Source organism: Thalia democratica, chromosome 5 (assembly GCF_965202585.1).
Source record: "Thalia democratica chromosome 5, ktThaDemo2.hap1.1, whole genome shotgun sequence".
In the NCBI taxonomy this organism is placed as follows: domain Eukaryota; kingdom Metazoa; phylum Chordata; class Thaliacea; order Salpida; family Salpidae; genus Thalia; species Thalia democratica.
In genome coordinates this window covers 23,376,647-23,448,735 of record NC_139169.1, presented here as the reverse complement: position 1 = coordinate 23,448,735, position 72,089 = coordinate 23,376,647, and the positions used below count along the sequence as shown (strand labels likewise).

Sequence of the window (72,089 nt, the reverse complement as noted above, 5' to 3'; positions counted from 1 at the left end):
TGTGTTTTCTAGTCTAATGTTTTTAAAGTATTATAGGTACAACTAAGTACATAAGATCTAATGAAAAATTTATAAACAAAGCGTACTTTAAAGTTAATAATAATGTATGTAGGATCGATGCATATCTTTTTTTTTGTTAATTAATTAAATTTAATAGAACTAATTAAATAAAGTGTTAGCTAATAAAACTTAAGGTTGATATTCTTTTTAATTTAAAACATTTTTTTATATTTAAAAAACATGTTTTTGGCTAGATATTTATTAATATTTAAACATTTGGCATATCTTTAAAAAACCAAAAGATAACTAAAAATATTTAAACAAAAACCACAATCAACCTTAAAATATTATTCATTATTTTGTTCATTGTAAAATCAATTTGAAATATTTTAGAATTTTTCTAAACCGTTTATAAACCGTTTATAAGTTTGCGAAATCCATTAAAAGGTTTACTTATATTTAAATTTATAATACTTATGCCTTCCATGGTTATCCTAAAGAAGATATATTGGTAAATTACAGTCTAGACTCTAGAAAATAAAAACCATCATGCATTCTTTAGGTTATTTTTACTAGAAACAATCCCAATATTTTTCGCTAGCTAGTTTTATTTATTCAAACTTGTCTTGCTACTTTTTAAAACTAACTTAATTAGTTATCTACATTTAACTAAAGTTTATTAAGTACTATGAAATTCCTGCAAATCCTCAGTAGTTTAGTTAATTTGTTTAGTTGTAAAAATTGTAGCTTTTAATCATTAAAATAATTGCTTTGACATGTTTGTCTAAAATATTCTTCTTACATTTTAAAAAACTTTAACGGAAAACTAGTTTTATTAAGTCAAAAAATGTATCTTTATTAAATTTAAAAACACTTTTAATATTTCTAACCTGCCAAAAAAGATGATTAAACTTCCTTATCCACATATTGGTAGAACTTTAGGAGTGGTCCTTAAGAAACTGACAAAGAAAAATTTTCTATGGTAGTACTTGTGTCTTTACATATGTTTACAATTTTGCACACCTTGATATATTGTTAAATGTTTTTAAAATTATAAAAGTATATTTAAATTATATCCTTTAGCGTCATTGGTAATCTTTGTTTTTTGATAATGTAGCGATGATTAATAAAAACAGAAATGAGTTATTGAAAAAAGTAATGCCTGATAAAAACTATATCGCGTTTTCAATCTATATAGTTTTCAATTTTAAATAGAAAACAAGTCACAATGAAACTGCACAAAAAATAGCACTAAAAGGTGTTATCCAATTTTTTTGACAAAAGCTAAGCACTAACGAATAGCAATTCATATGTGACAAAATAGTCCTTTGAAAAAAAAATCTTTTACAATAAAGCTATGACTTATGAAATTTTAATTTGTTACACTAAAGTTTTTTCAAAGTGTTTAGTACTTAAAAAACTCCAAAAATTTAGTTTTTAACCTTTTAAGTGTTTAAATTTAAAGTATCTAATAAAAATAATAATGAAATTAGAGTTTTGTATTTTCTTTTAATATATGAACAGTTTTGGTTGTTTTATTTTTTTTACTTAAGCTAAAACTTTAAACTACATCAAACATGCAATTTTAGCATACCATGTGAAATGTTTTAATGGGTAAAAAAACTAACACACCTTAAAGCAATAAAATGCGTTTAAACATTAATTACAATTTAAAAATAGTATGCTTTGTTGTCGTACATTACTAAAATAACTACTAAATAAAGCTTACTTCTATTTTTTCAAAAAGTTATCTACCAATGATTTATTAGTATACATAGTTTGTAATTGTTTTTTTTATAGCTTATCTATTAACTTAATATTCGTTGCTTTTTTAACATAATACTTAATCATTTAAAAGAAAAATAGGGTGATTTTAAGTATGTTTTTATATAAACAATAATGTAATTATTTGTCTTTACTATAAAGAAAATGCGTAATTCACAGAGCTAAGAGCTTATAGATACAATAATAAAACTACAAACTTTTCTATTTTCTAACAGGTTTCAGTAGGAAAACATTATGACCTTATCAAATATTAATAAAAGAGTAAAATAAAAAACATAAAAAAACACATTTTTTCCAAGTTAGCTGTTTACTTTTTGATGTATCTATATAGGTATATTAACAATAAAAGAGTATAATTTAAACTCAAAACAGACTCAGGCGAAATTTAAAAAACTTATAAATTATGATTATTGATTGATTGTTTTATGCGACAAAAAATCAAAATTATGAAGCATAATAAATTTTTGAATGATTAATTTATATATTTATAATTTTTTTCTACTGTTGTGTTGTTTTATACATATTTCAAAAAGTTTGAAAACGTTAAAGTTTTTAACTTTAAGAAAGAATTACAAACTACCATCTTTATTTTTAAAAGTACAACAAAAATCATTTGCTCCTAAACCTTTTAATCGCTGTGAAAAAAGTTTTATAAATAGTTTAGTTTTTTGCTAGCTAGATTACCATTTCAGCATTATTGTTAACAAAAATTGCTGGTTTTATGATTTTTCTTTGATTTAGAATACATTTAAACTTCTTACGAAACAATAAAATACTAATCATACTCTTTAAATTTCTTTAGTGAATGACAAAAAAAGCATTCAAAAAGTTTTTAAAAGATCTGGTGAATAAAAACCAAATAGTACTTGCCAAAATGTTTGAAATTAATTAAAAATAATAATTGTTAGCAAAAACAGTTATTTAACTAATATGATCTGTACATTTCGCTTGTATAGTTTTAGTATAAGCAACAAATCTAATTTATAAGCTAATCATTTGTTTATTTCAAATGTTATAAGGATTATTAAAACTTAAATAGATGGATAACTTTAATAAAAATTATTCTTAACAAAAAAAAATATTTCAAAATTTAGTACAGATTTCAGAAACAGTTTAAGCTTTTAACTTATTTTCTATGCGTTTAAAAATCCACAAAGGAGTTTATGCAACTAGTTATTCTTTTCAAAAGTATTTACCGATAACGAAATATTTATACAAAAACGGCAATAAATACATAATTTGTATATATCTGAACGCATTTGTGTAATACATTTGTGGTATAATTTAAGCATTACTTTCTTTATAACAAATCTTACTTCTTTAAAAGTTATTCACGTTTTAACATGACCACTGAAATGAATTCGAGTAGAAGCTCCTCTGTTGTGTTGAAACTCATTTCAAACTAAGTTCAGATTTTTCTTAAATATATTACAAAAAGTTAACCTTTTAGCATTAATTAACTAGTTGTTTAACATTTGTATAAATTGTTTTTTTTTAATTGTTTTTTTTTTATGTGTTTTCGTTTCCTTATAAATTGTAATCAATCATTTTTAAAAAAAACAAAATATCAATAAAGTACAAATTACTTCTATAAGTGTAATAAATATGACAAAACCAATATAATTACGTGTGTATTTTAGAAACCAAACAGTAAACATGCTTTAAGATTAGATAATTAAATAACACTATGTAAAGAGTAATTCATATCGTTTTATAAACATTTATATTATTTGAACAGATTTAAAGTATAATAAAGCATAATCATAAGTAAAGATGATTTTGCTTTTAAACTACCTAAAAACTATTAACGTATAACTTACTTTGACTTTATGGTTTTTTTTGATAGCAAAATTTTTATTTTAAAAAAAATTTTTCGGAGATAAATGATTATTCAATTTTTCAAACATTTTATCTACTTACTAAAAGTTCGAATTTTAGAGCTCTTTAGTATATATTTTTATTCTTATTAAATAAATACATACATAGAAAACAGAAAAAAAAATTTCCTTAATCGTCGTTACCTTAATTTTGGTTTTTTGGTGTCAGTGGTTACTATGGAAAATGACAAATAAACAGAAAATAGGTTTCATAAAAACCCTTTGCACGAAATAATTTTCATAAAGGACTATTAGAGGTTGTAAAATATATTTTAACTACTAGCGTACAAGTTGAAAAAAAAAACAATTTAATAAAAAATATAGTTTACATCATTTTTTAAGTAAACAAGAATAAAAAACTACATAATATAAGAGCAATAAATGACGTTAGAACTTTAAATAAGTTTAATTAAACAGTTAAAATATTTTAATATTTTAAGTAAACAGTTATTAATTTTCACCATGAGTGTACCAACAGTTATTTCACTAAATAAATATATTAATCAGTTTTAACGTTGTTTAGTACTTTAAGTTTTTTCTGTAAAATGTAATGAGAAGGCTAATTATTATTTTTGTAAAATAATTTATTACATATCTATATTATTAAACACATAACAGTGTGTAAAAAACATGAACTCAGGTTTATGTAATGTTATTTAACATACGTTATTTCAAACTTAAATAGCATAATCTTTCGTCTAAAAATAAACATTACTGTAATTTTTGGTGACTCTTTCTAATTTAATACACTTACATATTATGATTGATGTGTTTTTAGTTCTTAAAAACTTACATAACGACATAATTCGATCAGTTCGACTTAAATAGATTTGATTTTAATCTAATTGAACCATAAAAATGTAAATATTTTAAGTTTATGGGTTTATTTTAAACTTACAAAAAAAAACTTTCAAAGCTTGTTATTTTCATTAAAGTAAATTTATCAACATACTACAGTAGTAATTTCAATTCCATTTGTGTGTTTTTAACTGAAAAAACTAAAAATAAACTTTGTTGAATTTAAAAAAAAAATGTTTCTAAAATAGCCGAGTTTTGTTAAAACCTAATCAAATCCAAAACAAAAAAACTTAAATTTTAATATATAAAAAACTAAAACAATTAGTCACTAAAACTTTTTTTTGTTTTAGTGATAAAAGGAGATCAGATTTGTGCATTAGATAGTATATAATATTGCTTGACTGAAGCTTGACCACTTAATTACAAAATACCGTTATTAATATTCTAAATGATAAGCATTAAAGATATATGATTTTTGAGTTTTATACTTAGCTAGAACCTATAAGTTACATTTATGTTTACCCAACGTTGTGTATCATGAGCTTAGCTTGTAAACATCACTTATTTAGTTTATATCAAGTCTGTAACGATTTTAAAAGTAAAATAAAATATACTTTTTTTCGAAAAAGAAAAAGCTTTATGGTCATAATGAAAAAAACATACTAGAACTGCTACTGGTGAAGTATATTTATTTTTGGAAGGAGTCAAATATGCATGAAAGGAAACAAATGCACAAAGAGTCACTAATGCATTAAGAGACATTTTTGCACAAAGACACTTTTGCACGGCGTCAATTTTGTACAAAAGGTTAATTTTGGACGAACACACTTTTGCATGAAGACAATTTTTTATACACGGGATGAAATTTATATATTTTTTTTTTTTTTTAATAACTTTGATTTTTTTAGTATAATTTTTATTATTACTGTTACCCCTATCCGTACCCATTTATTTTATGGAAAATATTCTAGCATAAGTTTGCGCAACATCGTATAATCAGTATAAACATTTTAAACTTTTTTATAAAATTCTTTTTTATTAGACTGAACATGTATTAAGAAAGTAAAATTTTCAATGTTTATTAACTAAGTATTAATAAACTAAAGAACTCGAATTTTTCTAATTTCTAACTGTTCAAATGGCAATCAATTAAACATATAAAGCGTGATTTCTTGTCTAATATTTTTTGATAATCATAAGTACAGCTAAGCATGTAAGTTCTAAACAAAACTTTGTTAACACAACGTACTTAACAAGTTAATCAATATTAACATAAGGTTGATGCCTATATATTTTTTGATTTTGAAACACCTTAAGTTTGTCACTAGCTAAATAAACTATAAGTGAATAACACTTAAATTTGATATTTGTTTGAATAAAATATTTTTTTTTAATGTTTAGATAACACGTATTTTAGCTTGAACTTGAAAAATCCTTTTAAAATTGTAATATTTTAGCATACAATTAAAAGTATTTATAAACGTTACCACAATCAACCTGAAACATACGGTCTGATGTTTGTAAAATTAATCTGAAAGTATTTTAATTCAATTACAACCGTTACTAAATCTTCGTTAAGTTTGTAAAATCAATTAAAAGGTTTACTTATAATTAAGTTTATGATACTATTGCCTTTCATGGTTAGCCTAAGGTAGATATCTCGATAATTAAAATGTAGATAATACAAACTGTTATGTAAGTTTTGAAAGTTTTTTTAATAAAAAATGTTAATACTTAACCCTTTTTAATTTTAGTAATACTAAAACTTGGCTTTATACTGTAAAGAAATCACCTAAACTATTTATCTACATTTAACTTAAGTACATTATTATAAAATTGTGAGTTCTCTAACTTGTACTATATTTTTATAAGCTTTTTATTTTTATTTAAGGTAATGTTTAAAAGTTAATATATCATAGATTATTGTTTTTCTTATAGGTTATTTACGTTGAAATGTCAGTAAAGATGTTTGCTAATAAGTTTGTGGTTATCATCTAGAAAAAAAAACCATAAACTGTTTTACTCATTTATTAATCATAGTACTGTTACAAAGCATGTTTAAATAATGAAAATGATACATTGTAAAAAAAATGTGATTTTTAATTGTGCGTTTAAATTGATGTTCTGTTAGCTAATATCCATATTGATACTCTGTTATTTAAAATCACTACAGTGTTAAAAAACGAACAGTTCATAAAATTAGAGTATCTTTTTATGCTGAACCAAGAAAATTTTAAGTATAAATGTTTTGAGCATCAACGGATTTGCTTTTCAAAGTTAACGATTTATTGGTGATTTTCATCATCTTACCTCACAACAGTTTAAGTTGTATGATTTTTTCATTTAATTTCAGTTATATTTACAATTTTTAATAATTTATACCAAAAATTGTAAACAACTTATACATAGATTTTTATAATATAAGCTTATGAATTTTTATTACTGTTAATCTGTTATATACTGTTGTTGTTTTGTTTTTGTTTATTACTTCTTTGCTTTTTCAGTTCAATACTTGTAAATAACTGTTTTTATAGATTTATATTGTTTATTGAACGTTAAAAAAAGGTAACCTGGTGTACAAAGGAACCTTTCGGTTATCGAGTCGTACACTACACATTAACAAAGTTTCTTACGAGCTATTGCACATAGTTCTTTTTGTCATTTAATAAATCTTTAGTAATAAAACAATCAGTTAAACGAAATGAAAAATGAAAGAAAACAAAACTAAACGAAAATTAACTTAATTTTGTGTTTAAAATGTAATTTGAATCTTGTTTGGTAACATAAGAACTAAAATACATATATAACTTTAAATTATCTTTAAAAAGGAGATAAACATCACTAGTAACAAACGTGTGAATACTTGAATTATAGGTTACAACCTTCTTAAAGAAAGTAAAATGCAGTACGCTAAAATGTTTTTACGAAAATATTTTGTAAGTATTTTGTGCTAAAAAGGTTATTTTTAATTTATATAATAATTTAACTTGAACAGTGAAAATAGTTTACATTTCAATCGTTATATAAACTGATGTGAATTTTTTCTAAGAATTTAAAAAAAAATATTTTTACAATAACTGAACTTAACTTATAAAAAAATAATTTTTAAATAAAAAATATTCAACATAAGCTTGATATACTTCTTCTGATTCTTTTTTAGATTTTTTTGTTGGTTTTATAACATAGCTAATCCTTTTATAATTTAACTATTAAACAACATTAAAAAAACAAAGGAAAATATTTTTAAGCTTTTTTTTACTTTACATAAGTTTTTACTAGGAACATTACTTTATACTAAACAAAGTATATTTAGCTATAAATACAATTAAAAAAAAGTATCAAAGTTTCAGTTAAAATAATTTCTTATTTTATTTACATCTTTAAAACTTGTTTTCTCCTAATTAAAATTATACAAAACATATACATGTTCATTTTCAAGGTGTGTTAGTATTTTGTTCTACTATTTTATCTTAAAACCGGTTTTTATTTAATTAGTTTTTTTATTTAATGCGTAAATGCCTTAATAGGAAGATTTTGTGGTGTTAAACAGCAACAAAAAGTATAAAATTCATATAAATTCAGAGGTTAATACTATTAAATTGAAAAAGCAACAAAATGCTAAGTCTATCAAAGTAAAAACAAACTTAAAGGTAAACTAAAATTAACTTTAATGTTCAAAAGTACTTTAGTAAGTTCACAACAAAAAATGTATTTAAAATATATTGCAAAAAACATAAACATTATAAATTTAACTAGTAGTAAATACTTGTTCTAAATAGTACAATTCAAGTTTTAATTCTAACTATACACAGACTTTTGCTTAAGCTATGGAGCAATAATTTTAATCATCACAGCAATCAATGTACTTTTAGTTTATGTCAATTTATAATGATTTGTATAACCAGTAATTTTTTTCTTTGAAAAATCTAATAAGTATTATACTAAATTATATTTGTAACCTTTTACTTAGATCAGGAAAACAAATTATGCGCAATAAACATATGTTTTGAAATTTTCTTGCTTAATGAATGTACGATATTTCAAAGATAATTAGTATTTTTGCTAAAATTGCTCGTAAAAATATTAAAACTCATTAAAAAATCAATTTAATCAGCAACAAAAACCGATTTTAGTATATAAATAATTTCTATCTTATCGTTTTTAATTAAATCTGAAGCTTATTGATTGAAGATACTGTTATATGTGTCTTGTAGTATATATTATTAATTTTAATAAAAATTGAAATGAAGCTATAAGAAAAAGCTAAAAAATTACTGATATTTTATTTTATTTTTTAATTTTAATACTTTATTACTTTAACAAACTAGGCTAAAAAAAAAAATATTTTAATTTAACGAGAAGTAGTAAAAAAACTTGAACTGAACAGTTTATTCTATATATACAGTATAAAATATTTTAACAATTCTAAAACAAATATTTACAACTATAAACAAGTAGTATTTATGGTTAGATTCGTAAATTAGTAGCAAAATATATTTAAGCTTAACTTATATTTTATATAATATTTTATGTTTTAAATTATTTTTTAGATTGTAAAACTTAGTACAATATTTTTTTCCCCAATGACAACTAATAGTTTAAAAATCACGAAGCGTTGATACAAAGAAACGCTTTAAAAAACTATACAATGAAATAAATTACCGAAAGTAATATAGTTACTGATATGCAACATAATTAATATTTCGTAGACATAAACACAACTTTTAGAGTTAATTTCAGTAGTAAATTTAAGTAAATTATTTCGTTTCAATTTTCATATATTTCAAATTAGTTTAATTAATACTAAAATTAAGTTATTATGGAAAAAATTAAAAGTAGTTTGTTAGACTAAATATACTAGTCTCTTAAAACATTATAGTTTAAAAAAATTCCAAAATACTAATAGAATCACTCGAATTAATTGACAATAATTGTTGAGTGAACAACATTTTACAAATTTATCTAAACATGTATACATAAAAGTACCTACTAGTTCAAAATAATTAATGAAAAAAATATTAATACTCAGAAGATTGACATAACACATAGAAAAATACAAGCTTATGATATGAAAATTAGCTAATATTTTTATTCAAAGAATACTACTATAACATATAAAACCAAAATGAGTAAACGTTAATTTTTTTTTATGTTCAGTCAAAACGGTTTGCATAACCAATCGTACGCTTTTGTGTAAATCAAATAAGTAGCAAATTAGATTTACATTTATAAATTATGGTAAAATATATAATGCGCAATTTATGGTTAAAGTTTTCTTGGTTTTGGCTTATAAATTACTTTTACTTTTTAAAACTATAGCGATTTTAGAATAACAGAATATCATTTCGGATCTTAATGAATATCATTTTAATTTTATAACATAATTAAAAACTGTATTTTTGTTCATTATCCAATTAAAAATTATTTGTGGTATTTTAAATAACATCCACACACTTAAGAGCAAACACCAAGTTTTATTCTTAACTGAAACGAAATATAAAAGAATACAAAAGCTTAAAAACCTCAATAAACATGTGCTTAATAAAATATGCAGTTTGTATTTTTACTTTCGCTTAATGCAGCATTTAGGTTACAACGTTTGAAAATTAAAAAAACTAACAGAAAAAATGGTTGATTTGCAAGCTTATAAAACTAAAAAAAGGTCAAAGCAAACTAATGATAAAAAAATACTTTTATTGTTTTAACATATAAAATTTTTATTAAGTTATGTATTTGTTACTGACCAGTTCAAACTATAATACATATGTTCACCCATAAACACTAAACAATTGATAAAATATGTAGTTGAAATTATTTCAGTACATTAACATAACAGTAAATACATAACAGTAAAAACATATTTAAACGAACTAAATTTTTTGTCAGCATAAATGCGCTTCCTTAAAGCTAAGCTGTCAGGAATATGTATGGAAATTAAATTTGTAAGTGTTAATTTTGATGCAGTTTTATTGTGACTGAATAGTTTATATTTCCTATCTAGATGTTTAAAAAAATATTTCTTACTTAAATTTATATCTTATAAGTAATAATTTAATTATCGAAATAAATGAAATCCAATTAAGCTAGTTTAAATCCATTTTAATATAAGCTTTTAAAAAAGTGTTAAGCTTTGTATAGAGGTGTGCCACATTGTATACATATGTGAAAACTCGAGTACTACCATAAACCATTTTTCTTTGCTAAAGACTAAAGCCCGTTCAAAGCCATACAACTAAGTATATAAGAAGGATTAAAGATCTAATTTGGTCATTTTAAAATATTTGAAATGCTTTTACTCTTTTTTGATCTGTTTAAAATAGTTTGCTGTAAAGTATAAAATTGTTCTCTACAAAACATGATCAATAGAACTTATATTTTAAGGCTGATTGTGTTTACGTGGTAAAATTTCTTTAATACACATAATTTTAAACTTAGTATATTCGATATCAAATATTAAAATTTTTATAGCGTATATAAATTTCTAGCGAAGCAGCATGCTATCTAAAAATAAACATGGTGACAGTGTCTACCAAAACGTAACGAATTTAAGTTTTATTCACTAACAAATTATTGACTCAATATATATTTACTGTGATTTAGTCTCAAAAAAGATTATAGAAATCAACCTTAAATACATACTGATTAACTTGTGGAGAACGTTGATTTTATAAAATTTGATTAGAACTTACGTACTTAGCTGTACTTACTATGAGTTTATGACAATATACTATAAGTAACGCTCTACTCATTAGATAATGATTGCCGAAAAACATAAAACTATAATCTCTTAAAAGGAACTAAACTTAATTATTAAACAGTATAGATTATGTCTAACTACTATATGTTTATTCTATTTTCTAAGAAAGTTCAAAATGCTTAAGCAGATTATACGACATTGCGCAAATTTATGCAATTTTAATTTTTAGAAAATATAAATACGTCCTTAAAAATCTTTCTAGTATGGTTTTTCAAATATGACTACAACCTTTTTTTTTTTGCAAGTAAAGTATATTTTATCATTTACATTTAGAAAACTTTACAAACTAAATATAAACTAGACACACTGGTATTTACAAGCTTAGTTCATAATAAAATAAGCTAAATTTTGTATTCAAAAAATAAAGAAATATATAACAGCAGGAATTAAAAATTATAAATCATATTAAAGTTAAAGATACATCTTTAAACACGCTTATTTAATACATTTAAAATCCATGTTTTTGAAATTATGTGATAATTCACAGCAAGATATAAGATAAACTGTAGCTATTTGTATAAACTAATGTGTAGGTATCATTTTTAGTAAGCTATTTGTCTGAATTGTGGTAAAGTCAAACTACATAATTTACACAGCATTTTATTATTTAATTAAAATACAGTCAAACTTGTTTTAAGGTAACAAAAATAAAGAAACGTGATTATTACTTATACTAACTTTGCTAAAACATAAAAAAATTTGAGTAATTAAAATATTTAAATTGAAATTAAGAACAACACGCCTTAAGACTAGAAGCACCAATAATAAACATAAAGTTTTTATTTTCATAACAAAATTTTGATTATTTTAGTAATAAATAAAATGAAATGGTGTTTTTGTTTATCAATGTGTATCTAAGATAAGATTAAATACTAATTTTAAACATTGCAAAAAGTTAAACTGACAAACAAGTAAGGCTAGAAATTAAAAAATATACTAATCAAATTAAATTTAGACAGTTTTAACTATTTTTTCTAAACTACAGCTTATCATTATTTTTTAAATTGAGCAAAACTTTATTCTTTAATTTGTATGAAATCCACGTGAAATAAAATAGTTTATTTTGTATTAGTAAAGTAGTTTGTAATTGATGGAACAAAACGTGTTTTTTGGCATATTCTACTTCTTACTTAAAAAACTACAAATTTAAAATACATAAATCAAGTATTCCTTCATATATTTTAGCCTTAATACTTTTAAGTCTACAGTATACTGCCGGATGATTTCGCTTCTTCGATAACTTTGTGTTAAAAATCCAGTTGTTTTAATTTTAATATTGAAAAGTAGTTTTACTTGAAAATAGGTGATGAAAAACACCACAAATTGAGTTTCTGTTTGTCTTGCCATCAGGTTTAGTTTAAAAAGATAAAACGTTTAAAATTAAAATACAAAATATTTTTGAAATAAATAACGTAAGAACAATACGAGCTAAAAAAACAAAAACTATAAGTTTTAGTATTTAAGTCTAAACCTAGTTGACGCGCACTGAAAAACATAATAGACTGTTAAAACTATGATTCATTCCTGTCTATATTTAAGGTTCTAGCTTTTAAAAAATTAAAAACAGTTAATTGTTATCACGATTATTTATAAGTTATTAATTTGTTAGAAAAAGATAGTTTTTTATGATAAACTGACGTATTACTAATTATAAAATCGTTTTTACTATTGTGAGTGCTACACATAAAAATATATAACTTTCACAATTTTTTTATGGCAAATATTTACGTAAAACAAATTACACACAACAAGAAAAATTTGTAAGATACTGCTTGACATGCCTCAAAGCAAAACGTTGTTTAAAAAGTGTATAACAAGTTAAATTTTTATGGTTAACCTTACATTGTAATTAGCTTATAATTAAGTAACTATAGTAAAGTTGAAATAAAAAATTAAATTACCAAGCAAATACTAGGAACAAATGCGAAAACATATTAATTGGATTATTTTTTACAAGTACTATATAGTAAACCAATCATTAATACTATAAAGGCTGCACCGCAACCTATATAACGTTTTTGGATTTGGCTAAATTTATTATAAAATTTATTTTTGGGACAGATCACTTTAAAAAAGCCCCTAAACTTAGAAATGTTTTACCAGAAATACTCTTAAGACTAGATAAAAAGCAAAGATCATTGTATAAGGACTAAAGCTTTAAAGGTTAAATAGAAAGAATTTAAAAGACCATTTCAGTCTTTTCAGGTATAACTAAACTTCAAAGATAAGTTTTTGATAGACAAAATGGTTAGAAATGATGATTATATATTATACTATATGCTTAAAAAAAACTTTTTAAATTAGACAAATTTGCTTTAGCTTTTTTTTAATTACTTTATATTTAAATATAGTTTATGAAGTTGAGGGAAAAATAGACAATTTAAGATTTTAAATAGAAACATTTTTAATTTATGGTTGTGTAATTAATTTATTATTGTCTAATAAATGATATACAATTTTTTGTTTTACTTTAGCTATTTAACTTTCAATTTTTATATTTGTTTTTTACCAAAAAATTTTTTTTTTTACTTCTTTTGACCTTTTTCACAAATTTAAAAGTTAAAATACTTTAATGTTTCTAATAAGCAAATAACCTATTTGTATATATAACTGGTAAAAGGACAATATAAGCCATTTGCTTTTAATTAGCAATGTATTTCTATAAGTTAATGAAAGCTTTGATATTTATATTAGGTATAAATAACTATTTTATAAATCTAAATAACATCAAATACTGTGAGTAAAGAATGCAATTCAAAGGTATTGAAAAAATTGCAATGCATAATCACTTAGCAACAATCAATTTATTTAGAATTTTCTCTTTTAACGCATATTATAGTTTAATTAGCCATTGTTTTTCAGTTTAAATTTTTACGTTATAAGGATTTAATGCATACCGATTGCAATTATAAATTGCTTAGTAAGTTTATAAGTTAGGTATAACATGCGGGAATAAAAGCTTAAAAGAGCTTGGTATTATATCAGTTTTTAAAGCTTAACTTATCCTGTAACTATCCTTGACATGACATTAAACTGTTCTGGGTTACGAACTCGATAACAAAAAGATTCTTTTTCATACACCAGATCCTTGGACTAAACTTTTTGAGCGTGTTTTTCGTCGTTTAATAAACATTATTTTCATAAAGACTTTTACACTGAAGAACTTTTTTTAAGCAAAAAAAATTGTGCTACAAATACAAAGCTGGATATCATTTTGGAAAAATTTCGAAACAATAATTAAAGCCAAATTTTTATGAGAAGACCTTATGTAATTATAAACTCAGCTTAAAGTTAGAACTAAATAAAACTTAAATCTATTTTTTGCATTTTTATGTATGTTTTACTTACGCGTAGTGTTTTTTTAATAATTCATACAACGTTCATACCTACTAGTTATAAATAATCTCTAGTTTTCATTCACCTTATTTTACTTAAAACCTCTTAAAAACAGCTCAATTTTTTTTAATTTATTATAGAAGAAGAATTGATAAATATTTCATAAAAGTTATAACTAAGAATTTAGCTGTTCAATGTAAGTAAAAATAGTTATTAGACGTTTCTAACATAATAACAAACTATATTATGTTTTTTCATGACTCTTAAATAGTGCAAAGTAAACTAAATATAAAAGTATTTCATATTAAAAATTTTTTTTAATTAAAAATTTATATGTAAAAATATGTTTTTATTAAAAAAATATAAATAATTGATTTTAGAAAAACTAATTTAATGAAAGATAATAACATAAAAAAGCTGAGATTTAAAACTAATTTAAATATTATTTCTTATAATGAAGTTACTTTTTTTTTAAACTATACTATATAATACTAAAAAGTTATACTTTTAATACTTTTACTTTACAAAAAATATTAGCACAATTTTTGTATTTTAAGCTCCTTATTAAACCACATTAAACAAAATTGCAACATACCTGTTTTGTATGTAAAGTTAAGTGCTAGCGATGCTCAATTTCGAAAATATTTAAAGAAATTTATTAAAATAACATTTTTATTTAAAACTCTATAGCACCTTGTTAATACGTACTACTTATTGTAAAATTTAAAAGTGGTTCTTTAGTTAGTAATACGTTTATAATAACTACAAGCGTATTTACTTTTTTTTTTAATAATAGTTGCATATAAATAGTTTTTGTGTAAATAGAGAAACAATGTGAAACAACTTTAAAAGCGAGTAGTTCTTTGTATTTTTTAATCTTAATTCAGCATTTAGAGTTTAACTACATTAATTATGTTTTTAGGCTTCATTTTTGCAGTTCTTCTAGTTTTAAATGCTACGAATACAAAATTACGGAACATTTTCTGAAGCATTAATTGAAATTTGTACAGAACTTTTGTACAATAGCAACCTGTCAAAATAATGATATTCGAAGTTACGGAGATCAAAAAGTTTGCAAGGTAGTGGGGTCGTAAATATAAAAGGTTTTGTAAAGAGCAAGGAACTTCTGAACAAGTAAAATAATGCATGAAATTTACAATAAATTGCTGTGAAAAGGACTTTTGCAATCTCTATATTATGATTCTGAACTCCTAAAGCTTGTAACTGAATAACAATTGATTCCGACCTACTTAATTACAAAACTGGAGTTTTTGAATTCGACTATGAATAAAACTTCTCATATATAAAAATAAAGTGTTTCAAGTATAAGCATATAAAAAGTAATAATGTAATATATATAACATATAATAAATTAATTGTTATAATATAACTTAATAGTATAATAAGGAAATAAATTCTTGTTTTTCTCATTAAGACTTAAATGTTTACTTTAGCAATAAATGCACAAGTTATTAAGTTTTTTCAATAAGAAATTACTAGATTATTAGTGTGTTTATGTTATCGCATTTTTAATAAACTCGGTTTTTACAAACTGATTACTACTACTAATTCAATTCAATTTAGATCACGGAAAACTTTTAGCTATACAGTGACAGTTTAACATTTTTAATCGACGAGTCGGCTCTCCACTCCAAGGTAAGGATGCTGACCCCTACTCTATGAATTTGATTATCATTGTTCAGTTTTCATAAAAGTAGCTTACCTTATTTTTAACATAGTTAATTTATATTAAATATAGTACCTAGTTTTAGAGCTTACTTCTTACAGCTAACTTTAAGTTTTTTTCAGCAAAAAATAGATATCAAGTTTTTATAGCTTTTAGACATACTTTATTTAAATATCTACACTTCAAATGTCAATCAAATTGTATGATCAAACATAAAACAAATTAAAAAAAGTTATTTGTCGAAAAGCTCTATATAATAAGATACTTAACTTTTATAAAGTTCTGATTACATTGCGTAAATAAAAAAAATCAAGAAAATGTTAATGTTTGGTATGGTAATGGTTTTAAAGTAAAATAAATCATTTTATTCAAAAATTCATTCAATTATGAAATTTATTTAGAGCTTTAAATTTAATTTGCGGAAGTTATAAAATAAGCTTTAAAATAGTACAGTCCTAAAATATTTTGGTAATGATTTATAAATGTTTACAAAGAAGCTTAAACTTAAATGAATGTAGTGTATTGAAACAATATTTTTGTGAACTCACATAGCATATTATTTAAGCTAAAAATAAAATTCTAAAGATCTTTGTGGTTTTTGGCGACTCTTTTCAATTTAGTACATAAACAAAGTATTATTAATATGCTTGTAGTTCCTAAAAGCTTGCATAACAGTTCTAATTAGATTACTTCGTCTTAAACATGATTGATTTAAATTAAGTGTAGCATTTTAATATTTTGAATTGATCGGTTTATTATAAAGCACAACTGTGATAAAAGTTGTTAACTGTCAATAACTTTAGTATTTTAAATTATCTACATAAAAAATAAGTTTGCTTGAATATACAATAAAAAGAAGGTTTTTTTTTCTCAAAAATAACATATTTTTTTAATATAGGTTTCTTAGAATATAAATTAGTAGTAAATTTTATTTATATGTGTTCTGATTTAAAAGTATAAAAAAAAAACACTTGCAAAACTTAAAAAACTCAATTATAAGAATAAAAATTTATAAAAAGCCGAGTTTCGTTCAAAATTTTACCATAACGCAATACTTTTGTCATTAGGAAAAATTAAATTTAAAACTTATAATTAAACATTTTATATCTATAATGAAAACTACAGTCTCTCTTAAAGTATTTTTTGCTTAAAGTATTAATTTACTTGGTTAGAATAGAAAATAAAATTTGAATTTTTTTATTTCGTTAGGTTGTTTATACAATGAAACAACAAAATGTTTAAAAAAAAAGAAAAAATAGTGCACGAAATGACTGTGAAGACAATTAAAAATTAGATATAATTTTTAGATTTTTAAGGACAGGATATAATGTTAAGTTTTAGTGTTTATAAAATAAAAGCATTAACTTAATAGCTTAAGGCTCATTTATATCAAACTAAGTCGCTATTTCCTTTTAAAAGTTTATTCTTGAAAAGAGATGGCCATAGTTTTTCAAAAAGATTACATAAAATTAAACGAGATTATAGCTCCGAATTTTAAACTACAATAAATACTTAATAAGGTGAACTTTGTTTAAATTCACATATAGTTTTATTTAATACTTTTTTTGTATTAAGTCATCAATATATATTTTTATAAAACGTTCTTCAAACATGATTCGGTATAACTTAAAAGCAGACATAAAAGAGAAGTTATTTAATAAACACATGGTTTAGACTTACCAAACTTTAAACCATACTTTTTATATAAAAAAATAAATTTGCAGGGAGTGACATGTTTTAGGTTTTGTAACTAAACTTTAATTCAACTAATGTGTTAACAAAAAGGTTGAAGTTTTACCACTGAACAAAACATTGCTATTTGAATTACCTAACATAATAAATTTTTTAGTCATATATACTTTTGAATTATAGTTTTATAAAAGACTTAAAAATTTTCAAAATTCACATAAAAAAACAGCATTTTAGGCAACTTTTATGTAAGTATTCCATAAGCTAAGTTTTTAAATTAATTATTTATATCTGATGTGTTAATGTTATTGAAACTTATTTATTATATTTATAAAAACATGTTTAGTATTTAAACATATATATTGTTTTAGTTAGCGTTTCATAAAAAATATGATATCTGAATGTTATTCTAGTTTAGTTTATAAAAACATAGCTTTTTTAAATAAATAAAAACAAGTAGAACATTAACCAAGAATTGATAAGTCATTTCATAATATACCTAAAGAAAATATTTTGAGTATTAATATAACAAACAGAAGAGAATACTATGTAAACTAAAATATTAGTATGGCCATGCTGTTAAAAATCAAAAATTTAAAAAACAAAAAGTAATGTTTAAAGTAATTTAAGTAAAACATAACTAAGTACTAAACAGTGAACAAAAACTTTTTAAATAAAATTATGTTCGAAAAAATGATTAATGTATTTTGTTTTATAAATTATAAACTAAAACTTTAAGTTTTACGAATTAATTATTAGGGTGTGACATGTTTTTTTTTTGTGTTTTAATTAAGTTTTAATTCAACTAATGAGTTAATAAAATTACTGAAGTTTAACCACTAACAATAATTACCGTTTTTAATTATCTTGAATGTTAAGATTATAATTGATAAAGTATTTTGTGTTTTTAATTAAATGAGGGTTACCAATTTCTTTACATTTCGAGAACAGTTTACGCAAGTAATTACAGTTAGGGATCGAAGCTTATAAACGAATATAGTACATTATAATATTTGATGTTACTGTAGTTTGACATCTTCAATTAATTTTGTTTTAAGTAAAGGTTTATAATATTTTGAATTATCTTTTGTTTCAAGTAGTGTTTTAAAGGACAAAAATAACTAAGTAATATATTCACTTAGAAAGATGACAAAAAACAGTTTTATTAATCTATTTTTTTATGACAGTTAGTCTGAAAAAGTTAAATTTAGATTAAAACATTGCAATAGTTTAAAAAACTTATAACAATACATATATAAAGTCAAGATTACTCATTAAAAACGTTAGGCTAATCATAAATACTAAAATTAATTAAAAGAAACTACATTTTTTTATAAAGTTGAGTTTAAAATAAGTTACAATTCCATTCTTAATTCTTAGGAAAGGGACACAAACTATCATAAAAGTGCGAGCGTTTATAGTGAGATGTATATACTCAAGTAAAGTGAGTGCTGAAATAGATAAAAAATTGTAACAAAAATCGTCAAAGTTTTATTAATGAAAAATTTTCTATAAGTATGAACTGATATGACAACTTTAATTTTTATGTCATAACTATTGAGTAAAACTCTTAACATTGTACAATAACAGCTTATTTTTAAACATGATTTTACTTCTAACAAACAGTTCTTACTTTTTTATGCAAACTTTATTCATTCAAGATAATTAAAAAAAAGTTGGGTCAAAACTTTAGTGCCACAAATCTAAAGACATGCATTTTATGACAAAATTTGTGAATTTTGAGGTTTTTGTGTCACGTTTTGCAATAACAGTTGTCAGAGTTTTAACTTTTGGAACTTGAATCGTCAGATTTCATATTATGAGTATATTATAGTATAATACTTCATATTCGTTGCATAAGAGTTGCCTAGTTTTAGTTGTTGAACCTCAAGTTGTCGGAGTTTGAATTGTCGGAATTTGAGTTGGCCGAATTCGAGTTGTCGGAGTTTGATTTGTCCAAATTTGAACTGTCGGAATTTGATTTGTCAGAATTTGAATAGTTGTGCATCCTTGTAAAATAGAAATTTAACTTTTCTTTTTTTTTTTTTTTAATCTGTTTTTAAGTTTTAAACAACTTCGACTTGAACAAGGAAAAATGTTTTTATCTATTAGTAAAACAAAACTAACATGAGGACCCTAGAAAAAATCTATTTTTTATCCTCTAATAAGCTTTTTAAGCAAGATAGGTTTAAATAAATTCTAAAACAAAATCTATAAATTAAGTAAATTATATTTTTGTTTTTGATAATAACAAAAAAAGACATAAAATACTGGAGCTAATTTTTATAATATATTTTGATAGAGTTCTACTTTATTGTTGTTCATTTCATTAGTCATCTATAAATTACGAAAAATGAAAAACTACTTTGTTCAGTTTTTATTAAAGCGCAAATGCGTTTTAAATTTTTGCTTAAATAGTAAGTATCTTTGAAGATCTACTTACCTTACTTGTTTAAGTTTTTACTAGTTGATGAAATACCGTTACATGTTATAACACTAACTTATACAAATTTGTCATAAACTTGAGTGATGAAAAGTATTCGAGTAACACAACTAACTTTTAAGGTGTTCTTAATAATAAGTTGGTTAACATAAGTTGCGTTTTTTTTTTTTTAATTTGATAAGAGATTTAACAAGTAAAGAAATCAAAAAAAATATTACAAAGGTAATAATGGTATCGACGCATTTAAGTATTTATTTAAAAGCAACTTCATTCTAGTTATTAGACGTAGTAAGCTGATTTTTTATTTTCAATCATAATAGAAACAATAAATTGCATATGGTTTGGTTTAGTTTGCTTAGTGTAACTTACATGTTTTGTTAACGGTTTACATTTAAAAAACACCCATTAAAGTGAAAAAATAAGTAAAAGTAGAAAAACTACGTTATAAAAGATATTAAATTGTAGCTTTTTTGACGTTTCATAAGTGTTTTCATTAAGCTTACAGATTAATATATCTTTACACTATCTTAAATGAATAGATTAAATAATATTAAAATAAAAACATGATCTTGTTATGATTACGTACTTAAAACTTACATTTTCTTAGACAGTACCAAATTAAAACTTGTATGCTAAATTTAAATTAAGTAAGTTCAACTATATGTCACATAATCATTATCTATTTTAGAGGTTATGTCTAGAACTTGAAAGTAATAAACACATACTATTTCTTACTTTACAAATGTATTTTAGTTGTTCGGATTATTAAAACTTTTTATATTTTAACAAAACCTAAATTTGTAGAATGTCAATTATTTTTTGATACTCTATAGGTTTCTAGAGTTAATACTTAAGCAGTAATAAACGTTTCTTTTGCTGATGAGTTTTTTTAAACGTTTTTTTTATAGCTTTAGCTAAAGTATAAAAACTAAAATTGTGTTTTTAATTAAGTTTTTTGAATCTGAATGTTTTTGTTTTTTTTAAGAAAATAAAAAAACTAGTGTTTAAAAAAGTTTTAGCTGTTTGTCTGCCAAATTGTGTAACATCTAGATTTAGTATGTAAATAAAAATTTCGTATGTGTTTAAAAAGTATTTAAAATATTTATTTTATTATTACTTAACTTCTATTATTATAAGTTTTTTGTGTTTAGCTAAGCTAAAACAACAAAATTTTGTCTACTTTAATTACTTGTACTTTGAAAATTTATAAACAATAATGTCTTTAAATACGTTGTTACATATGTTTTTATGTTTGTTCTATTAATTACAAGTTTTCTTAAAGATTAAACTATAAAACCAGCAAACTTAAAAACTACATATATTTTTAACCTAAAGTATTTTGATATATTAACTAAACATGTACGATTTTTTTCAATTTAAGAGCAAGCTATTTTAAGTAACCTGAAGCCAGATTTAGTGTGAATTAATGTTATATGTAAAAACATAATATTTTTTTAAAACCAGTTCTTAATAAATATAATAAACAGAAAAGTTCATTAGAACAGCCTTTACAAAAAAGTTAAAACTTAATTTTACTGAACAAACAACACATTATACATTGCTACAATTTATGTTATAAAATACGTGAGTTTAAATAGTACATGATAAAAATGACATTTGTCAAGTATGATGATTTGTACATTAAAGTAAAAAGACTACTATAAGGACCGTGTAAATATTTGTGTATAAAAACTGTTAAATTTTCTTCAACTGTTTTTATAATAAACAAATAATAAGTGTTTTAAATAAAACTTTCAACTTTATAAATCTATTCCAATAATATTTCAAATAAATTGAGCATGACGTACAAATTAAACTGTGTACATTATATATACAGTAAGGGCATTGATAAAATACATACTTTAAGAGGTAAGCACTTGTGTACTACACGAACTAAACCTTGAAAAAAAGTGGAATTGAAGTTTTTCTATAAACGATTTTTTCATGATATCTTTTAAAAAAAATATCAACAAAACATGATATTAGCTTAATCATGCATTTATGAATTAAATGCGTATTAATTCTTGTAACTTTAATAAAAACTAGAATAGACAATTTTATTAAAAGTAGTTAGATATTAGGTTATATAAAATATTAAACTTGAACAAAAATTTTAAGGTACGCACTTTACGAAAGATGAAAAAGTTTGTCTAGTTTCAAATAGGTTACCTTATTGATGTCCCTGCTGTATTAATCTTACTTATAATTAAAAGTTTCAATGTATGTAGAGCTAGCTCAACCTTTGTTTGGCTACTTAAACTCATGAATTTTTAAGAATGACATTTTGTAAAGTTTTTACATAAGAAATAAGTTTTACATAATCTATTATAACTTGATAACCAATTTTGTTGTTATCGTTCTTTTTTTTCGTTCTCCAGGTCCACGGATTAGTTATTTTGAGCGGTTTTTAGGTCGTTCATTAAACAATAAAGTATAAGTTATAATTAGAAATTATTGTTATAGTAATAACCTTAGTTTGTTTTGTATTTTTAAAACAATTTTTTAGCTAATTAAAGTTTTCTTCTTTAATTGTAGTTTATAACCTTTAAACTACGCAAAATCAAAATAAAAGTATGTTTGAAAAAAAAATATATTACAAAACTAAAACGATTTACTTTGATCTAATCTGGGTAAAACGTTTCTTACACTTTAGTTGTGACAATTAAATACAGTAAAGAGTACAGCTAAGTCTTTACTCGCTTTTATTTTTAATTCATTATCAATTATAAAGATATATTCAAAACTTAAACCGTAAAGCTAATTTGCCTCAACCATTGCTAAATATAAACTTTTTGATGCAGTTATGAATATAGCTTTATTAAATCTAGTGGCTCAAAATGTTTACGTTTTGCTATTACTGATGAAAGACTAGACAAATGACGATCCAAGTTTAAGAATCATTTAGTTTACAATCGGCTATTAAAAAAAAACTCAAATTATGGAAACTGTGGTGACAGCTTTGGCCATTGACACAATTTAATATGATAGCATCTTAAAAAAATTTGTTTTTGATGAATGTAAAGTTAAATAAAATAACTAATTATTTAACAGTAGCTTACCTAATGTCTGCTGTTCATTTTTAAATTTTAAAACGATTACGCGCATTTTTGTTGTAACATTAACACCTGCGCGAAACAACTTTCAGGCAAATGTTGAAACTATTAGCACAGATGAGCTACCGTTGCACAATTACAATTATGATGTACAGTATGTTGCAATGAGACATGATTTTGAAAAAAATACTCGCAAGTATTTTATGCTTCGGTACTGTTATTATTTACAATGTGATATGTTAAATAGAAAACTTTTAAGCATTTAACTTGATAAAAGGCTTTAAGATTTTTGATTTTGTCCAGCAATTTTGTCCTTACGATAAAACTTTGTTAAAATGTAGTCTTTCGAAAAGCTCTATCTAAAGGCGCACTTATTTTATAAAAAAGAAAATAAACTGATTTTTGGTAATTTATAGAAAAATTTGAACTAATATTTTGTACCAGTTATTTTTTTAATGATATCAGTGCTTTGTATAAATAGAAAATATAGTTCCAACTGTTAACTGAAAATGCGTATCGTAATATAGTTTAATTTCGTAAAACTTTTATTATTTTTAATTTTTTTTAGATATCTTTTTCTGTATTGAATTTTTTTATCTGACTTTTTACTATATCTCGTGAACAACTAAGTTAAATACTCTTTTGTTAACGTCGTAATTAAAACGAGTGCAATGCAAGCTGTTTTTCGAATTAATTTTATTTATAAGACCTTTGTTTTGCAACAACATTAAAGTGAAGGTCTTTTTTAATAAAAATGTAGGATTTTTCTGACACTTTCATTAAAGTGTAAAGGCGTTGTCTCTTACATCTATTTATTCAAATTTGAATGTAAAGTAGCTTTGTAGTGGCAGTAGCGAGTACGACTTGCCTGATCTTTATCTCGCTAAAACGCTGTTTGGTGAAGTTATTTGATTTTGTTCTATGTAAATTAAATTTTGAGGGAGTAGCGTGCAAAATGCACATCACAGTTTTTACGTAATGCACAAAAATACATTTTAAAACAACCGTTTTGAAGTTAAAAGTCCGCTGTTTTCAAAAAGTATCGTAAGTTTGATTATGTAACATATAAAAAAAGAGTAACATTTAATTTTTGTTCATCGAATCGTAACTTACACAACAAGTAAAAAAAAAACGTTATAACACTTTTTTTATTTGATTTTACGATTGAGACTAGTCTTATATAAAAACTTCTTTTAAATGAAATGCTATAAAGGTTTACCATTTATAAAAAATTATTTAATGAAAAAGGTCGTCTTCACAAAAATAAAAAGTTTGAATGCAAAGCAAGTTACATATCATATTAAACTAAAATTTCTAAGTACTTACATGATACTTTATCTTTAAAATTTTACTCAAACAAACAGAAAACAAAATCTAAGTAGTTTTCCTTAAATAACTTTCCGTACAAGAATTCGAACTAACTTTTCTTATTTTATTTAGTCGTAAAGCTTTTTTTAAGGCAGTTTTGATATTAATCATTACTTTTTACATGTTATAAATGTTTCTGTATTAATCTTACCACCCAAACACAATTAAACAGCCGAGCACAAAAATGCTTGAGGCTAATGTTGATAAATGTGTTTTGTATGCTGCAAGTAGCTAGATGTGTGTTAAAACATTAATCACAAATAATTCATCGTGTATTAAAAATCTTACTCAATCTGATGAGCTCAACTAAAAAAATAGTTATTGTTTTTCATTTAAGAATATATTAAACTAAAGATAAAGAAAGCTAGGAACTTCTACGGCTATCTAAGTATACGAATAATTCTGTTTAAACTTAAATACTTTACAAGACTTTTTGAACTTAATATATAGCAGAGCGTAATAAAAAGTACGACTTATTCTAATCTTTACATAGGTTAAGTTGAAAAGTTTTACATTGACAGTATATAAATGACACGATTAGAAATAAAATATTAGTTTTTAATTAAATAAACAAAATCAAAATTTTTATTTATGAGTGTTTTTGACATATAAGTTTTTTCAAAAACGAAGTATAAAGTATAAAAAGGGTTCTTTAACTGACAGTAAAAGTCATTATAATACTTCAAACTAGGTGTAAAAAAACTTAAGTTTTTACTAAAGCATTTAAAACAAAACTTTTGTCTACTAAAAATTTATCTACTGTTTTGAACTTTTTTTTAAAAACTTTGTAAAAGTAATTTTTTTTTAAGTTTTTATATAAGTAATTTATGATTACTTGTAGAACAAAAAAAAAGTTGCTTATATTTTTAGTATTTTTTTAATACACTTTAGGGAAAAAAAAATTCTTTTATTTAAATATCTACGAGTTTTTTTATTAACATGTAACACTAGCTACACAAGAAGTTAACTTCTACAGAAAACAATACAAGTTAAGTCAAGTACTTTTACGAAAAGTTCAGACTTTTTTCGAAAAGTCTTATACTCAAGCAACATGTAAAAACTTGTTTTGTATAAAAAGGCATTACAAATTGACTAAAACCTTGTTAAGATAAAGATTTGTGGCAAGAATGACATTACATCTTGTGCTTTTAAACATATAGGCGTGGGTTTTAAATTTATATAGATATATATATATATATATACATATGTATTTATTTGTTTATTTAAACTTAATAATTTTTATTAACTGACAGTTATAGCCGGCTTTAGGTGTTTATGTCTCTGTATGGTTTTCTTTTTGACAGCTAAATTGCATTTTAGTTTATAATACTTCAATCCAGACTTTTAACAACTTAAATTGGACTAAAAATATTTTAAATCAAAGCTTAAGTCATCTACAAGTTTAGTTTTCACTTCGAGTTAAAAAAAAAACGTTTTAATTAACTACTGGGTTTATATTAAAGGCTTTTACGATACTTTTATATACTTAATTTCAGGATGAAAAAAGCAGTTATTTTATTTTATGATATTTGTGATAGTTTTTAGTGACAATAGAGTCAGGTAATTTACATAACTACTAGCTATTTGATGTAATTGAAATCTTTTATTGTGTAGATACTTACATTAGTAAGTAATTACTGCGAGATACCACATAATTTAACAAGTACTATTTTTGTGCCAAACGTCCAAAAGTCGAAAATTCAAGCAACATACGGTTTTACACTAAATTACTAAAGTCTAACTAAAATAAGACGAAAACCGGATGAAAAACAACATCATGTGTAATTTTTGAAAATGGGTGTGGGCTCCGAACTAATATGTATTCATAAAAACTAACGTTCATCAACGTCTCCGATACTTTCTAGAAACTTTAGGCGCGAAACCGCCCGTAGAGCTAACCGAAAAACATCACACGCGTGCCTCGCAATACACATACCTCTCTCGCATCTCTCGCCGTCTCTCTCGAAATCTTTTACCGCCTCCCTCCCTATTTTCAACGGTTCTGTCGAAACCTCTCTCCTTTCTGTTTCTCCGCTTGCTCCTCTGACGTGCGCGCACCGGATTCTTCTGTCTCTGGTAGGCGTGCCGGCTCGTACGAGGCCCCGTGTCGCGGTAGCTCCGGGCGAATTCGGCGCGGGTATATATCCGGCCGGGTGCAGGACCGAAAACACAAAGCGGCACTTGGCTCGGTGGAAGGTAGGCGTTTACATTAAACGGGCTTTAGAATTTTTTCTGAAGGACTTTGTGAAAGTAAAAGAGGGGAGATGGGTTAAAGAAGTTGATTTTCGATGGTTTAGGAATTTAATGAAAGTTTTTAAGAACGCTTTATATAGCATATTAATCACAATCAAGTCATTAATCTATAGTTTTAAATTAGACGGGTTTTCAAAGTTTACAATAAAGTTTTAGAAAATCAAGATAGTTTGAAGGGAATATTTGGTTTTGGAAATAAAATGTTTATAAATTATTAAATGTTTTTATCGCATCCTATGACAAAACAGACATAAAAGTAAAAGTGTAACTTTTTTCAAAGCTGTTTTTTGTTTATGATTTAAAGAAAAATTAAAGGTTGTTTTGTGCAAGAAATCGTTATAAACAAATTTTTATCAGTTAGAAAAATGTTTCAGGTTCTTAAGATATTTTTTATATTTAAGACCTTATTCTGTACTACGTCCACATAGAAGATGAGCAGACTTTCTATATGCCTTCTTCTGGCATACCTTGCACTGCAAACGCTCGGTTAGTTGATTTTTTTTTGTAGTTTTAAACGTATGTAAGTAAAAATAACAGTTAGTAAAGTTATAATTAGATTGCTTGAATTCGATGCTATCAGTAATAACCCGATTTTTTTATAAAATTCTGTATATATAGATGATTTTGTGTGGTATGAATATAAAATAAAAGATAAACATAATATTTACTGGATATGGTTGTCATTAATCTTATAAAGATAATTTTGATCGAATAGGCTAAAATTTTTTTTTTAAGTAGAAGTAATGTTTTACGTTTTGTTTTGTAAAATATTCTATTAAATTAAACTATACGCTATATTGCAATTTTACTAATACTTATTCAATCTAAACAAAGTGTATATTTCATCGTTAAACCCAACGACCGTAATTTATTTCATATTATGTTACTGGCATGTAAGATTAAAACGTCGTAAACATCTTAATATCTGCATTTTCAAGCAAGTAGGGTTTGCAAAGTGTCCAAGTAATTGCATAAATATAGTGTAATTTGCCGGTTTAAAAACATAAGTCGTCCCCAGTCGCCGAAGCAGAAGACATATGCCCACCAGGTAGTAATTCAGATGATTATTTTTTCGTCCGTAAGTAAGCTTGTTAAACCAATATATGTTGAATGTAAACTTCCAAGTTTGGATAAAACGTATATAGATTTTACGTAAACTTGGTCATTAAGATGATAGTTTGTTGTGGTGGTGAGTTTTTACGTTATTTTAATAACTTACACATTTTAAATGTTGTTTAAAAAGGAATAGATGATAAAAATTCGTTTAAAAATGTTGAAGCTTTATAATTTTATTTTGTTACAATATTAACTTTTATTAGGGTCATAATGGTAGATAATTATGTAAAATTTGCATTAGCTTTTGTCAATTCTTATATTTTATTACAGTTAAACTTTTAACCATAATGTTCAAAGATAAAACAATGAATTTTTTGAACAATTTTAACCAAGTTTAAATTACTTAATTTAAAGCAAATACGTGTACTAATATATATTTGAAAAGTTTTAAACAAAAATTTATCATATCACCTGCGTCTAACATTCAATTTAATATTTTATTTGTATAATGATTTATATCTAATTCTTGCCTGTAATAAAAAACGCAAGCAAATATGCGTAATCCGGTAGCAATAGACGGATTAAAAACGCTCGGGGCTACATATCAATGCTGATTGTTTTGATCAACAACAAAGTGCTGTCACCAGTACCGGCCGCGATATCGCCAATAGTTAAGCCGTGTATTGAAAGTTGCGCAATTCAATGCACTTACTCGCGTGTCAACGTAAGGTTGTTCCGCCCTTTTCAACGGGTGTTCAAATTTTCGTAGTTTGGTTTAGACATTTATTTTTTTAATGTGCTACCAGTTGCTAATTCCATGTAATAAGGCATTTTAGTGCAAAATTATTCTAAGTTTGTAAAAACGTCTTTTACGGAATTAAAAATTTATAATCTTTTGATTGTCTCAATATAATACATAACTATAAATTCAAAGTTTTTCGTTCAAAAGAGCAAAATAGTTATGAAAAATACGAGGATTATCTCATATAGTATGCAGTTAATACTACTTTAAACGGCAATAAAGAATTAAACTTAACGTTTAGCTTGTTCAGTAACTAGAGTGCCTTCATAAATGCTTCAAAATAGAGTACAGTTTTATTCACGGTTGCGATTTATTTATCGCAGAATTGAGTTAATGTATGTATTCAGTTTATGTTAAGCCTAATTATAACAGATTAAATATTATAAAAATACTTAAGTCAAAAATTAATTTATCGTTCTACGCTAAAAATATATTGTTGTAAAATATAGAAAGATATGTTTTTACTCTAGTTATATGAAAAGGAGAGCAAGTATATTTAATTGTCATAACGTTGGTAAAGTTTTTCTTCTAAAAAAAACTAAAAACATTATTCAAACAGTTCTTTTTAACATAGTGCGTTACTTCTGATATTAATGTTCAACTGACAACTTATAATATTCAAACAGCTTGCGACGAGCCGTGCAGATCCACATTGCCCACATCGAGATGCTTCACCCGCGCACTGAACGGTGACATGGTTTGCGTGTGTCCCTACGATCAGCTCCTGACCAACGCCGGCACTTGCATACGTTAGTAGTTTAACTTCCATTGTTGGTATTTGAATATTAAATATTAAGATAAAAGCTTAATTCATTTTTTCAAGATTTAGTTTAAAATAAATTATTTTCTATAGCTTTACTTAAAAGTACTAAACTGGTTTCGACTAAACAACTAAATTGTTATAATGTTCTTAAGACTATTACTTCATAATAAGCGTACAAAACTTTTTTAATACTTTTTATTCTAAACCACTTGAACCAACTCACTTAACTCACTTTACAGCGAGATCGATCTACGTACTGTCGATGAACAGAGGATGCCCCAGGTGCCCTGCTAACTCGCAGTGCGCCACCAATTCTGGAAGGTTCTGGTGCGTCTGCGAACCCGGATTCTTCTCAAGAAACGGAGTTTGCAATCGTAAGTACATATTATATATATAAATAACAACCGAAAGCTTTTTTAAATTGTTTCATTTATGAGATAATCTAGCTCACCAAATCATCAGAAAAGCTTTTGTTTACATGTATATATACACATGTAGATACATTTATTTACTTTTAATATCTTTTTGGTATAAAAGTTTTTAAAAGTTGCTTATAAAACAAAGCGTTTTGAATATCAACGTTGATATTTTAAAATACATTACATTCGTTTTGTCTGTTTGTGATAAGAAATTTTATCGTAATAAAGTTTTGAACTAAGTAAACAATGTAAAAAATTAAAAAAGTAAAAATCAGTAAAAGTTAAAATGTAGTTTGCACCACCAACATATACGTTTTAATAAAAAGTTAAATTTGTGCAGCAATTGTTGCGATGCCGGTCACCTTTCCCCCCGCAACCGCCGCCCCAACAGCCGCACCAACAGCCGCACCAGCCACCCGGACCCCAGTAACTGCCGCCCCAGCAACTGCCGCCCCTGTGCCAAGAGGTTTGTTTGAATCTTTTTATCATTTCAGCTGACTTGTTTTACATTTATGAGATTTTGTACTTGCTAAATAAATATTACAGTAAGTTATCTTTTTGTGAAAAAAGATCTATTTTGATCCCAAGAAAGCAATCATTTAAAATAACTAAATTGAATTGTTTCTTACTTATTTTTCGGCATGTTTTATGAAAATAGTTTTTCTGTGCGAAAAATTATGATACCCAAACTTTAAGTTTTACATTTATTTTAGTTTAAACCATTTTTTAGGAAAATAAACTGATATGTTTTTCATAAAAAGGGCGTGATAAACAATTTATACTAAAAAGTACATGAAGAGTAATATTTTTAAAACAATTTAGACAAACGTGAATTAAGCATGTTTTATTTAATTGACACAAAAAAAATAAAATGAAGACAGCCATTTTCCAAAACATGCAACCAAGAAAAACCAAAAACGATTTAAATATTCAACTAATACTTTTAAAAACTTGTAAACGATTGCTTTTTTTAATTACTTTTACATTAAACGTCGGCTAACACACAAATGTACCTAACAAACTTTCATTGTAATTCGAGCCGCACCCGACGAACCGCAAGTTTTGTTACGCGGCAGTAGCAGTGTTAGGCTGCTTACAATTTAATGCGCGGTCACAGTTTGAGTATTATATTAAAAGCTGGGTGTGCTGCGTACTTAGCAATACATGCTAACCACTACGCGTTTGCAGACTGCCATGTAAACCGCTGGTAAGTTCTTCAAACTTTTTCAAGTGTAATGGTTACAAAGGTTCGTTTTTCATAAGCATTTAACCGTCGACTTATGAATAAACTTAATTTGTTCGATGCTGAAATTCTTTGCAGGTTAAGTTTTTCGAAAACCGCACGTGTGTGTTAGCTCGCGATAGAAAATTGAAATATACTAATTTTGCGGTTGACACGCACATTAAGCAAATTATAGAAAAATAAACAGCACCTGTTCGTATTGTGCATTGTTCGCCACTTAATAAAAATTCGTTGACTAAAAATTTCTTGTTCTATTACTTCTGGTTAGGTAATACAATCGTTTGTTGAAGACATTTGTGCAAATGCTCAATAAATATTTTCGCAGACATAATATCATAGTTTGAACTAAGAATATTCAGAGATATACTTAGAATATAGTATTCAGACCTAAATGGTTGGCATACTTTCAAAACTTGGTATTTTATTTATTTTTTGACAAAGGGGTTAATAAGTGTGAAATATCATAATAAAATGATAAAGAGTGATCTAATTAAGTTTTACAGTGCTAAACAAATTATAAATAGTGTTTAAATTCTATGCTGTATATAGAATTCTCATTAATCATAACCAGTCAAACATGTTTTCTATCGTTATCTTATTTAAATAAAACAGTAATCTCCAATTGTTTTTAATTAATCATGAGAAAAAACGTGAAAATGTTACTGCTTACTTGTGTCATAATACAAACAGCATAATTTTATTTGGTTATTAACTTTTTTAAACAATTATAGAATGTCCAATCAAGTAGCAAAATTCTGTTTAAACTTAAAAATTTTATGAGAAAAATAAGTTAGCTAAAAGCAATTTAAATTTAATACTGAAAATTAACTTTTAGAAAGTCTTTCAAGAAATAATGTCTTAAACGGTAAACATAACTCCTTTTAAAATATTTTTCTTATTTTATGTTGCTTATTTGTCTTAGTTCAAGTTGTAAAGGCCTTTTTCTTCCAAATGACCTTTTTCATCAATACTTCATGTGAACTCAGAGTTTATGAAAACAAATTTAAATTTAATAGGTCCGTTTAAGTTTATCGCTTCCGTATGCACTCAATAGTTTTAACTGGTAGCAAAAACATCAAAGGTGTATTATTTAGAATATTATGTACTCTTTGAAGGTATTTTAGATCGGCAGTTAGATTCTGCAGTGATTACTGTTTGAATGAGTTTGATAGTAGATAAGATCAAAGCCGTTTAACTAAATTGATTTGTACAAAACAAACCTGAGAATTTTTAGTAGCTTATATTTTTAGATTCTAAGGTAGCTTAAACAGGTTTTTACGATTTTTAAAAATATCTATCTTATTCGATGGCAGTTGTTTTAGAAGTGGCATTTTAGATTAAAACTAATGCTATTAACATTTAAACGCTTAATAAACTACTTATGTTATATTTGTTTGGGAGTAGTACGTAGGTAAACAGTAAGGGCATAACAGTTTTTTGTAACCAAAACTTTCTAGAAATAGAGAAGTTCAAACAAAAAACTTATTTTATGAAGAGTGCACCTAATAAAATGCGATTACTTTCAAACATATAAAACAGTTTGTGATATAAGTATTTTACTGATTCATTAACTTGCCTTGTATACATTTAAATATCGTTGTAAAAAAAGTACCTACTATAGCTTACATAGGAAAAACTTAATGAATGGAAAATTATTAAAGAAAGCAGATAAATTTTAAAACTACATTTTTTAAAACAAGCAACATGTACTCTTATAACAAGTACTGTATTTTATAACGTATAAGGAAAAACTTATAACAGTTATTTAACATGTGAAATTAACAAACACCCCTCACACAGCGCCGGTGTACAGCGATTGGGAGATGGGACCCTGCAGCGTCACCTGCGGCATGGGGTCCAGGTACGACACCAGGCGGTGCCTCCAGGGATACTGCAACCAGGCGCTGATCCGCGCCGTCATCTGCGACCTGCCCGCGTGCGTCGTCTACTCGCCGTGGAGGATCGGCACCTGCAGCGTGACTTGCGGCGAGGGCGTCGTCACCGACGTCAGGACCTGCCTGCAGGGATCGTGCACCGAGGACCTGGTGAGGAGTTCGGCGTGCGTGAGGGAAGCCTGCGAGGTGTACGGGCCGTGGGTGGCCGGCACGTGCAGCGCGGAGTGCGGCCTCGGCAAGCAGGTGGACATGAGGCAGTGCCTGTCCGGAACCTGCACGCAAGATTTGACCAGGACCGTGCCGTGCGAGGGAACCAACTGCGCCGTCCTCGGCGACTGGGTCATCGGTGAATGCAGCGTCACCTGCGGCGCCGGAACCAGGGTCGACAGGAGAAGGTGCTTGCAGGGCAACTGCGTGGGCGACCTGATGAGGGAGGTGGCGTGCGAGAAAGAAGCCTGCGTCGTCTACGGCGAATGGGAGATCGGAACGTGCAGCGTGGCTTGCGGAACCGGCGTGAGGATCGACGTTAGACGGTGCTTGCAGGGAATGTGCACGGAAGCGCTTGTAAGGGAAGTTAGCTGCGACGGGCCCGTTTGCGTGGTCTACGGCGACTGGGTAGAAGGAGCATGCAGCGTCACTTGCGGCAATGGAGTGAGGGTCGCTACAAGAGAGTGCCTTCAGGGAGTCTGCACCGAGGCCCTGGTCAAGTCAATGGACTGCGAGATGGAAGCTTGCTCGATGGTGAGCGAGTGGGAGATTGGAACCTGTAGCGTGGAGTGCGGCAGCGGCATCAGGGTCGACACCAGGGTTTGCGTTCAAGGAAACTGCATGGAAGACTTGATTAGAACCACGCCGTGCGAGATGCCGGCCTGCATCGAGTACGGCCGTTGGGTGGAAGGTCGCTGCAGCGTGTCGTGCGGTCTCGGCATCAGGATCGACACCAGGGAGTGCCTCACCGGCACGTGCACCGGCGACATGGCCAGATCTATGACGTGCGAGCTTGCCGCCTGCCCCGTCTACAGCGAGTGGGTGATCGGAACTTGCTGCTCGGCTTGCGGCGGCGGTACCAGGGTCGACACCAGAGAGTGCCTTTCGGGCGACTGCAGGGAGCCGCTGGTGAGGAAGGTGGACTGCAACCAGCAGGCGTGCGAGAAGTACAGCGACTGGGTCGTCGGGCCCTGCAGCGCCACTTGCGGCATGGGTACCCAGGTGGAGAGCAGGACCTGCGAAGCTGGAGACTGCACCGAGGAGCTTTTCAGAACAAGCGTTTGCACTGCTGACGTTGAAGTTTGCGTTGCGTACGGCGAATGGAAGTTGGGAATGTGCAGCGCCGCATGCGGACCCGGTCAGAGAATCGACTTTAGGGACTGCCTCTCCGGAAGCTGCGACAACGCCATGCTCTCCAGAACCGTACCCTGTACCGGAGCGATCGAAGTTTGCGTGGTATACAGCAAGTGGGAGATTGGAACTTGCAGCGCGTCGTGCGGAGTAGGCGAGAGAATCGACAGGAGGGTGTGCCTGTCCGGCGTTTGCACCGAGGACCTGATCAGAGTACAGAGGTGCGACAGCGGCGTCGAGTGCGTTGTTTACGGCCCGTGGGTGCTCGGAACCTGCAGCTCGTCGTGCGGCAACGCCGGAATGAGGGTCGACACCAGGGAGTGCTTGTCTGGAATCTGCACAGGGGACTTGACCAGGGTGGAGCAGTGCGCGCAGGGAATCTGCGTCGAGTACGGCGACTGGCAATTGGGAGTGTGCAGCGTCTCGTGCGGCAACGGAGTTCAGATCGACAGGAGGCAGTGCAAGATCAACTGCTACGGCAAGTCGGCCGGCACCGCCGAGTGCTCGCAAGCCGCATGCACCGAGTCCCTCGAAAGAAGCTCGGTCTGCTCCATGGGCGACTGCGGTCCCATCTATGCTGATTGGGTCATGGGACGTTGCAGCGTCACTTGCGGCACAGGCGTCAGAACCGACACCAGGTCGTGCGTCAGAGGCATGTGCACCCCAGAGTCGAGAACAGTCACTTGCGTCGAGATGCCGTGCCCGCCCTGCGCCCCTGTCGAACCCGTATACGGTCCTTGGGTTATCGGAATGTGCAGCGCAGAGTACGGACCCGGCGTGCAGTTCGACACCAGAGAGTGCTTGGAAGGCGACTGCGACGAGGCATTGCTCGTGAGGGAGGTGCCCTGCGAAGGTAAAGTTTGTCCTTCGTACGGCCCATGGGTGATCGGCGTCTGCAGCGTGAGTTGCGGCTCAGGAGTTGTCGTCGAAACCAGAGAGTGCATTAGAGGCGACTGCGTGCTGCCATTGCGAAGATCGAGCCCTTGCGAGCAGCCAGCCTGCCCCCAACTCGGTCCGTGGAAGGCCGGAAAGTGCAGCGTAACATGCGGAACCGGTGTGATGGTCTACAACAGGGATTGCATGAACGGCGTGTGCGACGGACCACTAATAAAATCCGAACCTTGCAATACTGGAGTCGAGTGCGTCGTCTACGGTCCGTGGGTGAAGGGCCAGTGCAGCTGCACTTGCGGAGGCGGAGTCAGGACCGACACGAGAGAGTGCTTGTCTGGATTTTGCACCGAGCCACTCACTCAAGAAATTCCCTGCGAGTCCAAGCCCTGCATGGAAGTCGGACCCTGGACCATCGGTATTTGCAGCGCGGCTTGCGGATCCGGAACCAGAACTGACACAAGAATGTGCATCACTGGACCGTGCGACGTACCTCTGACGAGAGAATCGCCTTGCCAGGCCGAGCCTTGCCCCATGTACAGCGATTGGGTCATTGGAATGTGCAGCTCCAGCTGCGGCGGCGGATACAGAGTCGACACCAGGACTTGTCTGCAAGGCAGATGCACTGATGCTCTTGAGCGAAGGCAGGTCTGCGAAATGGCACCGTGCGTGAAGTACAGCGATTGGGAGGTTGGAGTTTGCAGCGCCACCTGCGGTTCGGGCGTTAGAGTCGACAGGAGAGTGTGCTTGTCCGGCTACTGCACCGAGCCTCTGATGCGAACTGAGGCGTGCACATCGGTGCCTTGCCCCGTAGTGAGCGACTGGGTCGTTGGAAGGTGCAGTGTCACTTGCGGCGAGGGAGTCAGGGTCGACATGAGATCTTGCATTCAGGGAGCTTGCACTGGAGCCATGGAAAGATCGACGCCCTGCTACGAAGTTGCTTGCGTCGTGTACGGCCCATGGGTTGAAGGACCTTGCATAAAGAGCTGCAGCGGCAGCACAAGAGTCGACACGAGAGAGTGCTTGTCAGGCACTTGCACCGAGCCCCTTCAGAAAACCGTTCCTTGCGAGCAACAGATGACCTGCGTCAACTACAGCAAGTGGAAGATCGGCACCTGTAGTGCCTCTTGCGGATCAGGCGTGAGAGTCGACACCAGAGAGTGCCTTTCTGGTTTCTGCACCGAATCTCTTAGGAGAGAAGAACCTTGCGCGGCCGAACCTTGCACTGTTTACGGCGAGTGGGAGATCGGTTCGTGCGGCGTCACATGCGGCGAAGGCATCAGAGTCGATTTCAGATCCTGCCTGCAAGGAAAATGCACAGAGAACTTGATGAGAACCGTATCTTGCACGACTCCCCCATGCGTCGTCTACAGCGCGTGGATGATCGGAGCTTGCAGCGTAACCTGCGGCGAAGGTCAGAGAGTCGACACCAGGATGTGCTTGGCCGGCGCTTGCACCGATTCTTTGGAAAGAATTACCCCTTGCGGCGGACGCGAGTGCACAGTTTACGGCGAGTGGGTAATCGGCATGTGCAGTGCCACCTGCGGAGACGGTTTGAGGATGGACACAAGGGCCTGCCTTGCGGGTGTGTGCACGGAACCTCTCGAGAGAACTTCATCGTGCAACAGGAGAGACTGTGTGAAGTACAGCGACTGGGTGATCGGCATGTGTAGTGTCACCTGCGGCTCCGGTTTGAGATACGATTCGAGAGAGTGTTTGTCAGGATTCTGCACTGAGGACTTGTCAAGAGCAGTGCCTTGTGATCAACCAGCTTGTGTAGTGTACAGCCAATGGACACTAGGAGAGTGTAGTGCTTCATGCGGAACAGGAATGAGACTTGATACAAGAAGATGTCTTTCTGGTTTCTGTACAGAAGATCTTACTAGATCAGCTCCTTGTGATTCTGGTGTAGAATGTGTAGTTTACGGTCAATGGATGATAGGAACATGTAGTGCAACTTGTGGGGCAGGAATAAGAGTCGACAGAAGAATGTGCTTAGCTGGTGTTTGTACTGAAGCTCTGGAAAGACAAAGCCCTTGTGAAGCTCCTGCTTGTGTAGTGTACAGCGATTGGACAATGGGAAAATGTAGCGCTTCATGCGGAACAGGAATGAGACTTGATACAAGAAGATGTGTTTCCGGTGTCTGTACTGAAGATCTCTTTAGAACATCTCCTTGTGATTCTGGGGTAGTATGTACAGTCTACGGCGAATGGATGATTGGAACGTGTAGTTCCACTTGTGGTGCAGGAATAAGAGTCGACAGAAGAATGTGCTTAGCTGGTGTATGTACTGAAGCTCTTGAAAGATCAATTTCTTGCGATAGTCCCGCATGTGTAGTGTACAGCGAATGGGAAATAGGAGTATGTTCTGCTTCCTGTGGAACAGGTTTTAGACGGGATAGTAGAAAATGTCTTTCCGGTGTCTGCACTGAAGATCTCTTTAGAACATCTCCTTGTGATTCCGGGGTAGTATGTACAGTCTACGGCGATTGGATGATTGGAACATGTAGTGTCAGTTGCGGTGCAGGAGTGAGAGTCGACAGAAGAATGTGCTTGGCTGGTGTCTGTACTGAAGCTCTTGAAAGATCAATTCCTTGCGACGGTCCCGAATGTGTAGTGTACAGCCAATGGGAAATAGGAGTATGTTCTGCTTCCTGTGGAACAGGTTTTAGACGGGATAGTAGAAAATGTCTTTCCGGTGTCTGCACTGAAGATCTCTTTAGAACATCTCCTTGTGATTCCGGGGTAGTATGTACAGTCTACGGCGAATGGATGATTGGAACATGTAGTGTTAGTTGCGGTGCAGGAGTTCAAGTTGACAGAAGAATGTGCCTGGCTGGTGTCTGTACTGAAGCTCTTGAAAGAACAAGCCCTTGTCAACGACCCGCTTGCATTGTCTACAGTGAATGGGTTGTCGGAACATGTAGCGCTACTTGCGGAACTGGGGTAATAGTTGAAAGAAGAAGGTGTCTTTCTGGTACGTGCACTGAAGACCTCATGAGAACTAGTCCTTGTGACTCAGGTGTAGAATGTGTAGTCTACGGACAATGGATGATTGGAACATGTAGTGTTAGTTGCGGTGCAGGAGTACAAGTTGACAGAAGAATGTGCCTGGCTGGTGTCTGTACTGAAGCTCTTGAAAGAACAAGCCCTTGTGAACGACCCGCTTGCATCGTCTACAGTGAATGGGTTGTCGGAACATGTAGCGCTACTTGCGGAACTGGGGTAATAGTTGAAAGAAGAAGGTGTCTTTCTGGTAGGTGTACTGAAGACCTCATGAGAACTAATCCTTGTGACTCAGGTGTAGAATGTGTAGTCTACGGCCAATGGATGATTGGATCATGTAGTGCTACTTGCGGTGCAGGAGTACAAGTTGACAGAAGAATGTGCTTGGCTGGTGTTTGCACTGAAGCTCTTGAAAGACAAAGCCCTTGTGAACGACCCGCTTGTGTTGTCTACGGTCAATGGGTTATTGGATCTTGCAGCGCTACTTGCGGAACTGGAGTAAGAGTTGATACAAGACAATGTCTTGCTGGTACGTGCACTGAAGACCTTATGAGATCTTCTCCTTGTGAAGGACCAGTCTGTGTTGTCTACAGCGATTGGACCATTGGAGCATGCAGTGCTACTTGCGGTTCCGGAGTCCGAACCGACACAAGAACATGTGTTCAAGGTTTTTGCACCGACGACCTCATCAGAATGAGCTCTTGCGAGGCAGAGCTCTGCCCGGTCTACTCCGACTGGATGATCGGATCTTGCAGCGTCACTTGTGGCGAAGGAACAAGAATGGACAGAAGACTCTGCTTGCAGGGAACTTGCACCGAAGACCTTATGAGATCAGTACCTTGCGTCAACGACGAGTGCGTGGTGTACAGCAGATGGACTATCGGATCATGCAGCGCTACTTGCGGTCAAGGGCTGCGCATGGACACTAGAACGTGCGTACAAGGAAGGTGTACCGAAGCCTTGCAAAGGTCGGTTCCATGCAACAGCGGAAGGGTTTGCGTCGTCTACGGCGAGTGGATGATCGGAACCTGCGACGCTTCGTGCGGCTCGGGAACCAGGGTCGACACCAGAGTGTGCCTTGCCGGTGTCTGCACTGAAGCTCTCGAAAGGGCTGTACCTTGCGAAAGCGGAGTTGTCTGCACCGTCTACAGCGATTGGATGATCGGATCTTGCAGCGCTACTTGCGGCGCCGGACAAAGAGTCGACCGCAGGCAGTGCGTTGCGGGAACTTGCACCGAACCGTTGGTCAGAACTAGAGACTGCGACAGCGGCGTCACCTGCATCGTCTACGGAGAGTGGATGATTGGTGCTTGCAGCGCAACTTGTGGAACCGGAATGAGGGTCGACAGGAGGCAGTGCTTGCAAGGTTTCTGCACTGAAGACCTCGTGAGAACTAGCCCGTGCAACAGCGGTGTCGAGTGCGTCGAGTACGGAAACTGGGTGATGGGATCTTGCAGCGCGACTTGCGGAACCGGTGTCAGGGTCGACAGCAGACAGTGCCTGTCAGGAGTGTGCACCGAAGACCTCATGAGATCGTCTCCTTGCGACAGCGGCGTGCAATGTGTCGTCTACGGCCCGTGGGTCGTCGGTTCGTGCAGCGCCACTTGCGGATCGGGAGTCAGGGTCGACACCAGAAGGTGCATGCAAGGAAACTGCATGGAGAGCCTCCAGAGGTCGATTCCTTGCGACAGCGGCGTCACCTGCGTCGTGTACGGCGAGTGGGTAATTGGAGAATGCAGCGCGTCGTGCGGAACTGGAATGAGGGTCGACCAGAGGGCTTGCCTCGCCGGCATGTGCACCGAAGACCTCACTAGATCACTGCCTTGCAACAGCGGTGTCGAGTGCGTCAGGTACGGAGACTGGGTCATCGGAACTTGCAGCGCCACCTGCGGCGCCGGAGTCAGAGTCGACCAGAGGGCTTGCTTGGCCGGCATTTGCACCGAAGACTTGGCCAGGTCCACCCCTTGCCAGGCGACCGAGTACTGCACCACCTACAGCGAGTGGCTCCTCGGAACTTGCAGCGCCTCGTGCGGAAGCGGCACCAGGACCGACAGGAGGGTGTGCGTCTCCGGAACGTGCACCGAGTCCCTGGTAAGAACCCAACCGTGCGACAGCGGGAGGGCTTGCCAGGTGCAGGTCGTCATGAGCGAGTGGGTAGTGGGAACTTGCAGCGCAACGTGCGGCGAGGGCATGCGCATTGACCAGAGGATGTGCATGCAGGGAGCTTGCACCGAGCCGATGACGAGGACGGTGCCATGCCAGGTGAGGGAGTGCATGAGAGCTGCCGTGTACGGGGAGTGGACCATGGAAAGCTGCAGTGTGACCTGCGGAGTCGGTGAGAGGATACAGAGGAGGGCGTGCCTGGAGGGAATGTGCATGCAGGAGCTCGTCAGGAAGGTGCCATGCGACACCGGCGTCGCTTGCAGAACAGAAGGTTAGCGTTAAGCAAAAATAAACGACTTGATCTTATATTAATTAATATTTATAAACTATTTGCAAGCAAGTAAAGTTCGTGTCTTTGTTGAAAATTTTTCGAGATGTGTTAGGTTTGTTTTAAAGTAAAACTCAAGGAAAACATTTTGTAAAAACATATATACTAGCTTTAAATCAGGATGTAATACTTTCTTACTGTACTCAAGCTTTTAAAACTTCAAAAGTTTGACGAAAACTTAGGTAGGTTAAAATTATCAAACAACTTTATTGTTAACGTTTTTTATAAAAACTCACCAAATTTTGGTGAGACGCAAAAAATTAGGTATACAAAGTTTTTGAATACATTTATAAACATTTATAGCAATAAGAAAACATCATAGTCAAATAAAAAAAAAATTGAAACACAATTTTTTTTTTTTTTCACAGTCACCTGCCAGATTCCTGACTTGCGCTCGCTGAACATGGTCAGCCCCGAGAACAGGGTTTTCACCCAAGGGGATTCCCTTGTGCTCAACTGCGGCTTCGGCTACGAGATGTCCGGCTTCAACGTCATCACCTGCCAGGGCAACGGCATGTTCACAGAAGTCAAGGCCACCTGCGTACAAAGTTAGCTTTTTTGTGTACTAGAGTTTTTGACTTAGGGCGGTTTCTAAAACAGGATTTCTAAAAATCGTTTTCATAATTGCCCGCTTGGCAGAAACTGGAAAATAATCACGCGTTTTTAACACATATTGCCTTTTGACTTAGTTCACCCATTTAATTTACTGCCCCTTATTAGTTGTAATAGTTGTCAGCCCCGATAGAGAATATCGCCCACGTTTAGAAACCCTGCTTTTAAAAGATTTCTTATAAATAGAAGATATACGTTTTTAGATATATTCAACAAAAAAATGTAAATATAACTTTTAAAAGTCTTCAAACTCAAGGCCTTAAGCCGTCTTGGAAATTATTCAATTGACAAAAGTACGTAGATCAACAAAAAGTTTTTTGACAGAGTAGCCTGTTAGTTTGTATAATAGTATTATAAAATATAAAAATATAAAAATCAATTTCAGTTAGAATAAAATATACAAGTCAAAAATTACTTATATCTTAGAAAAATACTAACTAGTAATAAAAAACTTATAAAATTAATGACAAAGTTTAATTTGTATTGCAATTTTAAAGCTAAAAAACTGTAACACAAGTACGTAACTATAAAAAAAACGTTTACTACGATTGGAAAATAACAAGCGTTAAACTAAACAAAGCCATTTTTGCAGGTTACGGCGGGTTGAGAAGCTACCTAGGAAGATGGAGAGAGGCTTAGTGTGCGTTAGCATGGTGAAATTGAAATAGTGCAAATTTTTTTTTTAATTTCTGTTTTCTAGCAACTTAAACTGCGAAAATTTATTACTTGTGTTTGCTTTTCATTAATTTTTAACGTGTTTGAATTTTGAATAAACTGTAACTAAAACAACTGGTCGAGTATTATTTATACATTAGAAATTGGAAATTTATATTAGCAATTTAGAAGTAGACCTGTTTAGTGAAATAATATGTACATACTTTTTTTCGTTAAACATTTTGAGGAATAATTAAAAATTAAATTTGACGAAAGCAAAAAGTATTAAGTAAGTTTTTATATTAAAGGTTAAAAACAAAAGAATTTTAAAGAAATTTTTTTTTTTAATAAAAAAAAAGACATCATCAGGCAAAAACAAGTTTTACTAATTAACTTTTAGTCCTTGAAACTTTTTATGACAATTTTGTTACTCAAAAAAACATGATATTCAAAAATTGAAAGTAGGTTTTGAAATAAATCTTTGGTAGAAATATTTTAGCTAATTTATATTAAGCTATCACCCATATCTAATAGTAAGTATTGAAAGCAAATTTTTAATTACCTGAAAAATCCAAACTAAATTTCATAATGTGCTGCTTTAAACTTAAATATGCAATTGTGATTTCTGCACGGTGTGTAATAGTTACGGCCTAATATAAAAGCAGCTAAGTTATGAAAAACTGTAGTTTAAAACCTCTTTACTCTCTATCATGATTGCTATAATTTTAAATTTTAAAATATTATTTTGTATGGCAGTACGTTAGTGCAAAATTTAAGTGTATGAATTAAAACCTTTAATAAAGTTAACTACATATTAGAAAACATGTTTTAAAGTATAAAATATTTGTTTTACTTTAGTTTTAATACCCATTTTTGAACTTACATATTAACTACAATGGTAACTTGTAGAACAATTTTAACCTTCAATGGCACACTCTGTTTAAGTACTAAGGCTGGTAATTACAGAAACTGCTTTATCGCGCGTTAGAAATATACTTTAATTGACCAGTTTTAATTAAATGAAAGTTAGTACTTCAAAAAGTTTTGCAAGTAAAAAAGTTCATTAATTCTTTTTATGTTTTTTAATTTAACTTTCTGTAAAATAACATTCTTTTTAAACATAACAGTCACCCTTTTCAAACTATTCTTTTTACATCTAAGCTTGTTGACTTTAAGTTTTACTCGATTTTAATTTATTATGTCAGTTTGAAATCTCAATATCCTTTAAAAGTCTTTGAAAAGGCTAAGAAAATTTTTAATAAAAAACAAAACAAATAAATCTAACACCTATGAATATAATTAAAGTCTTTTTTTAACCGCACATTAATGTAAGCGTGCGAAGCAATATTTAACAACTTTTAAATTTTGTTAATCTGACTTTGAAAGACTTACCAAACAGGATATATGATTTTAAGTAATGTTGATATTTATCTTTGCAATATAAATGCGATTACCGATATCAAAGTTAAATCAACATGTTAAAAGTTGTTTAAGTTTTCTGATAAATGGCTTAAATTTGTTTTAATTAAATTCTAAGGTTTACAGTACTCAACTTTATAAAACTAATTAAACTTTTACAAATAAAGTTTGATGCTTAACTTTTAAATAGATAGTAGAAAAATGTAGTCTTAAAAAAAAGTATTTAGTTTGATTGTTTTAAGTTTAAATATTACTACTCTTTTGAAACAAAATTATTTACAAAAAGATATTTAAACTCTTTTTTTTCTTTTTATTTATCGTTTTCTTTTAGATTTATAATTACATAATAGTAACCTTTTCGTTGCTGATTGTTATAAGAGCTATTTTTTAAAGAGCTTTTCTTTTATGAATCAGTTATAAGTTTTATCAAAACAGAACTTTCTGAAAATTTTCTACACTTTAAAACGTATTCAACACAGTTAAAAGGTTTAATCAAATTCTATTTAAAACATAACTTAATGTATTATTTTTTAATGAAACTTATACAAAGGGTTCACTAAAAACTATAGTTTTTATTCTAAGATATTAATAAAACATTTAATGTCGATCTGTATATATAGACAAATATTAAAATACAATTTTTATGAGTTTTTAAAGGATTGATTAATACATAAGTATATATAGAGTTGTATTTTTTAAATTAAAAGTATAAATACTTTTTGTCACACCAACTCTATATATACTTATGTATTAAGCAATCATTTAAAAACTCATAAAAATTGTTTTTTAATATTTGTCTATATATACAGATCGACATTAATGTTTTAAATGTTAAGGTTTTTTTTTATATAAACAAGTTCATAAAAACCACTAAAAGTAAATATTAAATTTAGTCAATTTAGTCGATTTAGTGGTTTAAAATGTCGCATAAAAACCGGAAATACCTCATATAACTTAACTTAATTAAAATGAAAAGTTTATTGTGATTTGTAATTGTTAATTTATGTCTACAATAATCTTGTTATGGTAATGTTGGTTAAAGGGCTTTGTTAAACCCATTTTTGAAGTAAACACTCTAGTTACTAGATACAATGTTGTTTTTATTAATTTTAAAAAAAGTCAACAATAAAAAGAACAGTTAGTATTTATTATTTTTGGCGAAGCCATGGCTGAGCCTTAACTTAGTGAAACTATATTTTTCTAAACAGATCTTACTTAACTGTGTTATTAATTTAGTACCACTAAATAAAAAATAGGACATGTTGCACAATATGAGTTATTTTATAATATGATGTTGAGTGTATTAATTTTTTTTTAAAGCTTTTAGTTTTTGCTATGTAGAATAAAGTTGAATATTTACAAAATTTATTGAAACAAGCTTCATTTATTTTTTAAAATGTCTTAATTAGTCTCAAACGGCAACTAAATACAAAAGTTAAATTCTAATTCTAATTTTTATGATCTGCTTTATATAATAAGTGATAAGTAAATGTGTATATTTACAAGAGTACTTTACGGTCTTAGACTATGACTTAAAAAAACATAAAAACTCGAGGGTAAATGTTAGACTTGGTAAGTTCAAAACATTTTATACATTTTTTATAGCAGGCTGAGAAAATTAAAAACGAAGAGTGGCAAGTAAATTGTTATATAAAGTAAAAAAACACTTTTGGTACTACGAGTTCTTGAAAATTAATGATTAAAGCTCTGGTTATGCTGTAATAACTATAGTTTTTTTACAAGTCAATTTATTAAAAATTTTCACTAATTTTAAAGCTCGTTAACTAATTTTAGCAAATGCTTTTAAAACCTTCATATTGATTGTCAATTGTAATAAAACCAAACAATCGATTCTAAGCAATAGTCCGTTATATTAAAAAAAAACAATGAAATATGGCTCATTCAATAATAATGGTGCTTATTCCCTTTAATAAGCCGTATTTATCCTCTAAGTAGTTTAACAGTAATTTTCCCCTGACAGTTAAAATAAAACTTTGGTTTAGCCAGACAAAGAATTTACAACTAATATTCTCTAAATAAATTTAATGCACAAGAGTAAAGTATCATAATTTTTTTTTCTGATTTAAATGCACTTTTGAAGTATCATGAAAAACTTGAAGTTGACTGAAATATAAATTTTTTACATAAGTTGCAGTTGATATTTTGCATTAATGATATATAACATACTTTTGTCCCTAAATAGTTTAAAGTATAGTACATATTTCTACATTTGAACGAAAAATTAAACCTTAGTTTTTGTTTGCATAATCATGTTTAAAAAGTGAGTAGAATGCTGTAGTAATTTTTAAATAACAAACACTACCTAAAATTTAAAATCAAATAATTTTGTACTATCTGCAACTAATTATACTTTTTGTTTTTAATTAACACCATCAGAATAATTACCATAATGCTTTATCTTTGTAACTTACTAAATCACTAATTATAATAAAAAAACTATATATCAAACTTTTAAAAATATGCTTACATGCTTACAAGATATACGGTTAAAATGTTAAATATACACAAATTTATTACTAAATACTAACTTATGTATAAATATATTACTAGTTTTTAATATAATTTTTAGTTATTAACTTGATTAAGTTTTGAAAATACAATACTGTAAACAAAACTTTATACAAAAAAAAGTAACAACACACTATTTGAAAATAAAGGAAAACTAGAAACTGTCTATTTGTTTTTAGAAGTTACAACAAAAACAATTAAAAAGCTATATAAATTGAAAAGTTATAATTTATTTTTGAATTTGAATTGATGAAACATATCGAAACATTGGTACAAGTTATATAAAATATTTTATAAAGAAGGGTCTACACTTTTGATTACCAGTTAAACAAGTCACATAGTTAAAACTGAGTTTGTTTATTTATTGCAAAAAATAATTATGACCCAAAAAATACTTTAGTTGAAAATATTTCATTTACATTTAAACTAGTTTTTGTCGAAGTATTTTAAATGATGTTCAAAATACTTGAAAAATTTAGAAACAAGCATAGTGCAATAACCTATCTTAATTAAAATCGTTTGTGATACTATACTATACGATTCAAACGACAAGATTTAAAATCAAATAAATTTTCTCGCTTAATTATGGCTTAAATTAGTCAAAAAAGATCGAAATTGTTAACTATGTTAGCTTTTCTAGATCTAAATAAACATGTATACAGTTACAAAGTATATACAACTTTATTATACAAACTAGTGCGTAGCTAATAAAGTAAAACGAGCTTTTATAACTTTTTACTACTTTTAAAATATTTTCTTTACTTAAACGTCGAAAAGCGTAAGAAAATAATAGTCTCTTTACATGCTTATACTATTAAAAAAGTGCAACTATCAAAAAACGCTGTGTTATTAAATGTTTGCTTTAAGTCAAACTTAAAACTTTATTGTTATTTAAATAAATTTAAACGGACCAGTATAAAATAAAACTAAGTTTGAAAACTAGTAAAAGACAAATACAATAAAGCACTAATGTAAAACAAAGAGTTTAAACTAATTTTGTTTATTACTTTGGTTGAACTTAAGCTATTTTCAAAGTTGCACAAGTCTGTGTCGCAACAAGTGATTGTGAATTTCACGTTACTCAATCCTTGATAGCCATGTTCGTAGGTTCCTGGTTTCGTACAGTACATAGAATCCCTGCAACCTTTTGATGTACAAAACTCTTGATCCCCACACGTGAAGTATGGAACTGCACCGTTTACAATTGTAGCAGTTGCACAAAAGTCCGAGAATTCCGGTTCGCATTCTTCAATGGTTACATTTGATGGGGAAATATCTACATCTCTGAACTCAACGCACTTTAAACCGACACAATTAACAAACAAGTAGCTCGAACAAAATATGAGAGTTAGTGAAAATCTCATGTTGCATTTAAATTATATGAGGAGACTTCGGCGCTACTTAAAAAGTTTATCTCTTTTTTATAGATTTTTTTTTTCATATACAAACCGATTAAAAAACAATCGGTTTGTATTACTTCCTTTGTTTGGTGATTTTCTTGATATTCAAAATTTAAAACAGAAGCATATAAATTTCTAATTTGCGCACAAAATTAAAACATGAAGTTATATGATAATAACGCTAACACACATTTTACAATTAATTTTCCTTTATGAAACGAATTAGTGTTTATGGTGTGGAATTGATAAATTGGGTTTTTGCATTATGAGTTATCTTTACTGTACGATTAATTTTGACTACGGTTTACTAAAAGAGAATTTAAGAAGTTACTAAGGTCAATGGTTAAATATAAATCATAGGAATCATATAGTAAATAGATTTTGAAATTTAATTTGTTGTCACAAGCTATAAAATATTTTTGTTATTTACGAAGACTTATTGTTTAAAAACTTCAAATACTTAAAGTGTTTTCAAAAACCTTATCGGCAGTCAGTTTAAATGTTTCGTTTCTCCTTAAGATACCATTTATTGAAAAATTATTTCTAGTAAGACATCAGCTTAAATGTATTAATGATGAAGATTTACTTTAGTATTCAGATTGTAGTTAAGATTTACCTTAAGCTTGACGTTAGCTTTATCTAAATAAATAATCTTCGTTTATACTACAGAAATCACCAAAGTGCTTCCCCCGGGCCACATGCGAAAGAAACTTCATTATACAAATGAAATGAAACAAAAAATAACTTGTGTAATTTCTATATGTTTGCTTCAAGGATTGGTATCCTTGTTTCGTTCAATTTTACATACAAAAGTATTAACTTAATAGCATTGATTAAAAAAACATCAATGTTAGTATTACAAAATTTTGCATCATAGTGATAAAGAAAAACTTAAACTATTTAATATCTTTTAAGCCATTAATAATCTGAAAACAATCCCTAATAAAAAAGAACTGAAAACATTAGCAGTTAAGAAAGTTTAAGATAAATATCAAAGTAAAAAGACATCTAACTTTTTGGTGTAAACACTTTTTGGCTTATTATCATTTCTACCTCGCATGCGGAAAGTTCTAACTTGCTCATTTTCAATCTAAAACTTTCATGTCTTTAAATTTGTAGGAAGAGTAGTCTACTTAGCAAAATAAAAATATTACAAAGAAAATGTTGCAGCATAAATCTATCAAGGCTCGGCTCTGGAATAGCTTAGTGCAAGGGTTAGAAAACTGCGTTACGCGGGCTAACTGCAGTCCGCGAGCACGTTTTTTTTTTAGATTGAATGTGACCCATGAAATAAAAACCTGCGACCCGCGAGCATGGAAATGTGGCCCGCTGAACGAAACTTTATTATAACTTGATTTTAACATGATGTTTTTTTTTTTGACCTTTTGCTGTAAATTAATTGGTTTCATTTTTAGTTCCTGTATAGCATTTATTTTTTTTTCGTACATAGCGTTAATGAATTTTACTGTTTAGGCTGAAAAATTAGAAAAAGACTGATTAGCATTATAACAGTGTTTTTTCTCATTTAAATCAAGGTTTCCTAAAATGGGCCAGACCACCCCTATAGGTACCATTTCAGAAATTTAGTGGGCCATAAGCTGCAAAAATGCCAAAAAAGGGTCGTGAGTAGTAAAGGAACAATAGTGGGGCTGTAAAGTCATAACTTAAAATTTTAACAAGATATCTTAAAGTTAACGGTAAAGAGCAAAAAAAAAATAATAAACAACTTGAGTGTATTTAAGGGTAGTTTTAAAACTTACACTAGATATTCTAAAGTTGATATAAGTCTTAGATGTATATAAGGAAATTTTTAAAATTCATATTGATAAGAAATGTGTGATTAAACGTTAAAAGAACGCTAAAATGCGAAAACACTTGTTTATTGGTAGACACAGAAGTTAAACAACTTCAATGTTTTTTATTAACATTATGTTAATTACAAACTTTCACAAGCTTGAAAAATCGTTAAACTTTAATAATTTTAGGTCATTGTAGGTTAATGAACTGAACAATTGAATTTAAACTGTTTATTAAAACTACTTTATGTTTTTTGATGCTTTGCACATCAACAAAAACACTTGTCTAGAAAAAAAATAGTATACGTAAAGTAATACATATTCAAATCTAGTACATAACTTTATTATGAACAAATTTTCTTAATTAAAAAAACATGTCTAAGTTTAATCGATAGAAAAATCATTTCTATAAAACATAGGTTTTTAAAAGGTATGACATTAGTCTTAAAATAAACTGATAATAAAAACTTGATTATTTTAAGCAATAAAAAAAATTTTTTTTAATGTAATTACTAGTTTAGGGAAATAAACTTGGGTGTGGTATGTCTTTAATTAAGCTTATAAGCTAAATATTGAAATTTAGTTATACACACTTTAGTCGTAATCCGTACAACCTATGGTTTCCCTTTTCATAATATCGTTTAATACACAATGATATAACTAATTTATTAGGTTTTTTGATTGAAGCCCTTCTATTAATCAAGATTTGTGGTCATGAACAACTGTCAATTTATCTAAATTTAAACATATTTTTCTAAATATCTTATAATCCATTTCTTTTAGCTAACATGCTGCTGCAATTTAGACTAGAGTTAAAACATTTACAGATGAAATTTTATCTACATGTATCTATTCCTACAGTGTAAAGCGGTATATACTAAATTTGAAATAAAACTTTATATTTTCCATATACCTTGTAAGTACGCATTTTAATGTTTTTATAAGTAGCTTAGTTTTAACTGCTATTCTTAGCATTAGTTTTTGTTAAACATATTTTAGTTTAAACGAAATTAGCACGTAGTCGTTCAAGCAATTAAAATTTTGTTGTGTATGCTGTGATCAATACTTTCAATATATTAATGTATTTAATAAATTTTGTAAAACACAGTAGTGAACTTTTGATTAAACTAAACAAATTGAAATTATTTTTCTATATACAATCCAAGATCGTTTCAGCATGTGATTTTAATCGACTCACAAAAGTTTGAATGCACTTAAACGATTTTGTGCATTACAGTGCAGATTTAAGTAACTTTATAATAAGTCGTATGAAAATATAATCTTACACGAGTCTATTTAAGATATGTGGACAACTATTGACTAAAACTCTAAACTCAGTTCATCTATGAGTTTTATTGCTGCAGAAACAAACTATTTTAAGTATTTCAAAAAACTTAACCTCGGAAAAAGACTGTAATTAATGAATAAAAATAATGCTTTACAACAAAAAATTAAGAACTTTAAAATTAAAAAAAAAAATCCAGCTAAATTCGAAATCATACAGTTATACGTTTTACAGTTTTAATTTACGAATTAACTGGTACGTTTTATCTAATACAGAACTTTCTGACACTTATTCACATTTTAGAGTGATATTAAACACTTTTAAATTATTTTTCCATTAACTCATTTAAATCATGACTTAATGTATACTTCTGCTAACAAAACGTTCATAAGTTTTCACTAATGGCTTTAGCTTTTGTATTAAAGTGCTGCTAAAATCATCCAAATTCAGTCTGTATAAACAGACAAAGAACAATCAACATTTTAAATTTATTTTTTAAAGTTCGTTTAATACACAATTATATTTAAAGTTGATGTGACAAAACCTTTTTTTTACTAGCAACTTTATAAAAACAATAAAAAATTAGCAGTTAATTAATAAATTTTTGCTTTGATAGTTTAAAAAAACACACAAAAGCAGGAATTACTTAAAAAGTACTATTTACATTAATTAAATCTAGAAATATACTGTAAATCTAATTGATTTATATGTGTCGGACAATCTTATTAACTTTATGTTAATTTAGAAGGTTTTAGCAGAAGGTAATTTATATTATTTATGCTTTAATACACTTTAAATAAATCTTTTAAATCCATTGTTGAATATAATCATGAAAATGTTTATTCAAATTTGTTTTTAGATGCGGAATACCAAATAACAACCAAAACATAAATGTGTTAATACTAATTATTATAAGTTTGATCTGTTTTATATAATAATAGACAAGTAGATGTAACATTACAAAACACTACTTAGCTGTATTTTAAAATTAAGATACGAGTTCAAAGTTCTAGACGTGGTAACTTTTAAATAAAGAAAACATAGTTTATGCCATAAAGACGCATAGTAAGTAAACTATCATAAAAATGAACTATGGTCTTATATGGTTCTTTTAAGTTTTGAAAGTTTATGAGTAATGATTCGGTTTGTTGTCATATAAATTATATTTCAAAAAATTATTTAGATTTTTACTCTTTTTACAAATTTCTTTATCATTTAAGATCAAACTCTACTTTAGCTAAACTAACAATTTAAAATTCGTTTTATTCAATTACGTTTAATGCAAATATTGTTACACGAAAAAAAATAACCAAGTTATTTTTTAATATTTAAGTACGTTTACTATAAAAAATTCTAATAAATACTATATATTAGAGTATTCTAAAAAAAAATATAACTAAAATATTGTTTTTACATTATACAGGTGTTGCAGTTGAAAAAATTTCTAAGTATATTTTTTTTAATCTCTAAATATGTTCTACATTTGAAATATAAAACAATCCTTTGTTTTTATTTTGAAGTAGTATGTTGAAAATGTGAACAAAATGCTGTATTTATTTTTCAATAACTAACACTATCTAAGCTTAATACTCAAATTCTCTTGTGGTAAATTCAATTAAATGTCCTGGACAAGACGTTAAAAGGTATCCAAGTGGTGTGCGACTTGATAACCGAAATTTTTTTTTCGTGCACCAGGTCTTAGGACCAAACATTTTGAGCGCTTTTATTTGTCATTTAATAAACAATTATTTTTTTTTTTAGTTAACACCATCAGAATGGCTGAATAAGTAATTATAATTATACAAGTAGACAGCAGACCTTCAAAAATATGCATTCGTGTTTACAGAATTTGTGCGGATAAAATATTAAATAAATATTTTATTAAAAACTTGTTTTTAAATTAATTTTATAATTCATAATTTTCAACCTTGTTAAATCTCAAAATTACGATACCTTTACAAATTGAAAACAAAAAAAAAACGTAAACAATTGTCTGAATTATTTAAAAATTACAGCAGAAGCAGCTGAAAGAGCCATATGACTTAAAAAGTTATAAATTGTTCCTGAAATTTATATAATGTAGTTAATCGAACATTGGTGGCCTTGGTACGAAAAAGAAAACATAAACTTTTATAAAGAAGTATCAAAACTTTTGATCAACAGTTTTATAAGCCACGTATGTGAAACTGTGTTTGTTTATTTATTGCTAAACATTTTAGATGCATTTTAGTTAAAAAAATTCTTTTAAGTTTGAATTATACTTTGTATGTGTATTCTTGTTATGTTTCGAAGTACTTAATAAGTTTTAACAAAATATAGTGCAACGAACATCCTTATACTTTGAACTTTACTTTTTATTTAAATTATTTAATAATACTTTTAAAAGCAAAATTTAAAATCAAGTAGTTTTACTCGATTAATTATCGTGTAGTATAATCAATAAAAACAAAAGTTTTAAAGTATCTTTGTTTAGTTTTTCAACAAAAAGCAAGTTGCAAAATTCTGAATCTCAATAAATCTGTTCATAGTTATGAAATGTTTATTGGATTATGAATACAAACTAAACGTAGCTAATAAAGCAGAAAAAACTATTATAACTTTTTACTATTTTTTAAATGTATTTTTATTACTTTATCATCTAATAAGTAATCTCCTTACCTGCTTGTACTGTTAATAAAGTACAATACTTAACATAAACTGTTTTATTTCGTGTTTTAAATCAGGTTCAAACGTTTTTGTTGATTGTAGGAAAATAAATTGGTCAGTACTTAAACAAAACTTAATTTACAAATAAATTGAATAGAAATAACAAAAACACACATGTAAAATAAAATACAAAACTAATTCTGTATAAAGTTTTGGCTGAACTTTCGACGTTGCACAAATCTGTATCACAACAAGTGATTGTGAATTTCACATTTTGATATCCAGGATAATTATGTTCGTAGGTTCCTGTATTTGTACAAAATATGGAATCAATACAACCTTTTGATGTACAAAACTCTTCATCTCCACACGTTTGATATGGAACTTCGCCGTTTCTGATAGTAGAAGTTGCGCAGAAATACGAGGAATCCGATATACATTCTTCGATCGTTAAGTTTAATGGATATAAATCTATGTTGCTGGCTTCATAGCACTTCAAACCAGCACAACTGACAAATAAATAGGTTGAACAAAATGTGAGAATTAGTAATAACTTCATGTTGCACTGAAGTTTAAACTAGTTTCGGCGCTACTTAAACAGTTTAATCCCTTTTTCATTATAATAGCTTTTTGCGTATAATAACCAATTGAAAAATAATCAATTTGCATTACATCCTCGTTTTGTGAAGCTTATTTTCAGGAATTTAAAACATTAACATATAACCTTATAATTTGTGTATAAAATAATTTGAATTTAAAAAAGCTATATGTTAATGTTGTCATATATATTATTTATTTTCATCAAATTATTAAATTAGTGTTTATGGTTTGTAGTTGGCGTTTTGTTATATTTCCAACATTTTTTTAAAAGTTTTTTGCGGTTTAGGTAAAGGTTTTTTAAGACTGTTATTGTTTTGAATTACAACGGTTATTCAAGTATGCACGATTTTCAAATCGAAACAATTAAAACAGGGTTAGCATCCGAATAACTTTAAATACTTTTACTAGCATCAAAACAACTGTTCTACTGTAAAATAAAATTGTTGAATTAAATATACAGAAAAGTTAAAAATAAAAAAAACTATTTGATTTAGACTTTGGTTAATAAAATAAATTAAAATATTAATAAATAAATATTAAATAAATATAAAATAATATTATAAATAATAAATTAATAAAAAAAGATAGTACTAAATTGTATTTTAACAAACTTATATTAAAATACTTTTAACGAGTTTAGTAAAACCTTATCTTTGAAAAATAACAAGTCCTGGCATAATTCATGTTAACCTGTATTGAAGTGTGTATGTATTTTTTTTTATTCAATCAGTTTAGAGGTTTTGCTGACCTTGGAAAATAAATTGAACAGATGTAGTAGCTCAACTTAAGTATATTAGACTTGAATAATTTGCATAGCAGTAGCTTAGTAACAATTTGTTTCATTAAACTTATGGCAGATTTTTTATTTAATTTTTTTAAACATGTACCTTTAAAGTAAGTAAGTACCGTGTTTACTATAATTTTATATATAATGAAAGTGGCCTATGATTATTTTTAGCCATAGAGATATAGAGAAAATGGTTTTAGGGAAAACTTATCAACTTGATTTTTAACATTTTAGCGCATATTTGTTTTAAGATAAACTAGGAAATATTCCATGATCATTAAAAATATATTCGCTAGCCGAATTTTACCTGCAGTTCGTATGTTGTCCACCTTTATTCTATAAAGTTGATTGAACTGAGATATGTGAAACAGACACGTTTATCCAACTTCATTGAATTATTAAATTGAATATAATCGTAAGTTAAAAACGGGCAACATACAGCCTATTGTTTGGACCCATCTCGCTAAGCAGAAACCTTTGGCGTGATATGTAGTTTTCATTTTGAGAACAAACTTAAAAAAAAAAAACTTTTTCAAACAAATGTGTTTTTCGAGTGTCCTATTAGTTTGTTTTTTTTTGTTTTGTACGTGATAGCAATTAGAAAATATCAATTTAATACAAATTTGTGTTTAATCAATATATCCGGCCCGCGGCATTTTTAGTAGACTTCTAAGAAAAATTTGTATTGAAAATATTTTTTCCTAATCACTATCACGTAATTTTCTGATAATTTTCATGAAGTTGCATAGCTTAATCGGAATTACTTTAAAAAACTTATTAAATTAAACTTTTATATTTCATTATGTGCATACTAGATATATATTAGGTTTTTACTAAATTTAAACTTCGAGTAAAAGATTTACATAACTTGTAACACGTTAATTAATTATAGCAAATGCTTGTAAAAATTTTAACGAAGACTGTCATACGAAATAAAACTAAACAATCGTTTTAAAGCTTAAATTTTCCGGTAAAAAATTAATTACATAATTAAATATGATTATGCTTGTGAAAGTTAGATAATCCGTATTTAATTGAAAATTTTACTGGAAAACTTAAGATTTGAAACGATAGTTTAGTTTTATTTCATAGTTTTCGTTAAAACTTTTATAAGCTTTTGATTGCAAGTTATTTTCCTCTTATAGCATAAATCAAACTGTGGTTTTCGTAGACTAGTTAAAGAAAATACATTTTATAACATTTAATTACATTTAATGGACAATATTATGAGACAATAAACGTAATTCAAAATAAATTTTAAAGTACTTTATTACGTTTGCTAAGTTTTACAAAATACTATATAGTACAATAATAAATTTTAGAAACAATACATTCAACTAAAAATTTTATATTTTTTAATTTTTCAAGGTAAGTTGTTTAATGTTTATTGTTAAAAAACATTTTAAATTCTACTTTTTTTTTAATGATAACGAAGTAATAAAATACTGTGGTAAATTTTCAATAACAACATCTAAACTTCAACCTTGAAATACTTTGTTATAGGTACTATTTTAATTTTTGTAAATATCATCAAAATGAATACTTTAATGTTTTATCTTTGTAACTTACTGTAATTAAACTAGTAGATACCAAACTTTAAAAAGTATTCATTAAATTTTACAATAGTATGAGCACATAAAAATTTAAGTTTATATTTAATATTTTATTAGGCTTAGTCGTTCTTTTTATTCATATTAAGTTAAAATAGATAACAAGTTCAAATTGTTAGTAAGTAAAAAATTGAAAATAAAGCAGATGTAGTAATTGTTTGTGCTACTTAAAAAGTTATAACGGAAATAATTAAAAATAGAATGTTAAACTTATACCTACTTTTTTAAATGGGTAGGTGTCAGAAACTCAAACGTCAATTTCGCGCGAACTTATCAAAAATTGATCAGAAAAGTCCAATTTGAAAACGATTAGTAAACTATTTTAAATTTATTTGAAACCAACGTTTTACGAAAAACTAATTTATAACAGCTCGTGCAAAATTATTACAAATTGTAACGGTTAAAGTTCGTGCAAAAGTGACGTTCCGGGCTTTCGTTACACACAGTGAGCCCGCAACTGGAAATAGCAAAAAACAAAATAGATAATCTCTTTAAAATTTGTGGGTAGAAAGCCAAAGTTATAGCGCATATAGTGCTGCAAACTAAACAATTTCATATACAACATAAGTTATATTAGTTGGCACGAAGTGGCTTTAAGGGTTTTTGATTAGTTAAAAATTTGTTGCCTTTTAAAATAAATATATATTAAAAAACGACTTTAACATTAAAGTATCTTATTACTTTTCATTATTGAAAAATATTTTAACTAACTGTCAAATAAAAAATAAAAAATTAAAATTGAAAAAAAATATTGTTGAAATTTTTTTTTTTTTTTAATAATATTCTAGTAAACTTTTTAAAATAAAAGTATCTGGCACGAGCAAGTTTTATATATGACAATGTTTTTTAAATCGTTAGACTTAGTAGATTAAAAAATAATAGAACATGGTCCTCTTATGCCAGGAAACACTTTTATTTACTAGATTTTAAGAAACACTCTAAAAATTATTAGCCAAAAAATGTTCCAAAAACACTCTATTGAATCTATTTTAAAATTTTGTTAAAAAAATTTAAAAAAACAGTATTAAGAGTTATTTTTTATCACTAAAATTTAATATTTTATTTCTTATAAACATCTACAAGCTGTTAAAAGCAAAAATAATTAAAATATATGTTTAATTTGCTTTATTTGTATTTCTAAAACAAAGGTATTTATGATAAAAAATGCATAGAGCAAACACATTTTATAAGAGCTACTACATAAAGTTTAACAATTTTTATTTTTTAAGAACTTTCTCTGTTTTTTTTTGAAAATTCAACAGTCACAAACTTAGACTATTATAAAATCAAATACTATCAAATACTTTCAATTATAGATTATTAAGAAAATTTGTTTACTGTGTGACTTGTTTCCCTTTAAAAATAATGAAACGTATCAAAACATTAGTATACAATATTAAAGGAAACTATTCAATAGATATGCCTAAATTTAAGATTTTGAAATAAATAATTTATTAAGTTGAAATTATGGTCGTTTATTTATTGCTTCATATTTATTAAAACATACTTGTATAAAATTGAAACATCAACAATACGTGTGAAAAACAAACTTAAAGTCAAAAATATCTGCTCAACTTATTCTAACATAGTTTGTTGAATGAAAATAAAAGTTTTTTGAGTATTTGAGTTTAATCTTTTAAAGTCATGAAAAATTTTAAAAATTCACCTCGCTATGCATACAAAGTTTCAATCTGCTAAAATCTAAATTAGTATAATGTTATTTTTTACCGGTTATATAACTATAAACTTTTGTATTGATTGAAAACTTGTTTATTAAATCTTTAACTGCTCTACTCATATTGTTATAGAATATTTTAATGTCCGGTACTTTGAAGTTGTTTTAATAAATTGTTATTGATGTTTTTAAAAATGACCAGTTGAAAAGCAAAAACAAGTTTAAAATATAACAAAATACGAACAAATAAAAAGACTTATGTAAAATAAACAGCTGAAACAAATTTTGTCAAGAGATTTTGCTGAACTTGGAATATTTTCATCGTTGCACAAATCCGTGTCGCAGCAAGTCATCGTGAACTTCACGTTGTCCTTTCTGAGGTAGTCACGTTCGAAGGTGCCCGGTTCCTTGCAGTAGTCGGTGTTGTAGCAGCGTTTCGTCGTGCAAAACTCCTGCTCCCCGCACGTGTACTTTGGCACTTCGCCGTTCCTGAATGTGGCAGTTACACAAAAGTCCATGTAAGGGTCGCTGCACTCTTCGATGGTTTCATTCGATTCGAACCCTATGTTTCTGCCTTCGTAGCATCTTAAACCGGCACAACTGACAAATAAGCAGCTCGAGCAAAATGTGAGAATTACTAAGAAGTTCATGTTGCACTCAAGTTTAATTGTATGAAAAGATTTCGGCGCTGCTTAAGCAGTTTTAACCCTTTTTCATTATTTTAGCTTCTTGCGTATAAAAACCAATAGAAAAAGCAATCAATTTGTATTACATCCTTTTTATGTGAAGCTTGTTTTCAGAAATTTAAAACGAAAGCATATAACTATATAATTTGCCTATAAAAAAAATTGAATTAAAAAAGTTGTATGAAAATGTTGTGATAAAAATTTTACTTATTTATTATTAAACTACTTAATTAGTGCATATGGTTTTAATTTAGCGTTTTGTTGTTTTTCAAAATCCTAATTAGTAAAGTTTTTGGCGGCTTAGGACTATTTTTGTTTAGAATTATAACAGTTACTTAAGTATGCAGGTTTCTTAAATCGAGACCCATTAAAACAGGGTTATAATCCGATTTACTTTAAATACTTTTATTGGCAACAAAACAAAAGTTCTATCTTAAACAAAAATGGTTAATTTAAATATGGATAGAAAACATAAACAAAATACTATTTTGGTAAAACTTAGAGCATATTTAAAAGTGAAAAAGTAGTACTAAACTGGTTTGTAACGATTTAAAAAGTTAAGTATAACATTATATTCAAAAAAAAAAATTCCTAGCATGTAAATGTTACCCTCAGTAGGCAATATCAATTTAGTAGACCTTTGTGTAGCACTTTATGAATATCAGTTTTAAATTTTCGTCCATTGGGACTTTAAACCAAGTACACTAACCCACACTTCCTAGGTACGAACTGCCGGCACTGTTTAGCCGAACAAACGAAGTGCAACAAACCTAAAAGTAATAATTCAAACAAATTATGTACAAAAGAAGTTTTATCGTATCAAATGTAATAAAATAAAAACTAAAGGAAGTAGAAAATAATTTATGAACGTACAAATAGAACAATACCAATATATAAAACAAGCATATTAGAAATTATTTATTTACTGAAAAAAACAAATAGTGCAATTTAAGTTTGCGTAGCCAATTATTTAAACAACGTAATGAAAAGACTTAGAAAGCCATTCAAAATTTAGATAAAAAAAACAGTGCAACTGACATTTACATACCCTACGATTGTCACATAAATGTAAAAAGCAATATTAAAACTAATAAAAGTGTTAAGCATCTTTCTTAATTTCATTACTGCAAGCATTGGCTACAAAAACCTCAATCTACTATGAGCACCAGCAGTAAGTACCAATTTGTCCTTTAAACTTGTGTTTTCAAACTTTTATAAAAGAAATTATAAAAAAAATAGGTTTTCGAATTAAAAAGATATTCTGTGTATAGGTTATGCATCACAAACTGACAACTCTTTATAAGAGTTATTTTATTAAGTCTCGCTAAATATTCGAGAGTTGATAAATTAGTTATAGGTTCTTGTGGTGCAATATTACTACATAATTCTTTATTTCTTTGTCATTATTTTCGGTTTGCCACAAATAGTTTTTAATATTTCTAATCTATTCTATTTGCAAAAAACAAAATATATTTTATTTTTTCAGGTTATAATGCAGATAGAATGCAAAAACCATGTTCCACATTGTAAATCTATTTAATTTAACGGCATTTTAACAAAAATGTTTGACAGTGTTTATCAAACATAGTATTTTTTAAGTTTAAATAAAACACATAGAACAAGGTTTAAGATTATAACATTAAATTTTTTCTAACTGAACTATATTTTCTCAAATAGTAATAATTTTATATACTTTAATTGACGAAGTATTTGAAAATAACCTTTTTTAAACTACATTCATATTTAGCAAAAAAAAAAGTAAAAGTTTTATATTTTCTGTGATCTGTTTATAAATTAGATTGTTTTACCAATACCAAAGGGTATTTATTGACTTTTATCCTTATATTTTACTACCCAATAATAGTTTAGCCATTATGTACATTGTTTTGCCACCAACTCGAAACAAAACATATTGCCAAAATATAAATAAGTGTAGTTTAATAAGTTGTAAAAGGTACAGTCTAAAATTGATCCTGTTAATTAGGGTATTTTTTGGCTTAATTTTTCTTGGCTACAATTTTGTACCATACTGTATTTCGCTAATTTAAAATTTACGACATATACGTGCAAAATAAATTAATAAAGTTGATGAAGAACATGCAAGCAAAGTTTTAATTAAATGTAGAAAATAGCTTTATGTACAAGTAGATAAATCTACATTAGCTAAACATTGTTCCAAGTTCATAATCATGATTTAAATTTTTACCTCTAATTAATAAACTAGGTATCAATGTGAAAGGCCCCTTAAAAAACTATCAACAAATTCAATTACTTATTTGAAAGAATTAGATTTTTGTCTTAAAGTTAGTTTCGAAACATTGTTTCCCGTTCAAAACAAAAACGTAAAAATCAGTAAAACTGGTTACTTAAAACAACAAGTAGCTTTATCTTATAATTTAGAAGTTGTATTTGCTTTAATTTTATTGCGTTTTCGGTTTTTAAGAAAATTTGGCTGTCATTAAACTCTAAATTAGTATATGATAAAAGTAATCTTAAAGTTATTAATAAGACAATAATACGAGCAGATTTTATTTATTTTTATAAAGATACAAAAATTACGAAGTGTATTACAAAGGAAAACTTATATTAAGTATAATACAGTTAATAAGAAATAATAAAACAAAATATTAGTAGTATAACTATTTGAGTGCATTAAATAAAACAGCTGATGCAACAACAAACATTAAAAAAATTGTAAGTTATCAAAATACTGCTATAGAAAACATAAAAACATACATAACTGAAATGATGCGTATCCGTATCATATCTTAAAACAACAACAAATACAGTCTTAGATTAAAGCATTACATTTTCTTACTCTTAATCATTTAACAGAACTTTTAAATAGATGTTTATATTGTTCTTGAAAGCACCAAAAATTGGAAAGCACCAAAAATTGGTAAAGTATAAAACTATTTCAATGTTTACAAATGAACAAACAAGGAAACATAACGTTTCGTAGATGAACATTATTAGACAGATTGTTATTATTGTTGAATGTTATGTTGTTCTATTTTGTCACTTGTTAGTTGTTTTTGCCAGATTACGTGAACACTATCAGATGTCGTGATTTGAAGTTGAGAACGGTTTTCTTCTCCTAGATTGTTAAAATGTTCGTGCAGAATTACTTCCTGATAATTCCGTGGTTTGCATTGTTTAATCATACGATTTAAAAAGAGTATCAGTTAGTTTAAACTTTTTTATGTCATGCATTTTTTTAAATAAAAATTTGACAAATTAATATATATCTTTTTTAACTATAGATATATGTGAATTACAAGTTGATTAAAAATATCAACTTAAGCTCGCAAGAAGACAAAACCAAAATTACACTTTAGTGAAACAAATTATCTGTTTAAAGTGTACGAATACAATTTATGTTCTGATTAAAAGTTCTTTCAAAACTTGAAATTAAGCTTTCACAAATGAACATAAATCAAAAGTTATTCTACTTAAGGTAATAAACTTTAATATAACTTATTTACTATTTTATTTAGGTTGACAATACTTATTTCAAACTTAAATCGTCAAACATGGATAGATAATCCTTTTGGTAGAAATGAATTAAAACGCGTAATCCGCTCTGGGTGACCTTGAAAAAGTAGTAAGACCTGCTTGTAGAATTCAATGTCGCCAATCCTTCATTTAATTAATTTGGGTTATTTTACTGCAAATATAATAACTAAAAGTTTTTCAATAAGCAAAAATGTTTGAATACTGACAGAATTTGTTAAAATTGTGACTTACAAAGTTTTAAATAACTTTCTTGAGGAAACAAAGTAATTACAAAAAGGTTTTAAAACTTTATAAAACTAGTTTTTGAAATACTGTACGTAAATTATAGTGATTCATCTGTTTAAATTTGTTTATTAATAAACAAGTTATTCTTTAAAAGTTAGTTAAATATAAATTAATTTTATTAATTTTAAATTTCTCAAAAAATAATTAAGTTAAAATCAGTTTATTTGGGCAATTTTTATTTAAATTATTAAAATTAACTTTTTGTACATTTACTTTTTTACATTTTTTCATTTAAAACAATTAAAATATGAAATTTTCATTTCCAATATTGTATATCTAATAAAATATATTTATTTTACTTTTCTTACTTTTTTATTAAAAACTTCCGCGTAGTCTTTATATATTCTTCGTAAACTTCAGGTCTTGAACGAAACGCATTTTTTATATTTTTATATTTTCATAAACTACACCACAGTTGAACTGTTAAATGAACAGTTAATCAAGCAAAAGTGACACACTTATATTTACTTTCAAACATGCAAACAAATTAAAAATCTTTAAAACCTAGTTATTTTGAACAAACTTAGTTTTGTGAAGAAAATAAATAGTTTTGAAATATCAAAAAGCTAACCACTTTATCACGACTCAATTGTTCTTGTTTGTTTTCACGTTCTTGTTGGTTGGCCTGTGGAACAACTTGATCATTTGATGGTGCCCTCATTTAAAAGTGGATAATATTCGATTTAGCATCGTTTGGTTGTTGGTTAATACGCTTTTAATATAGTACTTAATTTTTGTTTTGTTTATAAATTTTACACAGCACTTATACAGCTTATTAAATTGTTTAAAAAAATTAAAACTTCAAAATACGTTTGTATACATGTTAATTGTGGAACACTTACAGTTCCCTCCCGCACAATTCTGATCCACGCACAATTCCTACTCAATATTTTTTCTTATTTTTTTTTCTCTCTTGGTTACCTTACCCTTGGTCGGTAAGCAGTTATCGGATCTGATAGGGTAAAAATTGATTGCGGGTTTGAACTGAGTTGTTCACGTGAATTATACAACAGTTTTTAGTATTTTGTCAGTTGAAAACTTTAATTAACTTATTTTTCATGCAAAAAATGACATTATACATTTTAAATTTAAATTGGAAAACCTCAATAAATCCTTTAGGTAAGAAAGTTTTTATGAAGAGGTCAATTAGATTTGGGTGTACTTGTAGGAGTAACAAGACTTTCAACACTACTTCAGTGTCATCAATACTGCGAAGATGATGAGAAATTAAAAACTCAAATTTTTGTATAGTTTTCAATTTGTATTATTTTTCATAATGAATATGTATTAGTTATATTAAGTTTGAATAACTTCAAGTCAGGTAATACTGTATAATGTATATAATACATATATATATATAAGTATGTTTAAATGTATTTAAAAGTTCCAAGAAGTTCCAAGTTAACCAGAAAAGTATGATATTCTAATAATGTTAATGTTTATTATATCAACAACCTTCCTGAATCGAGCTGTTTCAAAACATCAACTAGATAAGGGTAAACTTCAGAAAATCCCCAAAATACTGCTTTCTCTTTATCCAAATAATCCTTTTTAGTTACCTAAGTTGTAAGTTAAGTACTTAAACAACAACGGTTTTGCATTTGATTATTTATGGTTTGATACTAAATTCAACTAACATAAACTTTGTAGTAAAATTTTATCTTACAAATTGGAAAACACAAAAATGATGAATAACTTGTCTATAAGGAAGCTTATTTTCTTCATTTGAATTCATATTTAGTTGATATTCTAAATATCTAAATAAATATTTAATATAATAAAAGTTTTTGCACTATAAACAAAACAAAGTTCATTTCTTTAAATGAGAATTTCATGAAATATTTTAGCTGTTGACTAGATTTTGTATACAACTTCGGATTTACAAATAAATCAAAAAACTATCTAAGTACTTTTTTGTATTAGGTATTTTAACATCTTTGATAATTTAAGACAATACTTAAATCAACCTAAAATCATTTGATAATTTACTTATTTTTTCCTTACGAACTCTAGTGAAAATGGATTAATTAATACTAAGTTAATTACGTAAGCAAGAAATTATACATTTTTTTAATAGTACTAATAATTAATCAAACCTTATAATTTTTTTGTTTTGAATATTCACAAACTGTTTGATATTTAGAATTCTTACTGCTTACTTAAACAACAAAACGTAGAAAAATGATAATTAAGAATATAATCTAGAGTAAAACTTCCTAAATTATAAAGTTAAGTTGCCATTTATTCAAAAGTATTATTTTTAGTTACATAACTTGAATTTCTAATCACAACTAAAGTAATTACAGCAAAGAAAAATTTTTAATTCTCATCTTGGTTAAAAAAATAAATTAAAAAAATTTAAAATTATGAGATGGCGGTTTAAAAACAACTTTTATGTTTTTCTTTTCATTTTAATAGTTTATTTGAAGTTATAAAGAACAGATTATTTACTTTTAAAGTACTAATAGAATTTAGCAATGCATGATGTCTTATTATTTGTATTTAAATTTTAAACACTTTTTTTGTAATTATCTATTTTTTCAATCAAAAAAACAAATTTTAACTTCTTATATTAACTAATAAACATATTTTTAGCAAAATATATTTAAAATATACAAATCAAGTCAAGTTATAAGCTGTTTGCAATTTATTTTAAGTTTGACAAAAGATAAAAATGTTTGTATATTTTAATACAATTATTTTTTGCAAACTTTGCAAAACAATTGTATGAGTTTAAAGGCTTCCAAATACTATACATTCAACGTTGATATTTAACTTAGTTATTAGTTGTAATTTATACATCATTTATATTTAAAATAAGAGTTAAAAAGCAAATTTATTAAGTTTTTTATTTTCTAATTTTTTGGTCTCGTAAAAGAAATTTAAAGATTTGTTTTAAAAATTTCACCTTTGTAAAAAAGAGTTCAAATCTTTTTCTTATTTATAGTATTAACAATAAATAAAACCCTGCAAAAGTTTTGTTTTTATAAGTTTGTAAAGTTGTAAATGATTCCTTAAACAACAAAACGTAAAAAGTTTTGATAAGAATGTAACTAAGTTTTAAAAGTGCTAAATTAAAAAGTTAAGTGGACATTCAATCAAAAATAACTTTTTTTAAAGCTAAATTTAATTTTTTACTCAAGCTCCAACCTATAAACACTAATATAAGTAAGGGAAAGACAAAGTTTTTAATTCCAATCTGAGTTAGTATTAACTACAAGTGTTTATCGTTTGGAACATGGCTGTTAAAAAAAGTATTTTTTTTGTTTAAAAAATGTAATATTTTATACTAACTTTATAAAAAAGAAATCTTATTTACTCAATAAACATATTCAAAGCAATAAAAGTTATAAATTTGGTTGTACTTGTTCAGCCTATAAGTTGTTTTCAATTTATTATACATTTTACAAACAATATAGATATATTTTTTTATTATAATACGTAAAAGTTACCCTTCGTGCAAAAGAACGACGTCTAAAAATATTTTCCTGCCCCTAATACCACTCGTTAAAAAGGACCCACAACAAGTTAAAAAGAACTGTGTTGTTGTATACAAAAAATAATAATACAAATATTCCCAAATTTTTCAAAGTAAACTTCAATATAAAACGAGTTAAGATTTATTAAGTTTCTAAATTTTCTTAAACTATTATTAAATTATAAAAACTTAGTTAATCATTTATTATAAACTGTATTTAAAATGAGGAGTTTACATTTTATTTTGTTTTTCCATATTAACTTTTGACTAGTTTAATAGAACAAATCACTACACTTTAGCCGGTAGCATGCAGTAATAGAAAATTTTGAAATTTTTAACATAAAAGCAAAAAAAAAATTTTTTTGTTTAGGTTTATCGGTTACAAACAAAACAATAAACTTATTCATGGAAGTGATTTGGGTTTTTACAGTATAATTACTTTAAAATACTTTCAAGAAAGCATTTAACTACAATAGTTTCATTGATATTTTAATTACTATTTGATAACTAATCTAAAGAATGCAAGCTTATTATAATTACATGAAAACCATTTCACACGGTACTTTTTATTTTGAAAATTATACAATACTAAACTTTCAAACAAATTTGTAATAGTTTGTATAGTACTTAATACAACTAAAGTAATAAAGTTTGGAAACAGATATTTAGAAAATCAAGTTGTTAGGAGAGTTTTATTAAAAGGTAATTTAATCTTCACAAATTAAAATTCAATAAATCTAAAAAGAAAAGCTTTACAACTAATTACATGCATAACTGACTTCAATCAAACAAAAATTTAGTGTTAGAATTTTCACATGTACTTTTACAAACCATGTACATTGTATTCCTAAGAGAATATTGTTTAACCATAAACTTATGTTTTAAGACTTTTGTCTTTTGATTACTTATGTTTTAGTAAAACACCTATTTCACTAGCTTTTAACTTTAAACAATGTTTTCAATAACTTTTTTATCTAAAAATTAAAGCAAATAATATATTTAAAAGCATATATTAACAAACGTTATTAAGTAAACGAAATAAATCTTGTTTAGAAAACATACAGAAAGATTTAGACGCATGCTAAATCATAATAAATAGTACTGATAAAAATATAAATAATTTACCAAATATTATTGAATTGTATATTATATTGATAAAATATTAGCAACTACGAATATCAATAAATTGACACTCGTGTAAAGTAGATTTTATGTCGGTACGTTTCAGTTGTTTTCAAATAGATTTAACCTAGACTCTAAAACTGCACTTCAGTATAAAATAATTTTTATTTTGTGATTGTGTAATTTTAAATTTCCTTTAAATAGTTTTATTTATTTTTTCTACGTTTATTTATAAAAATACGATCAAACAATGCGAATGTTGTTGTTTCCTGCCAACTGAAAAGCTACCTGCCTACATCAAGTTTTCCTTAGATATAATTACTAGAATAGTATCAATTAAGGGGCTGCACGACTAATTAAATTCGAAATCTTAAAAAAAATTAAGTAAAATAGCTTAAAAAGTAATGTATAAATAAAAGTACGTATGTAAGTCTTATTAACACCTACAAGTTATTTTTAATTTTTTCTAAAATTTCAAATATTTTTAAAAACTTGGCTAATATAAGTCTCATTAATTAGACAATTTCAAATTAAGAGTATTTATTCTACACAGTGTTTCATGCTAACGCAATGATAACGATTTAAAAACTCTATAAAGTAAGACAGACAAAGCCATATATACTATTATTAGGTGCTAATAATCGTCACTAACTATATTCTAATTAAAACTGATTAAATTAAATGAGTTTGTTAAATTAAGAAAAAAAATCCAAAATTCTTAATTGCCAATTTAATAGTTATTAAAGAGCTATCATTCAAGTAATAACGGGAGTTAGATAAAATTTATTGAAAAAAAATTATTGGATATGGTATACAAAAATAATAAACAAAATAAATAAATGGAAATACAAATAGAATAATAATACAATGAAAATTCAAGCACAATAGCAACAAACTTATAAAACTTGCAAATACGGACATGACAATGCTATGATTTTAAATAAAATTTAGCGAAGGGTCTGCATTTGCCAATTAACTCAGTTCTGGAGTTAAGGGATGATGATTTTTTGCCAGCAAATGCTATTTCCAGTCTTTTTACATTGCACAGGTAGCAAATTTTGGCGTTGATTAATTTTATGCATTATCTTCCATTTGACGTTTTTCTTGATCATCTCTTTGTTGAACTTGGCGGTCTGAATGGAAGAGCTCAGTTTCGTCGATTCTCTCAGATTTTTATTTCTGAAGCTATGCATAAGGTCATTGTATCTTAATTTAAATTTTCTTGCGGTGGATCCAATATAATGATGTTCTTTGTTATTATATTTGACCGTAGCTTTGTATATAACACTTCTGGGAAGGCATTTGCCTTCCACTGGACATGAGGTTCTAATTCTGCAATTGCAAGTTGTTTCATTTTTCTTCTGGCATTTCCTCTATGATTTTAAGATTTGATTTGCTAATTTCGGATTCTACGTTGGGCATACATGAGTATCTTATTTTGATTGTGTTTCTGTTCAGAATTTTATTGAGAGGTCCGTTTTTAGGGAAGTGTTTATCTACTAACTTTAGAAATTATATTTCTAATTTGGTTTTTGATGTTGAGCTAAATAGGGGGTTGTAGTATAGTACTTGTTTTTTTCTTCTTTTTCTTAATATAAGTCTCAAAATATAGTGATCTTAAGTAATTTTTAAGTATGATTAAAAACACTTAAAATTTTGCAAAAAAAAAAAAGCTTCTGGATACTAATAAAACCAGCATTCATACTTTTTTTCAAATGTATAACATTTTAACATATGGTCTCTTGAATATTTTAATTAATTTGAGTTTTTGAAATTTGAATTTACTAAATTTGAATTGTCACGTAACCTAATTTTGGTGCTAAACAGCATATTTACGAAATATGATTAATTAATTTATAATTCAAGTTTCGCGAATCGCGGTATGGCTAAAAAATTATTTTTTGATAAAATGTTTTAAAACAAGAAATTTAATAAAAATCTATTAATAGAGACGGGCAAAACTTAATTAAATATTAATATACAATTGGTAAAAAATTAATAAGGTTCTTAATTTAAAAATAATAAAACTCCCGAACAGTGTTTAATGATTAAATTAAAATTTAATCAAATTATGAAAACTTAGTTAATGTTTATTGAACGATAAACTACTACGATTAAACACTACCTTTATAGATTGTAAATTTCATTATAGTTACTTCAGTAGCTTGTTCTTAGTTTATGAATAAATGTATGTTAAACATAACAACCAAACAAGTCATTTTATACAAACTTACAAAAATTTTACAACTCACACCGCACGAATTAGAACATAAAGTATTTCTTTTTAAGCAGTTTTACGGGTTGAACTATTTCTGCTTATTACGCTTTAAAGCATTCTGATTCTTCTTTTGACTCTGCGAAAACGACTGTTGGTCTTTGGAAGCCAAGAAAGCAATCTTCGGATCTTCTTGAGGTAACGGAGACCAGCCTTCTCGATTGTATGCATCTATTTGGCGTTCATCTTGATGATTTAGAGCCATTTCATGACTTAATTTGTCATTTGAAGCCATTTGATGACTTTCTTGATGATATGAAGCCATTTGATGATCTTCTTGAGAATGTTGAGCCATTTGGCGATCTACGTCGTCATATGAAGTTCTTTGATGATATTTTAGATCATGTATGTTTTTAAAGCGAACATTTACAAACTAAAACTTAACCTTGATAAATTTAACAACTGATTATAACAGCTTGTTTATATTAGAAAACATCATAGCATACTAACAAATCCACCTTATTGATAATGATTAAAGTTAAAACGTAAACCTTTCATTTTTTAAATATATTACCTGGGCACACTGTTTTTCAGTTATGTTAAAATCACTATAAGTGTGTAAAACTAAAATAATACTATATACAATTTACGTATCTTTAGTTGTTATTTTATAAATTTGCTCTAGTTCAGAAGATTTTACTAAGTATGAATCTATGTTTTCTTAAATAGAGTAGCTTCATTAGTAATTGCTTAATAATTTTAGTAAGGTAAAAGTATTTTTTTTATTGTTTACAGAGTTAGCACTCGTTAAACCAAAAACTTGGTTCGTGGAACACCAAACTGTCTTGATAAGCCTGGGTTTATGAATGAGTTTAAAAAGAAGTTTCAATAGTTAAAAACTTTAAAAAGTACTATAACTTAATCTTAGGAACAAATGACTAAAAAAAATGATTTTGAAGTTATAAAAACTAGCCGTAAAATTTAAAAAAAAAGCTTCAAGTAGTTTGAGTTTTGAAAAAAATTAAAACAAATTTGAGTCTTATATTCCTCACGTTAATTACACAAATTCATTATTCTTTTTAATTCTTGAAGTTATGAAGTTATTAAGACAAAAAAATCAGTTGGTAAATTAAAAAGTGTATAACTAATGTCAATGTAATATATAAACCTTGATACTGGTTCTTCTATTTTAAAAGTGGTTGACAAAAAGTTTTTAATTTTGTTAAACCAGCAATTCAATATTATAGTATGTGCTAAATAAATCAAATTTATAAAATATAACAACCAAAAAAAGTTAGTACTGTTCGTTAAACTCATTCTAAGATACTAAGTATCATAATTAAATTTATTATAACAACTTAAATAGACACTACAATCAATAGATTTGTGGAAAGATATTTTGTTTTAAAGCATTTTAAAACATTATGCAGTTACTTCTAGCTCTTTAATTAAAACTGATTTTATTAAATGCCTTTAGCAAAAAAAAAAATGTTTTCAGAGTACTTCTGATTAAAGTTTATAATTAGTTTCAAATATAAAATGTTGAAAAAGTATTAATAGTACTTGGTAATTTTTTGATAAGTATATGTAAGTTTTTAATCAAAGATTTTTTTCATTGAAGCAAAAACGCCAATCTACGTTTTTATTTATTAAAGTAATAAATACGAGACAACCAATAAAATACTTTAAATCAAAACTTAACACCAAAAAATCCATTAAATTTACAAAATTTTAACAGTTTTAATGTGCTTGTCAACGTTTTATTCGTTAATGAGATTCCATTATTCCAAAGTTCTCGAAAATGCAAATTTTTTTTGAATTTTATTTTAAACTGATTTTGTTTTTCTAGTTTTGACCAATTTTAAATTTTAACATTATGATTTTTACTACTGCTTAAATAAGCTTTATACTTATGTATTTATATCGTATGACAAAAGCCTATTGGAATGACAAAACGTGTTACCATTATAAACGATGAATAATCGTTTCCGTTAACTACGTTGTTTTAGCTGACTAATATAGTAACACATTGAAAGTAACTCAATGTTGGTAAATAAACAGTTTTATTTATTGTATAAAAATTACTTCAACAGATTGTTTTCTTAAACAAACACATGTTTTGTTTCTTGTTGTTTCTTAAAAGCATGTTGAAGTAAATACAGTTTAAATTAAACAAAATAAAGTAAATTTTAATTACTTTTTTTATACTTTCATTACGTCTGCAGTAGCAATACAACATACTTTAATAGCTTTTAAGTTTTTTTATACTTTACTTTTTTAGAAAGGTTCTTACTCCTTTTTTTTTCTAACTATAATAATTTATACATTTATCTTTTGAACAAATTTAAATGTCAGGTTTTACGTTTGAAAATTTTCAAGGCTTTAGTTCAGTTTCCCAGTTTTTATTGACATATGCTATAACTATAGCTTTTAGAATAAAAAATCATATTTTAAGAGTACTTACTTAAAAATGGTATACATAATTAAATTAAAATAGATTTTTCAAGATCTGTAAAGTACTTTTTTTTGTGACAAAGAAAAAAAAACTTGTAATAACTAGCTTTAATTCAACTGTAGTATGTTTGTTTAATTACTATTTTTAAACTTTTTTTGTTTGTCTACACTTTAAAATAACTATTTTTTTAAGTAAGAAAGTCTCTTTACACGTACAAAAGCTCAGTAAAGTATGTTCGCTGTAGTAGTTGATTGTTTTTTTAAGTTATAAAACAGTTTACACGTTCTAAAACAAAAGTTTAAATTAACTTTAATTTCTTTCACATAGGTCTTGGAGTCGATAGTTACAGTAACCTCTCGCTTATTTACGCAC

General features: G+C 28.2%; 2 protein-coding genes across 2 annotated transcripts; both read left to right on the top strand.

Annotated features, from left to right (window-relative positions):
- The first annotated feature begins 27,418 nt into the window (after window positions 1–27,418).
- Window positions 27,419–40,722, top strand: LOC145836348 (uncharacterized). The gene is made up of 6 exons (XM_082944157.1): window positions 27,419–27,532; window positions 29,531–29,653; window positions 29,907–30,041; window positions 30,427–30,552; window positions 33,130–40,666; window positions 40,719–40,722. Exons 1-6 carry the CDS (start codon window positions 27,478–27,480, stop codon window positions 40,720–40,722), a joined length of 7,980 nt encoding a protein of 2,659 aa, XP_082800283.1. The 5' UTR covers window positions 27,419–27,477.
- A 31-nt stretch (window positions 40,723–40,753) lies between these two features.
- Window positions 40,754–42,342, top strand: LOC145837082 (uncharacterized). The gene is made up of 3 exons (XM_082944855.1): window positions 40,754–40,890; window positions 41,316–41,495; window positions 42,152–42,342. The coding sequence occupies exons 1-3, from the start codon at window positions 40,761–40,763 to the stop codon at window positions 42,196–42,198; spliced, it is 357 nt and encodes a 118-aa protein (XP_082800981.1). The 5' UTR covers window positions 40,754–40,760; the 3' UTR covers window positions 42,199–42,342.
- The last annotated feature ends 29,747 nt before the right edge of the window (window positions 42,343–72,089 follow it).

Coding starts and splice junctions, on each gene's coding strand:
- LOC145837082 (XM_082944855.1), top strand. CDS start 40,761: ATGGAAAGCTGCAGTGTGACCTGCGGAGTCGGTGAGAGGATACAGAGG. Junction 40,891..41,315: donor CGTCGCTTGCAGAACAGAAG/GTTAGCGTTAAG, acceptor TTTTTTTCACAG/TCACCTGCCAGATTCCTGAC. Junction 41,496..42,151: donor CAAGGCCACCTGCGTACAAA/GTTAGCTTTTTT, acceptor CCATTTTTGCAG/GTTACGGCGGGTTGAGAAGC.
- LOC145836348 (XM_082944157.1), top strand. CDS start 27,478: ATGAGCAGACTTTCTATATGCCTTCTTCTGGCATACCTTGCACTGCAA. Junction 29,654..29,906: donor CAACGCCGGCACTTGCATAC/GTTAGTAGTTTA, acceptor CTCACTTTACAG/CGAGATCGATCTACGTACTG. Junction 30,042..30,426: donor AAGAAACGGAGTTTGCAATC/GTAAGTACATAT, acceptor AAATTTGTGCAG/CAATTGTTGCGATGCCGGTC.